At 41.6% G+C, this 72,089-nt stretch overlaps 1 protein-coding gene across 1 annotated transcript; it reads left to right on the top strand.

The window, feature by feature from the left end:
- The first annotated feature begins 18,816 nt into the window (after positions 1 to 18,816).
- On the top strand, positions 18,817 to 55,585 carry TEKT3 (tektin 3). The gene is made up of 8 exons (XM_012651403.1): positions 18,817 to 18,933; positions 28,189 to 28,796; positions 30,977 to 31,060; positions 37,309 to 37,379; positions 41,065 to 41,208; positions 43,561 to 43,783; positions 46,913 to 47,067; positions 55,245 to 55,585. The coding sequence occupies exons 2-8, from the start codon at positions 28,218 to 28,220 to the stop codon at positions 55,459 to 55,461; spliced, it is 1,473 nt and encodes a 490-aa protein (XP_012506857.1). The 5' UTR covers positions 18,817 to 18,933; positions 28,189 to 28,217; the 3' UTR covers positions 55,462 to 55,585.
- Positions 55,586 to 72,089: the final 16,504 nt, after the last annotated feature.

The following is a 72,089-nucleotide window of genomic DNA, read 5'->3' on the forward strand; positions in this document are numbered from 1 at the left end:
AGAACTTTATTCACATCTCCAACTTTGTCCTACATTTTCAAGACAATTTTTTTCTATTCAGGGCCCCTTGAAATTCCATGTGAATCTGAGGACTGGCTTTCCATTTCTACAAAAAGGGCTTTTGAAATTTTGATAGAGATTTCCCTGAATCTGTGGATTACTTTGGGTAGTATTGCCATTCTAACAATATTAAGTCTTCTAATCCATGAACATGGGTTGTCTTTCCATTTATTTAAGTCTTCTTTAGTTTTTTTTCAGCAATGTTTTGTAGTTTCCAGTGTATAGGCCTTTTAATTCTTTGGTTAAATAATTCCTAGCTATTTTATTCTTTTGGATGCTATTTTAAATGGAAATGTTTTCTTAATTTTCTTTCAGATTATTCATTGCTGGTGTAGAGAGGCACAACGTATTTTTGTGTGTTGATTACACTTACAACTTTGCTGAATTTGTTTATTTGCTGTACTAGGTTTCATTTGGATCCTACATATAGGGATTTGAGATTATTCTGTACATAGGATCATTTCATCTGTAGATAGAAACAGTTTTACTACTTACTTTCCTATTTGGATGCCTTTTATCTCTTTTTATTGCCTAATTGCTCTGGCGAGAACTTCCAGTACAAGCTGAGTCTCAGTGGTTGAGTGCTTGTCTTGTTACTGATATTAGGAGGAAAACTTTCAGTCTTTCGCCACTAAATATGATGCTAGCTATGGGCTTTCCATAAATACCCTTTATCCTATTGAGGAAGTTACTCTACATTCCTAGTTTTCTGAGTGATTTTTTTTTAAATCAATAAAGAGTGTTGGATTTTGTCAAATGCTTTTTATACATCAATTGAAATGATCATGTGATTTTTTCCCTTCATTCTATTAATGTGATGTATTATATTTATTGCCCTTTAAAAAATGTTGAACCACCCTGACTTCTTGGAATGAATCCCCCTTGATTATATAATCCTTTTAATCTGTTGTTGGATTTGGTTTGCTAGTATTTTGTTGAGGATTTTTGTACCTATGTTCACAAAAGGTATTGATCTATAGTTTTAATTTCTTGTGATGTGCATTAACATTTTACGTGTTATATGCCTTTGTACAAACATATAGTCACATATATTTATGATTTACCAAAAATCCAAGCTGCTCCAAATCACTTGAAACAGAACGTTTGTCCAAATAAGTATATTATTATAAAACATCCCAGGAAGATGGCAACCAAGGGCCATTTAAACCTTTCCTCCAGAGCTGTGCCATGAATGTGACCTAGTATCCTTTGCCATTATTGTGTCTCAGTTAAGAGTCTCAAGGAAGATTCTTGTTGACACGATTTTCTTCACGTATTCACCCATCATCTAATGAGCTATATCTAGAGCAGTGTGCTATGTTGTCAGGTGTGGCTCAAACCTTAGTATGCACACAGCTCACTTAAAGGTATTGTTAAAGCTCTGAGTCTATAGATCTGTCATAAATGCAGAATCTCGGGTTCTACAGTTCTTACAAGCTCCGAGGGGATGCCATTGCTGTTGGTCCATGGACCACACTTTGAGTAGCAAGGATGTGGCCATGGGGCTGGGCATGGGCCCATTTTAGAAGGCAGAGCAGGGGAATTGTTCTAAAAACCAGGGCCTAGGCAGGTATCCCAAGGGGTATCTACTATAATTAGGGAATATCTGTACTATTAATTGTATTAAAAATATTATTTTTTAATTTTCCAATGCTTTGATTACTGAATTACCTGTCAACAAAGCTCTCTAACCATGAAGGCAGCCATGTTAAAACAAAAATTCTTCCACAGTCATACAAAGAATATGAATATGCGTGTATGCTTGTGTGCTGTGTAAGAAGAGCACAAATTTTGTAATGCAGTATACTTGTGACTCTGCACATGACCTAAGCCACCAGTCTGTACAGTTTCTCCTTGCTTCCACCCAGCCGAAAGCACACAGGGCCAGGCCTTGGCAATCTAGCTGACCAAGTTTTCCTCCAGCGTGCCCAGCTTCTGCTTTTGGTGGCCTATTTTGGTAGATGGAGGCCCCTCCCTGACCTCATGAGGCTCAGAGCCTCCTGCCTGCTGCTTCCTGCTCCTTTCTCAACACTGGGATGGATCTGTTGCCAGCCAGTTGCATTAGCTCTAATAGCCACATTTTGGCAGAGGTTCCAACTTCATGGCACACCCTTGCTCAGTTTCAGGCATGCAGTTTCACCCCAGGCCCATGTTCCTGTTCCCCCAGAAGGCTCATTCAGTGATGGCTATGTAGCTGTCCTTACAGGTCAAAAAGGGGTCCTGACCCCTGGGGACATCAGGGAGAGGGCAGGTTTGGTTGCAGGTGCTGGGGATAATGAGTATGGGTGGGGGAGGGACACATGGGCCTGGGATCCCTCTCCATCCTGCCACAGCCGCTGGGTTCTCCATATCCTTTCTCTCCTCTCTCCAAGTCCTGCCCAAGCTCAGGCGGGGGCCACCCACCTGCTGCTCCCTGCCCCAGAGTCATCTTTTCTTCTACCCCAGGTGTAGCTCATGTTTCCCGGAAACTGCTCTTATTTTATCTAGTATCTGGATAACATTTTTGTCACCTCCCTTATTTCAAAGTTATGCCCTGAAAAAGAGTCCCACAACGACTCTTATTATTTCTACCTTTCGTAGAAAGATATTGACCAAAAGGTATAATGTAAGAATGTGTCTTCTTCATTCAACGAAGTGCTGCTAGGCTATCCCAGGGTCACAGAATTGTCACCAGCTGCCTCAAGGTAGAAAGCAACTAAGTCCTCAGGGATGGGGGAAGCCAAGAGCCTCCGTCTTCAACGTTTTGGAGTAAACTTAAAAGAATTTTGAGAAACTTCATATTTCCTTTCGCTTTAAAAAAAATGTAAAAAAAATATTATTATAAGTTTAAGTAGTTGCAAAGGAATTATTTTCTATGTACTGAAAATATGGATATTTAAAAGTAAAGCCGTTATCATTCTTTTCAATGTGTTCAGTGAAATCGCATAGTGGATTACATCTCTTGTCATCCATTTAAAAAGAAATGGACAAATTAAGAAAACTTAATGGTCAGAATTTTACATCATTCTTTGAACTCACTTTCCTATTCCACTTCCTCCACTGAATTTCATTTTATATATTTAGGATTGAAAATCTCCCAGGGAACATCCTATTTCTCTGCTGCAAAAATATGTATATAAATGAAATTCAAAATTTTAAAATTTTTCATAAAGAATTTTAAATAAGAGTCTTTTAAATAGACCCTTTAAATAAGGCTCTAAGTGTAATAATTTTTTTATTTTTACTATACTATTGATCTAAAAATATGCAATTATTTTATTATTAAACTCTCAAAGCAAAATTCGATTATTTGCCTCTCAATCAGATGGATGAGACATTAATGAATTTTTTTACCATTCTATTATTACACATATCTGTAAACTATCACTGCTAAGCTGAGATGGGTTTCAGTATCAATTCTATCCCAACATCTTGTTTTTACAGATGTTGGTGCTAAGAAACTGTTCAAGAGATTAGTAGATAGGAAGTCGTATTCTTATATCAATGTTACTTTAAAATACAACTCCTTCCGAGTTATATGTCAAAAATAACAAGATCATCTCTGGTCAAAAATTATTTGATGGCCGGGCGCGGTGGCTCACGCCTGTAATCCTAGCTCTCTGGGAGGCCGAGGTGGGCGGATTGTTTGAGCTCAGGAGTTCGAAACCAGCCCGAGCAAGAGCGAGACCCCGTCTCTACTAAAAATAGAAGGAAATTAATTGGACAACTAAAAATACATAGAAAAAATTAGCTGGGCATGGTGGCGCATGTCTGTAGTCCCAGCTACTTGGGAGGCTGAGGCAGGAGGATCGCTTGAGCCCAGGAGTTTGAGGTTGCTGTGAGCTAGGCTGACGCCACGGCACTCTAGCCCAGGCAACACAGTGAGACTCTGTCTCAAAAAAAAAAAAAAATTATTTGATGAGTGGACAACGGTGTGGATCTTCCTTCCATTTAGTAGAAAGCAAACTGAAAACCACTTGATTGGCAAACGAATTCATGACTGAGTCATCAGAGTGGTACACGTTCTGAACCCAGTACCAAGTTTTTGAATTGTCCCTTTATTATTTCTGAATTTTCTGATGCTTTGGTTACTGAATTACTGTGAACAAAGCTCTGTCTAATCATGAAGGCAGCCACGTTAAAACAAAAATTCTTTGTTACACCTGAGGGCAACTTGCGACCATTGGTGGGAAGAAGAGTTTTTGTGGAAGAGACAGAACCAGGAAGTTCCTGACCCTCCCTGACCCTGCTTCTCCCAGGTAGGTGGGTCATAGATGTGAACGCATACTGAAGTCGGGGTCTGGACGCTGACGTCCCAAAACCATCAGAGTGCCGTGTGCCCCTTGGCGGGCGTTGCGGTACCTCCCGTAGTCTCCTCCAGTCGTTTCCACTGGGCTAGAGACAGAGGCATCCCACGTGATGGCCCAGACCCGGCCTAGCCGATTTCCTCTTCTCGTCACTGCTGTGTGGTTCCCAGCAACAACTCTCATGGCAAGGTAGACTCCTCATGCCGCTGACCTTGCAGTCTTTTCTTGGATACTCCAAAGAAAGAGTGCGGCGGTAGATAAATTACTCAAATTTCCTGGTGTGCATGTCAGGAGCCAGGTCGTATGTTTCTGCTATTGCTAATAAGCTGTATGCTTGGGATTGCACGTGAACTTTAGGGATACAGAACCCAGGGAAGAAAGAGCAGCTACAGGACCCACAGTGGACCCTGATCTAAATTTCTCCTTGGGCCAATCTGACTTAAGCTGAGAGGAGAGAGAAGAAAACATCTTTTTTAAAAGTCTAGTTATTTAAAAATAGTTGTCACCTTTCAAAAAGCCCTGGGTCATTTTCTGTAAGAACTGATGAGCTCACTCAGTGTTGTGGCCACACTGCAGCCACGTATAATTAAATTCTGTCTTGCCGGGGCTCTGCAGCAAGATGACACAGCGCTCCCCTTCCCGCCGCTCCGCCGTGGGAGGAGGAGACCAGGAGAAAATAGCTGCTGGGGGTGGCTGTGTAGGTTCACAGTGTCCCCCAATTATCCCTCTCTTGCTCCATAGGAACACCAATATGCTCCACAGAGGGGAAGGGAGACATTATTTCACCTGTGTTCTGATTTAATTTGCATAGCAACTTGTGAGGTTGGAATTATTAGCCCAATTTTATAGAAAAGGAAACTGAGACTTAGAGAGGTTAAAATGACTTGTTCAATGTCTGTGCCAGTAGGGGGCAGAACCAAGACTACCCATTCGGGTCTGTTTCCTCCTGAACCCGTGTTCTTTCCCACATGCCACAGGGGCCACCTTTCATGGAAACCTGTCCACTGTGGCTCTTCTCCTGCTGGAGCACGCAGCCCCCTAGCTGTGGCGGGGACCCCAGATGGGGGCTAGGGCAGCTGCTACAGCAGGAGGCTGTGGTATCCAGAAATGCTTGGCAGATGCGTGTCCAGAGCAGCACTTCCCAACCCTTTCCGCAGCACAGAGAGGAAAAGAAGCGTTTATTTGGCAGTTTGGATTACACAGAAGCAGCTATCCAAAGCTGGGGGGAAAGGGCTGACCCCCGCCCAGCAGCTGAAGGGCTGAAGGATCCATACACGAACATACCTGTAACCTGTCCGAAGCATGGGCGCTGGTGCTCCGACACATGGTAGTGTGCACAGGCACACCGAACATTGTCTACGGCAGCAGCCACCGTTCTATTTGGGACTCTACAGGGCTGGATCCCTGCAGGGGGTAAGCAATAGATCATCTGTCTTTGAATTCACAGCAAAGATACGCCTAGTGTCCTCAGAGCATTGGTGACTGCAAAGGGTGGGGTGGAAATAAGTGGAATGATACTTGGCTTGTGGGCAGCTATGAGTAACACCCTCGTCCCTGGAAGTGGGGAGATGGCAGAAGATGCCTACAGATCACCACATTGCTCATTGTGTTTTCTGTTTTTTTCTAAATTGGACGACAATCCAAAGGTTGTAGTGAAAGAGATAAGAAATAATCCAGTGTGGAGTTTATGACTCTCACTTTGGACTCACACAGATAATTTGTAGAGCAGTAGAGATTTATATACGTGTATGTGTGTGTATGTGTATATATGTGGATACAAGTACGTATAGACGTATATGCAAAGAGAATATGTAGGTACATATGCTCAGCAGACATGTGTAAGCCCCAGAGATTTAGGTAAATGAGTAGACATTTGGGTATTTGAAGACATGATGAAATTTGCTTCTTGGTTTTTTGTTTTTATTTTTAATCTTGATGGCTCTTTCCTGGGGGAAGCTCTAAGCAGTGGTGGGTAGATCCTTTGTAGCAGAGTCTGATCAAGTAGATGGGAAGTGGAGCTGCCTAGGTGGGTGGTTTCAGGGATAGTCTGCCCACCGCTGCTCCACTTGTCCCGGAGTGCTGTTCGCAGAACACACCAGAAATAAAACTCCAGTGAGATTACTTATGCCAGGCCTCCTGGGCAGAAGGGAGAGACTGCAGGGTGTGGGAAACAGTTGTGCCAAGCCACGTGGAGTCCATTAGGTTGCTGGCCTCAGTTTCCTCATCTAATAAAGAGGCCTTGGCTGGGGAGCTACTAAGATCCTTCTGGATTTCACTCTGTATGATTTGAGTGACTCAAATTCAGTTACCTGAAACCTCTTTCGAAAGACAGTGTATGCTTCGTGGGGCAGACGAGAGAGAAACAGGAGAGATGTGAAGCTTCCTCCTAGAGACTTTAAAACATTTAAACTTAAATCATACCTATAAATAACCATTTTTAAAATCTCACAAGCAAAAATATTGGCAATTGTTTATATAATATAGGTTACATACATATAACGATACCCATCTCAAGCAAAGGAAATCAGTAAGCAGGGTGGCTTCTTTGCCTTTAAAAATCCTCATGACGAGTGTAAATAAAATGAATAAAATGTGAGATCTGGTTTCATTGCTCAAATCTAAGTAAACTTCTCATTTGTAATAAAATCTGTATGGCTTCCCAGGCCCCACCCTTGGCTTACTGAGTCAAATCCTCTGGGAGGGATGAGACCCTGAAATCTACATTTTAAAAGCTCTCTGGGCAGTTCTGATGTGTCATGCCCTGCCCTTGGGAATACTCTAGCAGAGCAGAAATGCTTATGTACTGTGACTCTGATGAGCTAGTTTTTGGCCTTTGGGGAGCATTAGGAGTTTCATGGGCCTTTCAGAGAAATGTGGGGTGGGGGTGGGGAGAGGATGTTGACTTCAGGCAAGCATGAGTTGCATTCGTTTGCATTTGCTCATGTCTGTGAGATGTTGGCCTTCCATTTTCCGTACGGAGGGTTGTAGTGTTGGGAACTCTCATCTCCATACCTGACCTCGCCTGATACCCCAAAGATTGTTCAACCTGCATTTCTGCACAAAGATGTCTGCCCAGAGCTCCTATCTCTTTTTTTACTCTTGTGAGCTGGGCTGGGTCAGAAGCTCCTTTTGAATCTAGGTAGAGACTAGAGCTCGGACATCGTGCTTCGGGTTCTGTTCCAGCCTGGTCCTTTCATCACTAGAACTAAAGTGCTTTCTTGAACAAAAGGCATACCAAGGCTCCAGAAGCAACTCTAAGCCAAAGGGCTCAACATTCGTCATTTATGTAGTTTCTTCAACACTCTTGGCTTATAGCCTCTTCACTAAATGTTTCTGCTGTCTCTTCCCCAACTTGATCGCCTCATCCTGGCTGCTGCAAGTGGGAGAAGGGGATGTGGAAGACAAAAGGGGTGCAGTTGCTTTTTCTGCCACATGCAAAACCACTAGTCTGCTTCCTCCTCTCAGCTTTTTAATATCTCAAACAGATTTTCTTCCATCTCTTTTTTCTCTAACTTATTCGATGACTGACCTGGCTCCATGTTGCTTCTACTAAAACCATTATGGCCCCTTTGACAACTTTCAGGGCCCTTTTCCTAAAGAATTTGAGAATGAGAGTCCAGAAAATTGGGTTTATCAATGAGGTGATTCCCAGCTTGTATTTTAGGCTTTTTGAGAACCAGAGACATCCAATTCCCTTAAGTAATGAGGATTATAGGGAGGATTATAGAATCAAGAAATGACATGGAAACAGGAGAATGCTTGGAAACTGGAAAGTCATTCAGAAAGCAACAGGGCTCTGTCAACAGAAAAGAAGCAAAATTCTGTAAAATAATTTAAATTTTTATTATTCTGAGCCAAATTTGAGGACCATGGTCTGGAGCCACGCCCAGGAAGCCTTGAGCAAATGGACTCACTGTGGCTGGGTTACAGTTTAGTTTTATACATTTCAGGGAGACAGGGGTTACAGGTAAAGTCATAAATCAGTATATGGAAGGCATACATTGGATTGGCCCGAAAAGGTGGGACATCTCAAAGTAGGGGGGCTTAAACGTTGTAGGTGGGTTATATAAGGTTAAGTCAAGGGTTAAAGACTCTTTGACTTGTAATTAGTTAAAGAAATGAAGCTTTGTCTAAAGGCTTGGAATGTTTTAAGTTAAGATAAGGAAGTCTGTTAATCAGAGACAATCTACCACCCATGTATTTGTTGCGTAAATTGAGGGCCTGAAGGTTTGTTGGGGCTGTTAATGAGTTTCAAAGGATATCTCCAAGAAGGGAGGGGGGCATGATGAGGCCTGTCTGTCCTCTCTTCTCATGACTAGTAACTCAGTTTTAGGGTATCCTTGTCAAGAGAGGGTCCATTCAGTCAGCTGGAGGGAGAGGGGAAGCCTTAAGATTTTTAGTCCACACTTCCAATGGCAGTAATCTCATTGCTCCCTGGAGACCAAGTGGATGAATCTTGGCTAGAGTTCTGCGACATCAGACATGATGCCTCAGTCACTCTTTGTGTGACTCAAGATCACCAAGAGAGAGCATCTGCCTGGATTGGCTTTCATGCTAGGCCACTTCAGTCTGCCGATCAGCCCAGCGAGGGGCTGTCTTTGCGCTGGGTGCCCATCTGTGGTCCAAACAGTCGTGGCCAATGAGTGCAGGACAGGGGTGGGGAACACGTCCTACGAAACACGGCCACTGTCTTAGGCTGGGCTCCCCAGAAGTAGACCCTGAGAATGAATGTGAAAGTGATTTATCAGGAAATGTTCTACTGGGGAAAACTGGGAGAGAAGTGGGGAAGTGGGAGTGTGATGTCCAGCAAAGTCCCAGGAGGGCAACTTTGTTCAATCCTCTAGGCAGAGCTCTGGAGACAGGATAGGTCACGCGTGAGAGAGGTGCTCATCGGGAGTAAAGAAACTGGGGTATTTGTACCCCTGAACTCATTAGTTCTTGGTTGCGGATTGGCCTGGGGCACATTTCCAGGCACTGCCAGGTTTTCTTGTTTAAGCAAAGTAGATTCTGGTAGCCTGAGGAAAATTCTTGTTCAAGGAGATGTAGGAATAAGCACATGGTGAGTCCATGCTCAAAAAAAAAAAAAAAAAAAAGACCAAAGGACCCGAGGGGACGTGTGTTGGAGCACGGACAGCATCTGCCTCGCCACCTAAGGAATTAACTAGAGGAGCTTCCTCCACCGAGGGGCCATGGTCAAGGCTGGCGCTGAACATATTCTTCCCTACACAGCCCGGCTGTGACAACCACAGACCGCACTGGAAGCTCCCGCGCAGGCTGTGGGAGACCGTCTGCTATCCGCTACTTTCCTCTCCACGGTCCGGCCACTCAGAAACGGCCGGCTGCGGCGACACAAATCAGATAAACATCGACACGAATCAGACTCCAGTGAACACGAGCCAGGCTCTGGCTGTTTCGAGTCTATAAACAAAAGATAAATTATTTTCAACAATATCAACAAAAATAAATTAACTTTCTTATTAAACCAATGAGAAATGTCATTTCAAATATTTTATAAAAATACAGCACGTTACTTATATCTAACTCAGCTTTTATATCCGCAAACTCTTGTCAGGTTAGAGGCCTACAGGATTTTCTGTACAGCCTGTAAACTAACCCTTCAGGCTTCCCTGGCCGACGATGCTTTTTCTTCTTCCCATCTCCCAAGAGGCTGGGCTTCTTTCCGATGGCTTTGACCACGGGAGCCTGCACCATCTCTCCAGGCAGTATAATCTCCTGGACAGGAACAGGGCCCATTCATAGCGCTGCTAACGTCTAACAGCTGGCTTTCTGGGGAAAAAATGTAGGCATATGTATGTACATAAAGTTACTACACATTTTAATGATATTAGCAGATGAATAGCATATAATTTATAAATAATAATAAAATATACAAATACTCAATTGTAAATTCCATATAGCCAATGGATTTTTACAGAATTCTTTTACTGGCTTTTGCTAAACTCTTGTATCTCTAGCCAACCTACAGTTGCAACTGTTGAACAAGAGCAATTCCAACCTGAATGTTGGTTGATATTTTCATTTATGTTAACAAGTAAGACAAAAACAAAGACATATGTTGGAACTTCACTCGATGACTTGAATGACTTCTTCAATGGATCAGGTAATTGTTTTCACATAGTGGGAGACTGTAGCTTCAATGTTTTCTTGTACTTGTCACAATTTAATGGCAACAGATATCAGACACTTTTAAGTTTAATGTGCATTATAACATTTTCTATCACTTTCTTGAGTCTAGACAATCAACAAAACAATAAATCAAGCTTTGATTTGTAGCTTTTGATGATTTCTGTGGTATAAATACTTCCACCATAGTCAATTTCAAGCTACCAATGTAATGTCGCTGAACTCAGAGTTGGAAAGAGGTGCTCTGTAGTGAATCATTATAAAGTATGTCCATCATAAAAATACTACAGATGAAAATAAGCTCAAGGATATAAAATAGTAAAATATTGTGAAATAATTAGAAAGTGATGAGTTTTGAGTACTTATTACCATTGTTTTAATATAATTTATTACATTGTAAATCTATATCATTCGGGTTTTCATAATGGTTGTGCTTAACAAGCTTGTGAAATTCCTGAAAATTTACCAATAGGCTCTTTCAAGCTGGTATGAGCCAGTTCCAGCACACCACTGCCAGTCACCTCTCAAAATCCATTGCCTTGCATGCTACTGATGGTTAAAACTTGTTTGATGATTGATAAATGATAATAAATTAGAGATGTTGACTTTCTAATACTGTTTGGCATGTTCTTTCTCCTTGAGAAAATTCTAACATCCTCCCAGGGGTAGCTGAGCTCAGAAGTTAATTTTTTTAAAACTAATTTTCCTGTTGGCTTATCTGGATGAAATACAGTGTATCTCTGAGAAAAATCAGCCTTTCAGCCCAGTTAGTGTCCTTCTGCTAGTAATAGCCATGTTCTTTTTAATAATACACAGTTTCTGTAGAATCTTACATATTCCAAAATTCCCTCAAATGTCAGATCTTTTCAGTAGTCTTGGTATAGTTCTGTTTTTTTAATACATAGTAAAAAATACAAACCATAACCCAAAACTATTCATAACTCAACATTTACCATTTAATGTCTCTCAGCAACATTAAACCAACTGTCCCCCCATAAGTATCCTGTTTCTGTCTCTATCTCCTTCTTTAGATTATAAGAATCTCCCTACAGTGCTTAATATGAGTCATTTTGGTTGCTGTTAATGATTAATTGATGACATAGGACTATCAATAAATAATACCAGGAGTTTCTAAATGGAACTTTGAGATTAAATTCCAGGGCAGTCCCACATCATATCAGAAGAGTCATCAGGCGTGGAGATCAATTCATTGTCCGGTGGTCTCAGCGGCTGGACGGTTGCTGACTGTACATAATGCGCCTCACCCAGCAACTCCAGGCTGGAGTTCTTTTCCCTTGTGTTCTGTCTCTCCCAGGGGAAAAAGAGAAGCAGGAAACTCCTACGGAAGTCAGGGCCATTCCTGAGGGGCTCCCCCAGAACTGTTCACAAGTGAGCACCAAACTTCACTCTATTTTCTGGAAAGGGCTTCAACAGAAGATCTGGGTTAATTCTCCTCCCTTCAGATCCGTGAGGCATTATTAAGATTATCTATCCCCTTTTTATGGAGAAGGCCAACTGACCTGGGGTGATTTGGGGATTTGCCTAATAACGTATCACCAGTAGGTGCCAGGAGGAAAGCTGGTCCCTCTTTCTCCAAGTATGGTGCTCATTCATTCATTCCCTCATTCAGCATGTACCAAGAATGCACAGCAGGCCAAGCTTGATGGTAGATGGTAGTTGTTAAGGATAAAAAGAAGAGGGTACAGACATTTGATGTAGGGGAAAGATCACAGGCTTTGGGGTCACGCAGTGACCCTAGGTTGGACTCTGACTCTATCATCTTCTAGCTAATGTGGTCAAGTTATTTAACCTCTAAGTTCCTGTAAAAGGAGAATACTATTATCAATCTTGTGGGGCTATGTGAAAGGTACCAATGATCTGTATGAAGTTGGCACAGAGCAGGAGCTTCAAAAATGGTTCCTGTGACTAAGGCTGGAACAGCACTGACATTATCCTCATGGTCTGACAGGTGAGACAACACGTGAAAACATGTGACAATAAAATAATGGCTCTCATGGAAACAGGAAGAGAGCACTATGGAAGCCCAACACTTTCCACTTTGTCAGGAGACTGATCACAAATGAAAATGTGATCTTGGGCATGTCACTTAACCTCTTAAATCATAGCTCTTCCATCTGCTAAACAAGGGTCTTAGATAGTAATTTCTGACCTTGACTGAGTCTACAAACCTTGGCTCTCTGGAGTACTCCCAACAAGGTGTGCCCTGCAATTTCATGCTATGAAAACATCTGTTCAATTAAAAAAGCTGACTGCGATACACACCCCTACAAATCGCTTAGTAACATAAGCAAAACATAACAGTGACAACTGATATCACGTTACTGGTGTCCTAACAGATAAACTTTCTCAATGAATGCATCATACACCCAATCGAGTTTCCTAACCAGTCATCTGTGAAACCCTTTTCTGTAAATATTAGTATTATATTCTGTATGTTAAATCCATTTGCATCCCACATCCAGTTCATAGATTGACATTGCTGTTTCTAAAACCTCTGACTCCTTACGCAGAACCCAAGGAAAACAACACCACTGATCTTTATGCAAATCAATGTATTGGTGTGAATTTGAATAAAATGTCACACCTTTGTTCCTGATTTCCAAGAACAATGATAAAGAATACATTTCTAAAACATACATTATTCTAAAATTTAGGTGGCAAACATTTCCATTACCTCTCCCACTTTGCAAATATTTCCAATTTCCTTGTATAGATAGCTATAAAATGTAATTATGGAATTAAAAGCATTTAGAAGGAATAAGTGGATTAGACCAGTTGGCGATAAAGGCAGTATTTTCATTTTCCTTTTTCTAAAGCTTCCCCTCCTCCTCTGAGACACTCACACTCGCGCACGCAGTCAGCCCTCCGTATCTTCAGGGTCCATGTCCTTGGATTCAACCAACTGTGAATGGAAAATATTAAAAAAAATCTAAAAATAAAAAATGGCAATACAACAATAAAAATAATACAAATAAAAATATAGTATAACTGTTTACATTGCATTTGTATTACGTATTATAAGTAATTTAGAGATGATTTAAAGTACACAGGAGGATGTGTATAAGTTATGTGCAAATACCGTACCATTTATACACGGGATTTGAACATCTGAGGATTTTGGTATCCCTGGGGATCCTGGAACCACCCAGTCTCTAGGATACCCAGGGATCACTGTACCTCTTTCACCTCTCTTACTCTTTTTCTCCTTTTTCTATTTTCCCAAGCGCCACCCTTTCCCATACCCACACGCAAACTCTCCTAGACTAGATACTTAATAGGAGAACTAGCATCAAATCACAATGGAGTTTCTCATATTGAATACATAGATAAATCAGTTATTGCTCTGGAGAATGCCTGAAGTTAGCTGGACATGGACATAAACTTTTCTTTTTCTCACTGAAACGTATTTTTAGGACACATTTGATTCTAACCTTTGGAACTGCTGCATTAATGCTATAGCGGGTTTCTCAGATTGTGTTCTGTGGAACATTAATGTCCTTGGAGATGCCACCGAGTACTCTGAGTTTAAAAAACTCTGTGATTAGAATTCTGTGGGAAAATACAAACTGGCACATTACAGACTGAGAATTCCTGTGTTACAAAAACCCATTTCACTCGCTTTGTGCTAGAAATTCACAAAGTATTTGATGATAGAACCATTATTGATCGATTAATTGATCGAATGGTCCAGGGAACTCACTTTGGGAAACACTGAGCTAATGCAATAAGAATTTTCTTTTTCACAGGCTAAAGAGCAGAGGGAATGCACTGGCTCCACCTCAGCCTCCCAGGGCTGCCCCTGTCCTGCTGGACGCAGCTGCGGCAGGCCCTGGGCTTGCTCTGTTGTCCACCTGCACATTCGTCGAGCAGCCCCTCATTGTCTCAGCACTGCCGTCCAGGAGGAGCAGAAGCTTGCCCACCATTCTATTATGATCCTGTGGACTTTAAAGGATCTCACAAAGTAGCTGTGGGCCTTCTTCAGGCTTCTCAGCCCATGCTGTCCTGGTCGCATCAGACTTTGTGCTAACAGCAAACATTGCCCATAACGACCCCAATCCTAGAGCTCGCAGGAGGTTTTGCTTAAACTCTCGTGGACTGGCCATTGTAACCTGCTCTGTGGGCTACTCACTTTCCCATCTGGGATGGTGGTATTCTTTAGACTGCCTTATTAAAGGTGTTTACCCCTATAAACATGGACTTTAAAACCTCCTAATGGAGAACCTCCATCCCAGTGCTGGCTTTATCTGCTGCTGTCAATCTCACACGAGGTAATTCAACAGGCCATGCGCATGTATTGACCTGTGCTGGAGCAGTAGTGCCTTCCTCTCAGGTGTTGGGACAGTCAAAGGAATTCATGGATGTAAAGGGTGGTACATGGCACGGTGTAATCACTCAAAGCTACTTCTTCATGGTTGTTACTGTATTTTTAATTTATCATTTAGTTCAAGATTATTTATTTACTTATAGAGGTAAAGAACACAGACCTTAAAAGACAGACAGATCTGGATTCAAAGAACAGCTCTTCCTCTTGCTGTCCGTGTGGCATTGGTCAAGCTACCTCACCTCTCCAAGCCTCCATCTAGAAAACGGAAATAATAGCCTATCCCATAGTGTTATTAGGAGCAATAAATGGGATGCTATATGTAAAACCCTAGCATAATGTATGATATATGGCACAGAGTGAGGGTTCCATAAATGTTAACCATGATTTGTATTAGTGCAGTGTGAAAGTGGGGGGAGGGTGTGCACGCACATAGATGCAAGGAGTGCTCAGTCTACAGACACAGAAATGTCAGTAAATGAGTCTAACATCAAATGGATTATACATGCTACGAAAAGAAACACACAGAAGAATACATTAATTTTGCAAACAATGTTTTGCAGGTAGCATTTGATCTTGACATGTAAAAATGAGTAGACTGTACAAAACTGGGGCAAAGTTGAGGAGGAAGAGAACTCTAAGGAGAGGGAATAGTATGAGCAAGTCATGGACGCAGAAAATCCCAGGACATTCATGGAGAGGCTGGAGCAGGGTCAAGCGTTCACCCATGTTGGGGTCATGGGGTCATGGTGTGGGGCCTGGGGGCTGCAAAGCCAGATCGTGGAGGGCTTTGGATGCTGATCTGAGGAGTTCAGATCTCCTTTTTTAAACTCTGAGGAACTAGCAAAGGGTTTTGAGCAGGATAATAATATGATAAGATTTATCCCTGAATGAACTCAGATCCCCACTCTCTTCAGCTTCCAGCACTTTGGGGGATCTTCTTGTTCTGCCACTGGGGCCATGACTTCTACTTTGTTTCTGTTATAACACTTGGCAAAGGACAGGACATGTAGCAAGGACGTTGTATATGGAGCTCCTGTCAGGCACTGGGTCTTATGAACGTTGGAGCAGCCGTGCCAAAGCCAGGGGTTCCTTCTCACCACTCACGTCACAGTTTGGAACCAGAAACAGTCTGGCTTCTAACCCCTTCCCTCTGCAGAACTTTGAGCTCGGTTGTGGGGCAGGTTTTTTAGTTTTTATTTTTTTACCCCTTCGAAGTGGTCAGAGGTGGCATGTACCTCCTCACAGAGCGCAGCCTCCTCAGTGCCACACCGGGTGCATGCTGAGTAGTCAGTGGTGAGCGAACAGCCCTGGTTCCTACTCGCCCCTCCTGACACTTGTGTTCTGGAAGGCAACTCAGATGTTAATTAAATAATTCCACAAATAAATAATAATTAAAAAAAACCCTGGATACGGTGATAAATGTCACAAAGGAAAGGAGTTGACAGAGTATAGTAGGGCGGGGAAGCCCAATTGAGTCTGAGTGACTAGGCATGACCTCTGGGAGGTAATGACATTTGGGGGGGAAAGAAGGGTCCATGCAGAGGGGACCACATGTGCAAAGGCCCTGAGGGGGGAAACAGCTCAGAGCATTGAAAACCCCGAATGAAGGCCGGCGTGGCAGCACGCAGTGAGTGAGGAGGAGGGAGGCAGAGGATGCGCTCAGGGGAACAGGAAGGATGTGAGGAAGGAAGTGATTATTAGTGTCAGTGCTGGAGGAGACAAGGAGGAAGCAGACTGTGGCTAAGCCAGCCATGTGGACGGAGACAGTGGGAGGGCATCTAGGGCTGAAGACGGTAGGCCCGCCCTTGGTTTCTGAGGAGAAAGTATGGCTGAGAAGGGGCTGATGGCGTCTTGATGAAGGGTGATGGGTTGAATGATAGCAAGCCCCGGAGAGACCAGAGAGGAGATGAGGTTACTAGAGGGCAGAGGGGTGAAAATGTCTCAGATAAGGAAGTTATAATGATGGCTCAGGCAGGGTGCCCCTTAGGCAGAATTACAAAATAGGCAAAATTTGCACACATTCATGCTTTCATTCAACAAACATTGACTGAGCACCTCCTTTGTGTCAGGTGGGAAGCCACACACTGGGCATACAGTGATGAACAGATACGGACTCGGTCCTGAACTTACGGAGCTGCTGGGAAAGGTGAGGCTGCATAGCTGAATGCAGGTGGTTTGGTTCTATTCTCTTTATAAACAGAGACAAGTGAGTACTGCAGGAGGTTTCCATTGTAAAACAAAGCTGAAGGGTGAGAATTAACCTCTTAATTCTGACAAAGACACGATAATCATGACACAACTTTTTGAGAGGTTATCTAAATTATTTTTTTAAAAAATCATTTAGTTCATTCTGTGGAGTGCAAAATTAACCCGAAATTTTAAAAACCTGAAGTTTTTAAAATTCACTAACACAATATATCCTTCAAAAGTCCAAACTCTGCTATTGTTTCACCTGTTTATTTTTAAAGTATTCATTGAATAAATTTGACATTCAGTTAGCAATGACATTGGGCATTTTGATGTGTGTAAAGCACAAAGACTGTGCATTATCTTTAAAGAGTTTGCAGGCAATTAAATTATTTTAAAATGGTTGCCAACATTTTGGCTGAGAGAACCAACATGGTAGTATTTACCATGTTGTCTTCAGCTTATAGGCATCAGCAAGGCCGATCCTGAATCCTGAGAAATAATGCAAAATGCAGAGCACTATGCATGAGAAGAAGTAATAAAAAAGACAACTCAGAGTGAAATGTTTATTAGGCCAGATATAGAAAGAATTGCTGACGAAGAACGTAGGGGGGAAAAAAGGAACACATTTGAGTGCCCTGATATGGGGTATGGCATCCTTGTTCAGGCTAATGAGTAGCCTCTGAGCACTGGGTGTTTTCTGTAGTTTTCCTGCTTGGGGAGAATATTCTGGCCCTGTCATCGTTAGAGGGGCCATGTTGCTGAGTGTAAGCACTTGTGGCAGCGTTCTAACTTTTCTGCTTTAGTTGGCCCGAGTTAGCCTCTAATAAACCTGGTACATGGATGGCGTCAAGTTTCTGAATTGGCAAAGCCCCCAACCCGTCGTCACTTCACTGAGGTCTCACAGGGCCTGGCCAGCCTGCCTTATTCTGGCAAGTCCCCCAGCCTCACCCTTTGATGGAGTGTCACACAGGGGTTTCCAGAAAAACAAAAATGATTAACTGCGGGCTTTATTTTCTTTAGCATTAATCGGTACCACAGCAATTCAGTGAATTCTCTTGCTGCTCACACAGTTAGACTGCTGCCTCAAGGGACAAGTGTCTTGAAGTGTGACAGATTGGAGTTTAGTGTTAGCTCTGCCACTGGGTGACCTTGTCTAAGTCAATAAATTCCTGCAAGCTTCAGTTTCCTCTTCTGTAAAATATAAACTCCTGTTACAGGGTTGGAAGGAGGTTGCCTGGCGGAACGACGATTTATGTAAAACACGTGGCCCAGTGCCGGGATGAAATAGCAAGGGCTACTATTTACAGAAATATTGCTAAAGAGAGAGAGAGAAAGCCCCAGAACTTTTCCCTGGAGTGAGGAAGGAGGGGAAGATCACTGGATAATCCCACCATGGGAAGAACTTTGCTGGAGAGAGGACAGGCGTAAGGGTGGGGCTTTGCCACATCCCAGGACAGGTGTTCACGTCCCAGACAGCCCCGGTGCGCCTTTGGATGCGCCACGTTCTCCGCAGCTGGAAGAGTTCCGAATCAGGTGCCTCAGGAGGGGCGGGGGAATCACCGCGGCCTCTCCCTTGGGTTGCTCTTCTCGCCTTTCACCTCCGGGACTGAACAGGTCTCCCGGGCCACGGTTACTAAGCGTGAGAGCGTCCGTGGCAACCCCGCTCGCGGGCTTCCCTCCTGCCTGGCAGCTTCCGCCTCCCGCCTCTTCTCTGACCAGCCAATCGGCTCCCGGCGAGCCGGCCGGGGCGGTCATTGAGTGGTCCGCTGGCGCTGACGTCACAGGTGGGCGAGGCGGGTCCAGGGCTGTCGGGTAGGGGTCCGAGCCTCAGCGGGCGGTAGGTGGCAGGGCTGCGACCCTTCCCTCCCACCGCCCCCTTCCCGCCCTTCGCCAGGCGTCTGCTGACAGGTGAGTGGTCTTGTCGACTCCTACCTGCCTCTGGGACCAATCAGGGCTCCAAAGTCTGGCCTCAGGATCCGCAGGGAGGTCGCGGAGACCCTGAAATACCTGCCCGGAACTTCACTTCTCCATCTCACCCTCCCTTCGCCCCCCAAACAAAACAAACCCACGGGCATCTTCTACCCAGTCCCCCATTCTCTCGTAATTTACCTGATGCTTTTCGGGGACTGAGACATCATTTCTAAATGCGGACCCAGAAAAGGGACTTCGGAGCCCTCCACACTGACTCGTTTACTTTCTTACACCTGTGCTTTCCACCATGGTGCTGGGCGCCCCAAACAGTTTCTTGTTCCTTCTGCTTCGTTAGCCGGGTCTTCTGATCTGCAGCCAAGGGGATACAGTACAAGCACCTGGCCGCTCAGACAGGAGTTCCTGAAATTCAGATCAAAGCTACTGTTTTCTCACTGCCCAAGGCCATTTCTGTTTAGCTCTGGCAGTGAAGCTCGCACTATTTTGGCAGCTTAGTTAGACCAAGCCCCTTTGTTTTCTCCTGGATGCGTACGGTGTTTTAGAGAAATAAACGTTTTAGAAATGGATAAAATAATTAGTTTGGTCATTGTGAAAAAAGCAAGAAAACAGTTTTATAAGCGGTGTTTTAAGGTATCTGATAGAATATTCTACTCTTTTTTCTTTTTAAGATGAAATACCTCACACAATAAGTAGAGTGAACAAGCATTCATGTACCCAGTCCTATCTTAAAAACAAACAAACATACAAACAAAACTAAAAAACCTATTACAGGCACACTTGAGGCCTCCTATGTAGTCCTTGGAATTCCCATTTCCCTCACTCCTTCCCTATGGGTACTAACCTACCAGGTTTTTGTGTTTACATATACTCTGCACATTTTTATACTTTTATTACTAATTTATTTTCCCCAAAGCCAATATATAGTGTTATTTTTTAAGTTGATATAATAGTATTTGGCTGTACATGCTCTAGGTCATTAATTGTAACTGTTATATGGTAATTCTTGTATGAATTTACCACAAATTATGTATGCCTCCTTATGTTAATGGACTTTTAGCTCCCTCCCCTTAAAAATATTAGAAAGTGCCCGGGCATGGCAGGATGTATGTGTGTGTGTGTGTGTGTGTGTGTGTGTGTGTGTGTGTGTGTTTGCTTGAGACCAGGAGTTCAAGACCATCCTGAGCAAGAGGGAGACCCCGTCTCTATAAAAAATAGAAAAATGAGCCAGGTGTAGTGGCGTGCGTGTAGTCCCAGCTACTTGGGAGGCTGAAGCAGGAGAATTGCTTGAGCCCAGGAGTTTGAGGTTGCTGTGAGCTATGATGGAGGCCACTGTACTCTAATCTGGGTGACAGAGCGAGAGTCTGTCTCAAAAAAGTCCCACAGGCAATGTGTGGTTTCAACTTTACTAATAGATACTATGACATAGCTCTCCAATGTGTAGTAATTTATACATCAATGAATAGAGTTCCTTACCAAACTTTTTTTTTTGGAAGAGAGAGAACAACATTTTCTGCATTCTTATTTAATATATACATAAAGAGAAATCACTTAAACAAGAAATCTGATATAATTTCTTCTCATTCTGGAATTTGTTAATGTATTGGCAGCAGTGTTTTATGTCTGCTCCAATTTGAAGCTATAATTAAGTAGATATGACCAAAGGAACTAAAGGGGCTTGTGAGACATTCAGACCTATGCTGGTCCCTGATCTGGGGCAGGGTGTGGAGCAAGTCACATAAACTTTCTTTACCTGTGTCTTCTGCAGCAAACGATCTATCAGTTTTTGTACTTTAAAATATTTATGATCTTAAAGTCTTGCCTAAATGTTCTAATAGAATATGTTTATCTAATTTGAGGCCACCTTTTAGATTGTAAATGGAGCTTTCCAGTTCTTAAAATCTCTGTGTGATTGATTCTATATTTAGCATGCTGATATTTATAGAGACTCTTAAAGCATTTTTTTCTGTATGTAAACAACTATTGACCGCATACTAAATGAACTTAGTCAAACACTGTATTTGACTTTGTAGCACTTGTCTCACTTCTTAAAATGCTTTTTGGTCATGTGCCTTAGTCAGTTTTCTGCTGCTATAATAGAATACCACAGGCTGGGTAATTTATAAAGAACAGAGGTTTATTTGGCTTAGAGTTCTACAGGATGGGAAGTCCAAAATAGAGGGGCCACATCTGGGGAGGCCTTCTTGTGTCCTAACATGGTGGAAGGACAAGTGTGTGAGAGATACAAAACAATAAGGGTGTAACTGATTCTTTTATCAGGAGCCTACTCCTGCAATAGTGGCATTAATCCATTCATGAGAGCAGAACCCTCAAGAACCTAATCACTTCTTAAAGGTCCCACCTCTTAATACAGTCACAATGGCAATTAAATTTCAACACGAGTTTTGGAAGGGACATTCAAACCATAGCATTATGACTAAAAGTATAATAAAAAACAATTGCATGATTTAGGGGATTTTCCATAGCTATTTTTAGTCATTTTTCCAAAGAATTTGTTCAGTTATTTTATTTTTACAAATATGAGATATTTATAGCAACAGTTAATGATCTTAGTGTGTGCTGCACATACCCTCTTAGGAAGTGACTGAGTTAGAATTGAGAGAATAATTTAAACATCATGAAAGGCACACCACCAAAGTAAGCCAGAGTCAGCTTTTTTTTTCCCCTTACAAGTTTGGTAGAATACACCAGTGAACCCATCTAGGCCAAAACTTTTCTTTGAGGAAAGATTTAAACTCTAGATTCAATTTCTTTAATTATGATAGGGCTACTTGGGATATCTATATCTCTTCTTTAGTCACTTTTGGTTTTTTGTATCTTTGAAAAATGTTCTCTGTTTCATCTATGTTGTGAAATTTCTTGGCATAAAGTTGTTAATAATATTGCTTTATTAACTTTCTAATGTTTGCATTATATGTAGTAACATTCCCTCTTTCATTCCTGATAATAGGAATTTGTCTTCTCTTATTTTAATGATTCTAGCAAGTGATTTATCAATTTTATTGATAGGGTTTTATTGATTTTTTTCCTATTTGTTTATTTTCTATTTCATTGATATTTCTCTCTTTATTATTTTCTCCCTTCTACTTTGGGTTTACTTTGCTTTTCTTCCCTAGCCTTTTAAGATGAAAGCACAGATTACTGATTTTATCTTATTGTTATTTTCTAAGATGAGCACTTAAACTTCCCTCTAATCACTATTTTAGCTGCATCTCACAAAGTTTGATATGCTGTGTTTTTATTCTCATTCCATGAAAAGTATTTTCTAATTTCCCATGTGATTTCTTCATTGACTTAGAAAGGTGTTGATTAATTTTCTATTTGGGATTTTCCAAATATCTTTCTATTATTTATTTCTAATTTAATTTTGATATGATCAGTGAACATACATTATATGATTTCAATATTTTAAATGTATCAAGATGTGTTTTATGGTTCATAATATGGTCTACATTGGTGAATGTTTTCTGTGCAGTTGAGGATAGTATGTAATCTGCTGTTTTGGGTGGAGTGTTCTATAGATGTAAATTAGGTCCACTTAGTTGTAATGTTGTTCAAATATTCTATGTATTAACCAACTTTATGTTTACTTGTTCTATGAATTATTGACAAAAGAGTGTTGAAATATTTGACTATAATGTGTATCTGTCTATTTCTCATTTTAGTTCTGCCAGTTTTTGCTTTAGGTGTTTAAGTCATGTTAATGATTATATAGACATTTAAGATTATGTAACTTTGATCTGTTTATCCTTATTTCTCTATCTCTGATAATATTTCTTGTTCTGAAGTCTACTTGATTTGATATTAATATAGCCATTTTTGTGTTCTTTTGATTAGTGTTTACATGGTATATCTTTCTCTGTAGTTTTATTTTTAACTTATCTATGTTTTATATTTAAAATGAAATTTTTTTCTAGAAAGCTTATAGTTCAATATTGCTATTTAAAAATCATTCTAACAATCTGTGCCTTCTAATTGGATTGTTTAGACCATTTATTAGAAATGTAATTATCAATATTTGGTTTTTTTTGTCTTATTTTTGGCCCTCTTTTCTCTTAGATTAGTTATGTGTCTTTTTTGTCTTCCATCATTTTCTTCACTATTAGTTAAAAATTTTTTAAATATTCTTAGAGATTGCTCCAGGTCAGCAGTTCAAAAACATTTTGGTCTTGGGACACCTTTACACTCTGACAAAGTGTTAAGGACCTCAAAGAGCTTTTATTTATGTGGATTGTGCCTATTAATATTTATTATATTAGAAATTAAAACTGAGAAATTAAAAAATATGAATTCTTTATTAAAAATAACTAATAAACCATTATATATTAAGAAATATAACATTTTTTTAATTAAAAAACTATTTTCTGAAACAAAAAAAGTTTAGTAAGAAGAATTATATTTTTGCCAAAGTTATTTAATTTCTAGGTTGGTAGTTGGGTTCTCATATCTTCTTCATTGACTCTGTTGTGATATCACCTATTATGTCACCTCAGGAAAACTCTACTGTAAATTTGTGAAAGAATGAGGTAAAAAAGGCAAATAGCATCTGAGTATTTACTGTGAAAATAATTTTGGCCTCTTCGCTGCTGAAGAGGTCTTAGGCATGCCCATGGGTCTTTAGTTTACATTTTGAGAGCTGTGAACTGTAAAGTTTGCAACATACATTTTCAACTTATCACAGTATATGTTTAAATAACATTGTTCCATTTCAGTTACAAGACCCTTATGGTACTATATTTCCATCTAAGCCCTCCAATCATTTGTGCTATTGTTACTATATAATTTGCTTCTATTTTATAAACTCCACAATTTTTAAAATTATTTTTACTTTTAGCAATCATCTTTTAAAGAAGTTTGAAAGTTAGAAAAGTTTTTTTTTTTTTTTCATATTAGCACACATGCTTACCATTTCTAACATTCTTCATTTCTTTGTGTAGGTCCAAGTTTCCATCTGGTATAATTTCCTTTTGCCTGAGGAATTTCCTTTAACAATTCTAGTATTGCAGGTCTGCTGCTGCTGAGTTCTTTTGGTTTGTATTTTTATGAAATATTTTATCTTCATTTTTGAAGGATTTTTCCAATAGATACAGAATTTTAGAATTACACTTTCTTTCAAAAATGTTTGTCTTCTGGCTTGGATAGTTTCTGACAATCATTCAGTACTAATTTTTATCTTTGTTCCATTCTACGTAATGTATCCTTTTTTTCTCTGTTTTTAAGTTTTTCTCTTTATCACTGATTTCAGAAATTTTGATCGTGATGAGCTTTAGGATGGTGGTGATGGCAGTGTGGTGTCTGTGTGTGTGTGTGTGTGTGTGTGTGTGTGTGTGTGTGTGTGTTTATCTTCTTGGAATTTGTGGAGTTTCTTGGAGCTAGGGATTTATAGTTTTCATCAAAGTTGGAAAATACTCAGCCATTATTTCTTCAAATATTTTTGTCCCTTTCCCTTGTCTTTATTACACTGCAAATACATGATGTTAGACCACAGATTACTGAGCTGCTTTTCATTTCCTTTTTTAGTTAAAGAAAAACTCTGTGTTTTCAATTTGGTTAGATTTGAGCTGACTAATCTTTACTTCTCCAATTTCTAATATGCTGTTAATCCCATATGGTGAAATTGTGCAAGCATATATTGTATGTTTTATCACTGAAGTTCCATTTGGTTCTTTTTTAATCTTCCATTTCTCTCTTCATTATGTTCTTGTATTAAATACTTGCACTAGTCCACCAGTTCCATCATCTCTGCCATTTCTAGGCTTGCTTCCATTGACTGACTTTTCTTTACGGTCCCATTTTCCTGCTTCTTGGTATGTCTGGTAGTTTTTGACTGGATGCTAGACAATTGTGTTGTTACATATTTGAGTGTCTTGAGGATGTCAGGCAGTTAAGTTATGCGTGAATTGGTTTGATCTCTTTGAGGGTTGTTTCCAAGCTTTGCTAGGGGGAGTCTTCATTGCCTTCACTCCAGGGATAGTAGGGCCCTACCTCTAATGTGTGGCTTCTCCGGGGTCTCCCTTGAATGCTCTAGGTGATCACCAATGACTTTCCAATCTAGTTAGTCTGAATTTGTAATGTATCTATACCCTATGTGAGTTCTAGAAATTGTTCAGCCAACAACTGTGCCATCACTTTTTGCCCTAGATGTGTGTATAGCCTACTACTCAGCAAAGACTCGCAAGGATCCCTACATAGGTTTCTGGAGCTCTATTTCTGCATAGCTCACTGTATTCCACAGTCCTTCTTCACATCTAGCTGTCTCAGCCTCCCCAAATTCTGACCACTTTCTCAACTCACAAAGGCTGCCAGGCTGTATTTGATTTTCATCTGTTTTTCCCCTTGTCTAGAAATTTCCTCCAGGCACAATGCCATGCCAATCTGAGAGCTCACCTTACTTGTTTCTCTTCTCTCAGGGACCAGAGTCATGTGCTGTCTGTTTGCCAATGTCTGAAAACAGTTCTTTTAGATATTTTGTCTATATCTTTAAATGTAAGGGGCTAAGTCTAGTTATTATTAGTCTATTATGATTGGAGGCAGAAATGTATTTTGAGATTTTAAGTATTTATTAGGCCATGACATTCTTGGTTTTCTTGACCAATAATGACCAAAAGTACATGACAGTCGAATACTTTGGTGAAACATCTCTGTTTGATGGCTTTTATTCAGTCTTCCTGAATAACTTACAAGATGGCTGGCTGGAGCCAAAACTTCAGTTGTGGCTGTAAAATGTTGTGTCACTATATGAAACTTACAGCCGTACAGGAGGAGCTCTACTTCAGTATGTCTAAACAACTGAGCTTTGTGCTTCAGATTCCAGATTCTAAGCTATATCTCATCCCTACTTAAAAAAGCAAATCACAAGGTATCTTTATAAACTGTGTTGATTTATCTCAGTCCATGTATCTCATCTGGCTCATCAACCTCTGCATCTTCATGTATCACCCCTCGAAGCAGATGACTCATAGTTCAATATTTGGCAAACAAGGGTTGAAATGTTTCACGATGCCAACATAACAGGTGTTGAGAAACCTCACTTGGCATTTTGAACTTGGAATTCCATGGTGCAAGGACCACATGAGCCATTGGGTGTTTGGATCTCTTACTGTCAAGAATTAGGCAAAGCCAAGTAGGAGTGGTCCATCCCCACTTGAGCTTCTTGCTAGAAGAAAACTAGATTATTTATAGATCTGACATGGGGAGGGGGTTTGAACTAAAGGCAACTATAAGGACCCTAAGGCCTCAAGTTACTTTGCTTTGCTGTTTGAAATAGTTTAAATTTCAAACTGAGGTGAAGAACTGCAAGTGGTAACTAAGGCTTTCTTTTTCTCTGTCACTCTTTAAGCTTGGCCAGTATAAGGCGTTTGGGGCCCATAAGAAGGAAGAATTTGGGAAACAGGCAGAGAGCTGGGGTCATACAGGCCCACAGGGCCATGGGCAGATATTTTATCACAAGGTTTGAGTGGATTTTGACTTGAACTTGAACAAACATATTATATTATTTTGTGGTTTGGGTATCAAAGGCCTTAAGGCATAGCTATATAAATAATCATTAAAGGACTTTTTTTTTCCTGAGCAGTGCATAGAACAGGATCTAGTTTTTTTTTTCCGTTTTTCGTAAGGAGGGCCATAGACATTAAGCCCAAAACAGAATAATATTTAAATGCTGCAAAATATGGCATAGTTTGTGGCATCCTTGGCTTTATGGAATAATAATGACCAAAAATTCCAGACAGTGGAACTGGTAAAAAGGATGAAGTGGGTCTATATGTTTTAACAGGGGGAGGGGTCCGAAAAATATATTTAAGTAAAAAAAAGCATGATCTAGAATGACATGTGCAATGATTAGGATAATTCAGTTTTTATATTATAAAGCTCTGTATATATGTATAAATGGTATATAGGTAGATGTATATAGTATATAAAGAATACATATGTTAGTATATGAATAGGAAAAATCTGGAAAGGTGCAACTTTTAATGAACTATTCACAGTGGCTACTTCTGAGGAGCTTACTTTTGGGGGAAGAAAGGATATTTACCTTTTATTTTATATATTCCTCTGTATTAGTAATTTAAAACTGCAGTGGCCTGGTATAGGGGTCTGTGGCCTGTCAGGAACCTGGCCTCTACTCACTGCCTGAGCTCCCTCTACCTGCCCCCTCACCCCTGCCATCTGTGGAAAAATTGTCTTCCATGATACTTAGGAACCCGGAGGGCTGCACAGCTGGAGGTGAGCGGTGGATGAGGTAGCTTCATCTGTATTTACAGCTGCTCCCTATCTCTCTGCTGGTATCACCGCCTGAGCTCCATGCTCCGCCCCCCCCTCCCGGTCCATGGAAAAATTGTCTTCCATGAAACCGGTTCCTGGTGTCAAAAAGGTTGGGGACCGCTGATTTAAAAGGCTAACATGTATTGAGCACTTACGTGCCCAACACTGTGCTAAGCATTCCAAATACTTAGCATTGTCTTAAATCTCATAACCCTGTTGCTGCCCTAAAATTCCTATATTGGAGGTGCTTAGAGGTGGCAAGTTGCACGGAAAAGAGGTCTCGGTACTTGCCTTGAGTGCGTTTGCCTACCAACCACACCGTTGTTACCTAGAGTGTGTGTTTATTTAGGATAACTTGGCGGGGAGAGGTCTGCCAAGCAATTCCCTACTGCTGCTCATACTGCTGCTCATACTGCTCGTAACAGGCCAAAGAAGGAAGTCCTACTATTGTCCCTATTATTTATAGATGAGACAACTGAGGCACAGAGAGGGTAAGTAATTTGCCCAGTGTAACAAAGTGAGTCATAGCGGGGCTAAGAAGTGAATCCTTATTTGTTAAAATGTATAGTTCAGGCTCTTAATTTGAATTTGTTACAACAATATTTGTTTTGACAATATTACTTTTGTATAGCTCCACATGGAAGAGAGCCTTTCTCATTTTTTAAATATAAGCATTTATAGCTATAAATTTCTTCCAGTACTGCCTTCTAAAACATTCAAAAATTCAAATGGGCAATCTAAAAAAATGCGATCTTAATACAATCAGAGATACAAATGAAAAAAATATTTTTGAAATATATTATCACTGGTAAACGTGGATAACATGTAAATTAGAACAAACAACTAATGTGTTTAGGACCACAGCATCTGATACTAAGTCAGATGTGGCCTTTATTTGTGTGTTTCACCAGAATTTAATTTATGTGACTGTCTTTTTTTTTTTTTAAACAGGAGAGATTTACGAATAGTGTTTGGGTATCATGGAGTGTTTAGGCTCTACTTTAACGGCAACTTATGCCCACCCTAGACCAACGCCAACCAACTTTCTACCAGCCATCAGTACCATATCATCAAGCTATAGGAACCGCTTTCCCCACTCCAATTTCACCCACAGCTTGAGCCTTCCTTGGAGACCGAGCACATACTACGGAGTAGCCTCCAACTTACCGACCTTGGCACCGTACTGCACCAGATCACAGAGGGTGTCCGAGAGCACCATACCTCCCTTCGTCTCCAACAGAACCACTCTCTTCACAAGATACACCCCTGATGACTGGTACAGGTCCAATTTAACCAACTATCAAGAATCCAGCACTTCCCGACATAATTCAGAGAGACTAAGAGTGGATACATCTCGCTTGATTCAAGACAAATATCAACAAACAAGAAAAACCCAGACAGACAGCACACAAAATCTGGGAGAACGTGTCAATGACATAGGGTTTTGGAAATCTGAAATCATCCATGAGCTGGATGAAATGATTGGAGAGACAAATGCACTTACTGATGTGAAGAAAAGATTAGAGAGGGCTCTGGTGGAGATGGAAGCCCCTCTTCAGGTAAATATAAGACCTTATGATAAAAAACATGCTATTATGATAACCCGCTGAGGTTATTTGTATATTGAATTATGTTTTGCTTCATCTGTAGAAGCCCAGCCCCTATCAACGAATCAGTAACTGGTTTCAGTAATGGTAAAACCACTGCCATTTTTTACACACTATACGAAACAACCACTTTAAGGAAGAATTCTAAATGCAAAGCAAAGATGGCTAATTAAAGAGACATCAGTAGGACACACAGTTTTTACAGTGAAAATGCCATCTTCTTATCTCTTAAATAGGCTGCTTGATCACTGATGTCCCTAGATTAAGGTAAATAATATTTGAGAAAAAACTTTATTCTTTTAGTCTGTGTCATGAAATGCTTCCTGTGTGTATGTTATGATTCCATCCCAAGGCACAGTGAAATGATCACATGAGACCATCTTAGGAGATGGGATGCATTTGATTAAACAGAGAAATGAGACTGAGGTCAGGCCAGTAGCCGTGTTACCATGGAGTTGGTTGGGGGTCCGTGCACACTGTCACTCCCTATCATTAACCCCTCACCCCGCTGCCACTAAGCACAGGCACATAGATACGCACAGCTCCCAGAAGTTCTGAGAAAGGGTGATAGGATGCTAATGATGTCTTTTCGAATTAGTCTGTCATGAATTGTGGTTTAGAATCAGGTCTTCTGTGCCTCCCTGAGCCTCAGCTCCTTCTGAGGATTATTCGTTTCTTCTACAGCCCATCCACCCCTGCCCCCAGGTCTTCAAAGATTGAAAGTATCCTTAAAATGATAGCCACTGACCTTCTTATTTAATTTCCAGAGGGGCCTCAATTTCTTCTCTTAGTACCCCTTTCAGTGATGACTACTTTCAATGAGACAACGGTTCTAATTTGAATTTTTTTCTGCAGTTTTTGTCCAGATGTGTGTTCTTGTGTGTTTGACATTTACTGTCAATACAGTATCAGAGGTCCTGATTAAAATTAGAGTTAGTTACATAAACAGATAAGCCTCAAAAGAGAATATACATTTGATGAATGGATATAAGGGGAAAATGTTGAAGCTGATTAATAATAAAATACAAATTAAATCAATGAGGTAACCATCATTGGCCTATCAAACTTGCAATAATGAAAACTTAAAACATCTAGGGTTGGCAAAAGAGGAGAAAATGGGTACTTTCCTATATTTCTAGTGGGAATGTGCATTAGTGGAAATTTCTGGGGAAAGCAATTTAGTAATATAGATTAAAATAATCAGAGCTCCCTTCGACCCATTCATTCTTTTTCTAGTAAATGTAAATTATACCATTAAAAAATTAGAGATTCACTCAAAGATTTTCTTCATGATATTATATGCTTTTAAAAAATTTAACATTCTACAGTAGTCCTATATCATGAAATAGTCTTTGAAAAAAGCATTTTAACTGCTAAATAGTGTTCTTTCATACATAATTTATTATTAGCAATCTAAGCTGTTTTCCATTGGAGTCATTAACATACTGTGTCTCAAAGAATATTTCATGACTTGAGTTTACTATTTAATGTCAATCCTAAAAAGCATAATATAAAATTGTAGGGACATTATAACCTCCATTTTGTTAAAACAAACAAAACAGTAACAGGAAAATAAATTATATTTTATACTATTCTATATTTTTTCCTCTTCGTAAATAAAGACATTATTTTTATAATTGGGAAAATGATAAATGGCACTTTAAAAATAATCACTTGGATTTTTTGGCAACCCAAATATTTTGATGTCTTTAAAGATAATCATTTATTTCTTCCTCACTCTTCTCAGTAGAAAATATTTAGAAATAATACCTTGAAGACTGTGTTTCACTTTACTGAACTATTTCTCTTGAAGAAACTAATGCCTAAGTAATGTTCTCAGATGCTAATTTGTGGGGATCAAGTAGCTACCATCTGCTTCATTTTGTCAACTTTCCAAATTAGGAATATTTCCAAACTGTTTTGAAGAGCTAACTCTTTATCTTTTAACTAGTATTAATAGCAGAGATCTACTTAGTTGTCACAGTCTGTTTCTGGCTAGATTTCTACAGAATGGTTTGAAAAGTTGATGTTGGGAATATTGATTGTCTTATTTTTGAAACCAGTTGTTAGAACTACTAGTCGCTAAGTATAGTCAGTTATGTTAATGCTTTCTATCATTTGTGTATCTGTAGGTAGCCCGAGAATGTCTGTTTCATCGAGAGAAGAGAATGGGAATCGATTTAGTTCATGATGAAGTTGAAAAAGAACTGCTGACGGTAACTATGAGGGAAATGCTGCAGTGATAAGAAGCTTAGTTGTAAACGTGTATTTAATATGTAGAATTAAAAAATGATGTTATATAAAACCACTTGTAGGCTGGGCCTGATGGCTCACGCCTGTAATCCTAACACTCTGGGAGGCCAAGGCGAGAGGATCACTTGAGGTCAGGAGTTCGAGACCAGCCTGAGCAAGAGTGAGACCCTGTCTCTAAAAAAAAAAAAAAACAAAACAAAACCAAAAAATACACTTATAAGTAAAGCATTATCGTATCAGATATTTATAACATTTAGCAAAGATATATTTTTATTAGTTATAAAAGTAACATTTTCATTGGAAATTTCAAAAATTTAAAAAAAGAATGAAGAAAGATAAAAATCACTTGAGGCTCTATTAGACAGAAATCACGAATTTCTAATCACTAATTAATTTTGGAATATTTCGGTCTTTTTATTAATCATGCTTAGATACCACCCAACTCACGAATGACACACAGATATGTCTTCAAGATTAGAATCATACTGTATTTATGAATTTGAAAAGGGTTTTATTCATTTAAAGTTACATTGGGATAATTTTCCATATCATTAAATTTTTTTTGAGACATGATTTTTTAATGGTTACACAGTGTCACTCAATGTAAAGGTGCTATAAGTTTTTAAATCAATCTTCTCTTGTTGTATAGGTAGGTTGTTTCTCTATTTCACCCCTCTTTCTTTTTTCTACTTTAATAACACTTTAGTGTACAAAAATCTTATTATTGATAATCGTAGGTACTTCTGATTATTTCCTTAGAATATATTTCAGGAAATGTAAGTGATGTGGCAAAGGCTCTATGCATTTGGAAAGCTTTCGATACACAGCCAAGTAGCCACCCAGAAACTCCAGTTGTGTCCGCACTGCGCTACTGTGCTCTCACTAGTCCCCTCCCACAAAGTCAATGTGATTTGGTACTAATTTCTCCGACCTTCACTTCCTCGACTTGTTACCACAGATTTCTGCTACTTCTTAAGATTTCAGCTGTCACGTAGTGGAGGCCCTTCCCAATTTGTTTCTTCCGCCCAGACACTTTATGAAGCATTAGTTCTGCATCCTAAGTGCCTACCAAACATTTTTTATTTTGGTAACTTTTTTTTTTGGTTCACATTCATGAGGCCTAAAGTGAACTTTTCTTCTGCCTCGGTGCCTGCCTACTCTATCATCCACCCCTTTCTAGGGATGGTACCGACGGTCTCTCAGTTCCATGGCTGGGCTTGCTGGGCACGGTCTCCTGGACCCTTTTATCAGTTGCCAGCTCTTCTTTATGGCTTGTTAATGTGAAATTCCCAACACCTTCGCTTCTCTGAGTTTCCTTTGGATCTATGCTATGCATTGTCACCAGTTTCTTCCTTGTTCTGAAAACTCTCCCTTGGCTCCCTAATTCCTACAGGAGAAAATCCACTACAGCCTTCCGCTCTCTGGCTTCCTCCTCACTTCTCAGCCTTGTTTCCCATCTGAATCAGAATTTCTGCTGCAGTGAATCCGTTCTCCGTCCTGGAACCAGCTTGGCAGGGTCCCTCTCTTTGCCTTTGTTTGATTGGTCCTCGGTGAGAAACAGGTCCTTGGTGAGAAACTATACCTGATGATGTAGCAGCTAGGCCTCACCCCCCATCATCATCCCCTTTAACATTCCTTTACATTTGCCAGTTACTCATCACATTAAGGATGATAAGCAGTTTTTTCTTTGTTTTTTCCTTTCCTCTACTGAGAGAAATCCAAGTTGAAATAATACACTCAGGAAAGCTTTGGCCGTGCAGAAAGCCGATACAATCTACTCTGTAAAAGCCACTGTCCCTCTGAAAAGCCACTGTTCAATTCATGAATGGATAAAAAAATGTAGTATAGCCATATGAAAGAAGATTATTTAGCCATAAAAAGAAAAAAAAAAGGATGAAATAGTTTTGCAATGATGGATCCCTGTTCATCTCTTTCTTCTTTCCCAGCCTCTGATGAATCTCGTAAGTCTTAAAATAATCTGTCATCTACTTTGTCATCCTAAATAGGTAGAAATTTACCATTATGTGTCCCTTGGCCTTTTGTCCTCACTGACCCTGAGACGTTCTGTATGAAGTAAATTGCAAGCCAATTCTAACACCTTAACTTCATCAGTTTGCCTACATGCACACTATGGTATTTCCAAGAGATTTGCTTGAAACTTGACTACGTTTGGTGTGTCCATTATTTTAGTAGTGGCTGCACATTGGAATCACTTGGTGAGGGTTTTAAAAATATCAATGACTGGGCCTGACATCCAGAAATTCTAATTCAAATCTGGAGTGGGGACTAGGCATTCATATTTTAAAAACATTCTCCAGATAACCTTAATGAACAGGCAGAGTTAAGAACCAGTGCCTCAAAAATATAAAATATTGTTGAAACAAATGAAAGATGATCTAAATAAATGGACATACTATGTTTGTGGATGGGAAGACTTCATTCTGTTAAGATGGCAGTACTTCCCAACTTGAGTCATAGATTCAACATGATTCCTATCAGAATCCTGGCTGACTTCTTATAGAAATTGACAGACTGATCCTAAAATCCATATGGAAATTCAAGAGATGCAAAATAGCCAAACTAATATTGAAAAAGAAGAAAATTGGAGGTCTCACACTTCCCAATTTCAAAACTTACTGCGTAGCTACAATAGGTTTGACAGTGTAGTACTCACATGGAGATAGACATAATTTGAGAGCTGAGAAATAAATCCTCACATTTACCATCAACTGATCTTCGACAAGGGTGCCAAGACAATTCAACGGAAAAAGAATAGTCTCTTCAACAAGTGGTGCTTGAACAATTGGATATCCACATGTGAAAGAATGAAATTGGATCCCTACATCACAACATATACAAAAATTAAGTCAAAATGGATCGAAGAGCTAAATGTAAGAGCTAAAATTGTAAAACTCTTTTAAAAAGGCATAAATATTTTGTGACATTGGAGTAGGCAATAGTTTCTTACATGTGACATCAAAAGCATAAACAACAAAAGAAAAAGCAGATAAATTGGACATCATTAAAATTAAAAACTTGGTACTTCAAAGAACATTATCAAGAAAGTGAAAAATCTTTGCAAATCATATGTCTGATAAGGGACTTGTATCTAGTATATATAAATAACTGTTAAAATTGTTTTCAAAAGATAAATAAGTCAATTAAACAATGGGCAAAAGATCTTAGACAGTTATCCAAGGTGGATATACAAATGGCCAATAAGCATATGAAAAATGCATATGAAAAATATCAATAATCATTGAAATATAAATAAAAATCACAATGAAACATGACTTCACATCAACTAGGATGGCTACAATAAAAAATACAGAAAATAACAAGTGTTGGTGAAAATACGGAGGAATTAGAACCTTATACACTGCTGGTGAGAAGGTAAAATGGTGCAGCTGCTTTGGAAATGGTTAAATATAGTTACTGTATGATACGATAATTCACTCCTACTTATCTATCTACCCAAGAGAAAAGAGAACATATGCAAACAAATAGGTATACATGAATATTTATTGCAACATTATTCCTAATAGCCAAAAAGTGGAAACAACCAAATATCTATCAATTCATGAATGGATAAAGAAAATGTAGTATAGCCATGTGACAGAAGATTATTTAGCCATAAAAAGAAATGAAGTGCTGATACATGCATGCTACATCATGAATGAACCTTGAAAACATTATGCTAAATGACGGAAGCCAGTCATAAAGGACCATGTATTGTATGATTCCATTTATATGAAATTTCCATAATAGGGAAATCTATAGAGAATAAAAGTAGATTAGCGGTTGCCTACGAACAGGAGGCTTGGGGGAGGGGAAATTGGGGGTGAGAGCTAAGGGGTGCATGATTTCTTAGGAAGGTAATGAAATGTCCTAAATTTGGTTCTGGTGATGGTTATATAACTGTGAATATATTAAAAACTATAGAACTGTACACTTTAAGTAGGTGAATTAAGTAGCATGTGAATTATATGTCAATAAAGTTGTTTTTTAAAAACAAGAACCTCTGCATTAGAGGTTTATACTTTGTAGGTCAGTAGCAGAGGTCACTTTATCTCAGAAATGGAGTGTGCAATTAGAGTAATGTTTCCTGAATTCGGGGTGGGGTGGCGGTGCTTTCCTCACCAATTTATTCAATTAGTGAATGTATTTTGTAGCTTACTCACGGTAATTATATTAGCATATGTTTTACTTTTTTACCCAATTTTTAGAATAACTAAATGTGCATTAGCGAAGAAACAAAGTAGCATTAAAAGCTCTATTTTTGGAAAACACGGGTGCAATGAAATACGTTCTCATGAATTCTTTGACTGCTACAGTCAATCAGTGATATTCAACAAATTCTTACACAACAGCTTCCGTTGGGGAATGAATCATGGTACCATGCTCTTAGCACTCCCGGACCACACTAACTCTTTGGACTTCGGGGCCAAATGAACCTGCAGAGTCATCCCCCATGCAGCCTGGCCTGGCTTCTTGTCATGATGCAGGCTGGGACTGCTGCTCAGAACTCAGGCTGAGGCTCTGGGGCTGGCCCTAGTTGGCCAGTTTCCTTCCCACAAGGGGCTTTTCCTTCCTTCATGTAGCAGAAGCAAAAACAAAAACACTCCAGTTTCAGAGGTTTGTTGAGAATGTGCAAGCGATGGGTTCCGGAGATGTCAGACCTGCTGCTGGAGAGACATTTCAGCATTTCAGCCCAGTGCAGCCCAGGAGGGTTCTGCTCTGAGCCAGGATTGAATGAAACCTGCAACCAGCACAGAAGGAGCATTCAGGTGGGCCCTGCCATCCTCACCTAGGTTTCTGCCTCAAGCAGGTGGTGGGACCGGAGCCTTCTTATGACCAGCCGACGTGTCGGAGAGGGCAGCTGATCGATCATCTCTCACAGACTCAGGAGCAAAGGCTGTGAATGCACATCTCTAATGAAAGCAAACACTTCTGCTTACCGAATCAGGAATAAGTGTGAATACGGGAATATTTGATGATGATTCCATCATTAGAAAGCATTGTATAGAGAGATGGAGTGCCTGTGCCATCTGTGATATTCACCTTTCCTTAGATTCAATCCAGACTCGCAGTTTGATTTTCAAAGTCTGATTTGAGTAGTCTGTTCCACCTGTTGGATCGTGGCAGTTTACCCACTTTCCTCAAACCTAAAAAGACTCAGCTAACACGGATAAATAGACCCCCCTATAAAGCCTTAACCTGCTGGGAGCAACATCTGGGTTTCACAGTGACATCCAAGTAATCAGTTCATAGCCATCATTCAGGGCTGTACTTGCCAAAATTTTGGACAAAGGTACACTCTGTGGTGGTGCCTAAATATCGACTTGAGGTTCATGACAGTATTGTTTAATGTCATGGGAAAATGTTCACATTTAAAATGCTACAAAACAGTATGTATAGTGTGATCACTTTTTGCCTAAGAAAATGATAACAATGATTATGTGCACTTTTTAAATATCTTCTTGGTGCTATTTTGAGTTCCTAAACTTTCTAACGCGAATAGGAATTTCAAAGAGAAATAAATGTTGATTTAAAAATTTCTGATACAACACATGCTATGTAATAGTGCACCCATCCTAGCAGCATCAAAAGGTCAAATGTGTGGTCCAGTGGTGAGGCCTGGCTAGCACAGTGTTTGTACGTGGATGGGCTCAGGCTGCAGAACACAAACAGAACAGGGGGCGGGTGCTGACCTCCCATGGTGGAAGTCAGCCTCCATGTTTGAATTTGAACCGACGAGCTGTCTGTTGGAGGGTACATGCCCTGCCAGAGACAAGCTCCTTTGGCTGCTCTTTTTCTCCCTCATTTACTTAGTCTTGGAAGGATACCTATTGTAGAAGAATCCATGCATTTAAATTCAATTTGCACATTACCAGAATTTTAGTCCTTTTTTTTTTTTTTTTACTGTTTTAAGGACAAAGATAAAAAAAGAGAAAACTCCTAAAATTTTAACCATGTTCAAACTTATTCCATAATATATTAATAATTTCCCTATAGCATCTCAGTCTAATGTTTAGATTGTAATATCATGGGACATACAGATAAATAACGGATGTAAAATTGTTGTCTTGTTTAAATTCACAGTTTCTAAGAAACAAAGTTTTCCTTCATTGATGTTTTGTTACATTGCTGACTTTGGATGTTATGCTCAATAATGAAAACATTAATATGCATTTTTTTTTCAATTGAATAGGAAGTTGATACTATTCTGTGTTGCCAAGAAAGAATGAGGCTACATTTGGATAAGGCTATTGCCCAACTTGCGTAAGAGATTTACCTGTCTATATGATCTAAAATCCATCATTGAACTATACTTTCATGCCTTCTGTGCAAATTTCACTTAGCTTCTCATAAAGATGCACACACACATACACACACATATTTTTATTCAAAGGTTAAGATGAGTCCTTGGAGTGCTTGCTTTAAATTGTAATTTAAAGAAATAATTCTGAGATGCTGTGGAAAGGATTTATGCCCTCAGGTGGGGAATGGATAAGATTTCTTTTAACTCAGAAGACTTTTATCCTTTGATAAGAGATTGACTCGTATATGTTCAGCCCTCGCAGTTGGAAAAGAATGAGTTGCGGCTCACTTATGTGTTTATTTTCCACACCTTCTTAAAGACCAGCCTCCCTCGATCGCACCATTGCAGCGGTCCCTGCATCCCATTGCACTGTAATTGTTTATCCATCCCGTTCCCCTCCAGGATGCAAATTCCTTGAGAGCACTGGCTCTCTTTCCTTGCAGTAGTAAGTACCTAATATTTATGGCAGTGGTAGTTGGTGGTAGGGGCAGGGAGAGGAAGAATAATAAGCAAAGGAAGGTCTTTAGCAATCACAACAGCTGTCAGCATAAAAAAAAGTACTGGCTAAGCCTGTTGCCTAACATGAACAGAAAGATCAATGTTCATTTGATTACGGTCTAGAACGAAGGAATATCAAATATGCCATCCAAAAGAAAAGATGCTTATGCTTACACTAATGTTGTCAGAGGCAGCTGGGATGCCCCCAAAGGAATGAGTGTCACAGAAGTGTCAGCACTGCTCACTTAGTTTGCCTACCCTGAGCATCAAGGTCAACACTGCAAAGGTTAGTGAGGTTCATACTCCGGGATGCTCTGAGCTGTGGTTAGAAGTGTTCACTCAGACATCGGTGAGGACAGGCAGATGGTCAGCTGTGGATGACTGTCTGGTTTGGTTGATTGTACAGTTATACAAGGCAATGCAGTTCTGATAGTAACTTCTGGCTTCTGCTCCACAGGAATTGCAGAAACACAGTTTAGGGTGGTTCAGAGAATTGTTTCTGTTCTGTTTTCTCTGGTCCAGTTCCTAATCCTCATTTTATTTCATAATCTAAATCTGCTGCCGATCTTTTGTGTCCTTGGCTCTTCTTGGCCTGGATTGTTCCATCCTGGAACAGCCACATCCTCATATTAGTCCCCACGGCAAATGGCCTCATTACTGGCTGTACTGCAGGCTTCTGCAGGAAGTTCTATCTGTGTGCGTGCTCTTGCACTGTGTGTGTGCACTCTCACTGTGTGTGTGTGTGTGTGTGTGTGCTCTCGCACTGTGTGTACTCTCACTGTGTGTGTGCTCTCGCACTGTGTGTGCTCTCACTGTGTGTGTGCTCTCGCACTGTGTGTGCTCTTGCACTGTTTGTATGTGCACTGGCTCTGTGTGTGTGTGCTCTTGCACTGTGTGTGTACTCTCACCGTGTGTGTGCTCTTGCACTGTGTGTGCACTCACACTGTCTGTGTGTGCTCTTGCGTGTGCTCTTTGTGGGTGATCCTTTAAGGAGCTTGGTTTTCCTTTAATACACAGTGAGCAAAGATACCTTGTTTCCTGAGATGGCTTCTCCAGGATTCACAAGGAGCCACTGTGCTCTGTCCAGCAAAGGTGACAGGGAGAGAGTTTTTCAACTCCACTTGTTTTAGAAGGAACAATGAAGCCCTCAGTTTGGATCCCATCTGAAAAGAGAGTCTTATTAGGCACCAACATGGCAGCCAAGGTTCTTCCAGGCTTGGGCTGTAAGGCAGGCTGGGGGGGGTGCTGCCTCACACACCTTCCCCCGGGACCCTGAGGCCAGGTCAGGGGGTGTCAGTCCAATAGGGGAAGCTTGTGGGACATCTTGGTTCCAGACCACAAAGGAGAAGGGCTTTCTAGTCTGAGACTTTCAACATAATCACCTACGGCAAGAGACTGGGCACGAAGGAGCCAGGGAGGCAGCTTTTCCATTTCCCATCCTGTGCACATGTATACTGTTCAAGAATTCACAAAATGCAGACCACTTGCATGGGGCTACCCTCCTTTCCACTTTACAAATAAAAAAATTTAGCTCTGACAGGTCAAGAGATTTGCTGGAAGGCACAGGCTGAGTTGAAGGGAACCTGCAGGGAGAATTAGCTCATCCAGTTTAATGCCATCTTTCCTGAGTGGCTCCAGTCTGCCAAGACCATTTTTGGGTGCCAAGAAGACAGAAATGATTAAGGTCATTCAGTTATCCTGCTTTGCCAAATACTATTTTTATGCTAATGACTCCCAACTTTACTTCTAGCCTAGAACTCTCTCCGCAATTCCGGCAACCTCCTTGGTACCTCCCTGTGGATGGTCAGTGAACACTCAATGCTAACTGCCTCCCCTCCCACAGCCTCCCCCTCGGTGGGTGGAATCCCGATATTCCAATGACTCTACTTAAGCTCTTTTTCCTCCCATCTGATAGGGGAGTCTCTGGGTCTATCTTTAAACCACATCCAGACTCTGCACACTTCCTACCTCCTTGATTACCCCTGGTCCAAGCTGCCATCACCTCTCACCCGAGTGACCTCAGTGGCCTCCAATGGGCCTCCCTGCCCCCTGCAGCCTGTTCTGAGCCCAGCACCGAATGATCCTTTTAAATTGTAACTCAATGGTCTCCAATTTTACTTGGAGGAAAATCTGACTCCTTCCAGTGTCCAACAGGGCCCTGCATAACCCAATCCCCCACTTCTCAAGCCTTTGCTGAATGTCACCTGGGGAGACCTAGCCTTGGCCATCCTATTTAAAATCATCATTCACACTTCTGGACCCTTTTTCGCCTGTTCATTATAAGTGCTGTCTGTCTGTCTCCTCCCAGTGGAATGCAAGCTCCTTAGCAAAGAGATGTTTGTTTTGTCCTTTGATGCATCCCAGGTTCACAGAACAGTGCCTGGCACATAGGAGACATTCAATAATTGTTTGTCACATGAACTATTCTGTGAGTGAAGATGGGGCTCACCTGTCACCCATGCCTGCCCTGGAGCATGTCTCTTTGGTAGTGAGCTTCAGGTTCCCTCTCTGCCTGGCAGGGCAGGCAAGACCATGCATCTCAGAGCTCAGCAAGGCTTCTTCCTTCCAGCAGGGTGGCTACGAGAGGGCATGGGTCTGGGTGGGCCACCGATTCCCAATCTATTGTCAAGCATTCTGGCACTCCTGGCCTGGAGGTAATTTTGACCCTTGGTTTATAGCTCCTGGCAAACTTCTCAGCCCTAGCATGACCACAGACCAAGGTCACCAATGGATAGAGGGAGGCTCGGCTATAAAAGTCTCAAAATTTCTTGGGGAATTGTGCTGAAAGAAAGGACAGATTACTTTGAACCAGCATCCTTTCTGGAAGAGTCCGTGTGTGTTAGGAAGATGGGCCCCAGCCGGGGCTCCAGATCCCCAACTGCTGTTTGTCTACACCTCCCCTCCCACTCGCACCCCAGCCCATGGAAGGGGAGGTGTGCACAGGGCAGCAGCAGGGTTCTAATGACTCGAATGTACGGACACCTCCAGATATTGCTCCTTTTGACTGAGAAATTGAGCGTCGTGTGAAGGGTCAGAGATTCCCAGAGCAGTGAGAGAGGGTCCCAACATAAAAGGGTGATCGCGCATCCTCGTAGGAAATTGTTATGCGAGTGTGAAGCTCCACATCCCCTCTCCGTGTTGTTGCAGAGCCGACAGAGCTTCCCAGCACGAGCTGGAGAAAGACCTGAGTGATAAACAGACGGCTCACCGGATCGACGACAAATGCCACCACCTGCGCAACACTTCGGAAGGTGTCAGCTTCTTCCGCGGAGTGGAGAGGGTTGATGCGACGTAAGTCAGCACGCACCACGTCTATGATTTTGATGGCATTTAATTCTTTCTCCCGCCTTTCCAAAGGACATAGCTTACAGGTTAAAACGGAAAGTGTGGTATGACGTCAGAAGGTGAGGGACACCTGGGTTTGGACACGTCTTCAATAAATAAGCAAGTTCTGTGGTCAGGCCTTGACAATTGCATCCTACAATCTTTTGTAAAAGGATATTTGTTGTTTATTTTTCTAACTATAAAAATAACCCTACTTGATGCAGTAAATGTAGAAAAACACAGACAAGCACAAAGAAAATCACATGTTGCCAGTGTACAGGATGCCATGCGCTCTGTGGGAGGAGGGCAGAAGACAGCCTGATGCCATTCTCACCTCTACTTGCTCAAAGAAACCCATTGGTGGTTTCTTTGCCAGTCCCCTGGATGCAGTCTTGGGCAGGGTCCACAGTCTTTGCCAGCCACTCCCTTTAAAAAAGACAACTCGATTGAGGTGAAATTCACATACAGTAAAATGTACCCAGTTTAAATGTACATTTCTGCAGGGTTTGACAAATGCGTATGCCTGTGTAATCACAACCACAGTTGAGATACAGAGTATTCTTTTTTTTTTTTTGAGACAGAGTCTCACTTTGTTGCCCGGGCTAGAGTGCCGTGGCGTCAGCCTAGCTCACAGCAACCTCAAACTCGTGGGCTCAAATGATCCTCCTGCCTCAGCCTCCCGAGTAGCTGGGACTACAGGCATGCACCACCATGCCTGGCTAATTTTTTCTATATATTTTTAGCTGTCCAATTAATTTCTTTCTATTTTTGGTAGAGACGGGGTCTCGCTCTTGCTCAGGGTGGTCTCAAACTGCTAAGCTGAAACGATCCACCCGCCTCGGCCTCCCAGAGTGCCAGGATTACAGGCGTGAGCCACCATGCCCGGCCAGAGATACAGAGTATTTTTATCAAAAAATTCTCTGTCCTCCTTCTGACACTCATGTCCCCTCCCACTTTTAAAGTGACTCCCGAGTAGATTCTCTCCTGCAGGGCTGCTTACCTGGAAGGCAGCCTCCTCCCATGGCTCTCCTGTGAGAAGCACAGTGCCAGCTACCAACTTGGACTTTTAGATTCTTTAGGTGTGAATCTGATTCAGGCCCTGTGTCCTAAGTGGTTCCCATGAAATGTCTCTTACTTGGCTTGAGGTGAACTGGAAGCGTTTTCTTCTCCTCCTTGGAGGATGGGAGGTGGGCTGGGATCAAACCACACACTTAGACCATTTAGCCCTTTAAAAGGCCTCCTCTGTTTCCAGCATGAATTCTTAACCGTCTCTTATGGACTGTCAGGGTACAGAGCATCTATGACAGTGTTTTGGTCACCAGGGCCTGAGCTAACACCTCTAGTCAACAGTAAGAGTCTCAGTTAATATCGTCTACCAACAAGCAAACAGATGTCCCCTGCAAGCCTACCGCCTAGAAACTCCCAAAGTTAATTAACAAGTTGCCACTACTCCTTCCAACATTCTTCCACAATACAGACTTGTATTTTTAAATACAATACTTCTTCCACAGATACAGACTTGTATTTTTAAATAATAGTATTACACACACATTGTTTGTATAGCCTGTCTAATTTTCCCTAACACTGTGAATATTCTTCTATAAGTTTGCATGCGTTACATGGGTTCTTTTTGAATGTACCATAATTAACTTTTTGTTTACTTTTGAACGTTTAAGTTGTTTCTAATTTTTCAGAGATTGGCATAAATATTGCTGAAATGAATATCCTTACATCTGTAATATATCTTTGGGAACATTATTTCCTTAGAATAAATTTCTAGAAGTGGCATTTCTGGGTTCTGTTGCCTTTTTACCCTCTAGCAAGGTTGTACCAATTCCATGTTCTCACCTACAGGATATGAATCTTTTCCTAAACATGCTTGTCAGCACTGCAGATTATCATTCTCTTTACTCTTTGCTGTTCTGATAAAAGGTTCTTAACATGTTTTTGTTTTCATTAGTACTTCTTTGATTACTCCTGAGGTTGAATATTTCTTCATATGCTTATTGTTTGGGCTGGTGTGACACATTTGCAATGAGCACAACCATGCTCTTCATTAGTCCTTCCCACGAACCCTCCCCCCAAAACTGGCAGAAGAGTTAGTTTATGCTTTGGATTTATAGGAAATTGGTTAGCAGTAAAATAAGAAACAATTAAGAAAACCTTAAAATAAGCTTTGCTCTGATATTTACATTTTATGCAATGAAACTAGGATCAGTGACTTGGGGGTTTCTCTTTCACAGGATAAACGGTTGCCTAGTGACTGTCCAGGGTGATTCATCATTGTCACCATTGTCTGGCTCTACTTCCTTTTTTCAGGATCTCAGTGCCTGAGTCGTGGGCCAAATTTACAGATGATAATATTCTCCGCTCCCAGAGTGAACGGGCTGCCTCTGCAAAGTTAAGAGACGACACGGAAAACCTCTTGGTTGTGACTGCCAATGAGATGTGGAATCAGTTCAACAAAGTGAACTTGGCTTTCACCAATCGCATTGCTGAGACTGCAGATGCTAAGAATAAGATTCAGATTCACTTAGCCAAGGTAAATCAACCACCAGTGGTGCCTCTTAGCTGACCTGGACAGAGCAGGCTGCTCTGGGACCACAAATCTCTCCCCACTCCTAGAGAGACACTGTAAGGCACATGACCTCCTGGCCATACAGAGCAAGAAAAATTAAAAACAGTACAAAGCATGCCATTTATTACAGCTAGGTAGCCAGGTGTCAAAATGAAATCGGAATCCACTGGTGTTTGGAACACAAAGAAGGCACTATGTAATGAAAGGTTTTTAGTCTTTAATAGAAACAAAAATATTATTATTAAAGTTTAATGAACCACTGTATATAACTAGGAAGTAAATTTATTATGAGAACATATGGTAGGAATGTTTTCTGTTAAATTATTTCAGACCCTTTTCCTGGAATACAAAACCAAATACAGGAAACTATTAGGTAGTTCAAAGTGTTGCTGATATTGAAATTTTTTGAGTGCTCTACACATAATAGTGTTACAATGACAGTGAAATGAAGGATTCAAGCAGAATCCATGTTTCAAGATAAATAAGGAACTCTTCCTTAGTATCAGTCTTGTGGCTCTTACTATTTCTGTGGATTATACTGCCGGTGGCTTGTTGTTTCTTATGTTTGAGAACCTTACACCACCAGCCATGTTGCTCTAAGATGGTGTTGCCCAGTTGAGGGCACCATGTCTCCCAGGCCACAGTGATGCACCCTTCCTTTTCATGGTGTCTTCTTTAAGCAACAAATATTAGTTAAGCCAGACAGTGTGCTACATGCTGTAAAGGGCAGAGAGAGAAATGTAAAATGTAGTTTTTGTTCCCAGGAAGCTTATATTTGTGGAGAAGAGTTGCTTGCTTGCATGTGAAAAGCTCATGAACAATTCATACCAACAGAAAACTGCAAATTATGATTGCCAAATAACAAATACAGGAAGTGTTTTTAGGGTTTGGTGGGAGAAGTGAACATTCCAGGTAAGACAGCATCTTGAACACAAAGCCTTGAAGGTAGCAAACCAGAGGCTGAGCTCAGGTCTGTACACAGAAGGATGTGTGGCTGGTGTGGATGGTTTATGTCCTGGGAGAGAAATTTGGACACGTAGGTTGGATACAGGTGTAGAAGACAGTGATGGGGGGTTAATGGGGTTAGATGCCATCCTTTGGGCAGTAAGAAGCCATTCTAAAGGCCTTTTAGGAGGCTGATGTGATAAAGTTCCTTTTTCAACAATTTTTTATTTACTAAAGTGTTAGTTTTCTATGGCTGCCAAAACACAAAGCGCCACAAAATTAATTCACAGTTCTGGAGGCCGAAAATCTGGGATCAAGGCGTTGGCAGGGTTGGTTTCCTCTGATGCCTCTCCTCCCTGTGTTTTTGTATTGTCTTCCCTCTGTGTGTTTCTGTCCAAATTTCCTCCGCTTGTAAAGACACCAGTTATGTTGGATCAGGACCCACCCTAATGACCTCATTTTACCTTAATCACCTCTGCAGAGACCCTATCTCCAAATGTGGTCACATTCTGAGGTAGTAGGGGTTAGAACTTCAACATATGAATTTTTGGAGGAGGGGGCATGATTCAGCCCATAACAAGTACACTCAGGGCTCTGTGCTAGGCCTTGGGGGGTGTGGACACGTGAATGTCGCACTGACCCTGCCTTCACGTGTCTTAAAATGAGACAAGACATGCACATAGGAAATGGCAAGTTGCAATCAGAAAGGTGCAGAAAGAACCCTTTGGAAACACTGATAAAATGTTAATATCCTCTAACAGGAGGAGCAGTTGTTTCCGTAGGCAAGAGACAGGGATGAATTCCTGGGTTGGGTAGCATCTGAAGAAGGCCTTGGGGGTAGGATCAGTGTAATAATTTTCAGTGGGTCGTTGAAAGCTTGACAGAGAGGTCAAAGCTTAAGTGACAGATTTAAGAGTGCCTGGATTACATAAGTGAGTGCTAAATCTGTGTGGTTACATGAGGTCTCTGTAGCAGAGAAAGGATGTAGCAGAGAAGTTGCCCAAGGATAAAACCTTACCCTGGAGGTGAATGAGCAGTAGTTAGAAAGGCAAGGAGTTAGGACAGCAGGTGGCCAGAGGAAACAAGCAAGTGGAGGGTTTCAAGGAGAGGGCCTCCACGTGGGCTTCGAGAGTGCAGTTCCATGAGAGCAACTAGGGCCAGAGACAGAATACGGGGCCACCGGGAGACTGGTGGGTGGGAAGTGGACGGATGGGCGCAGCCATGGCAAGTACATCTGGCGGTTGACATGGGAGAGGGATTGGAGAGGACCCAGTTGGGACTGGATGAGTGAGTGAGTGGTAGTAAAAGCATGAGGTTTAAAAAAAATTTGGCGATATTTGGGCGTGTCTCCAGGCCCCAGAAAAGGAACTAAGGAAGAGGGACAGTAACAGGAGGACGTGGCAATGGGAGTGCAGAGATCAAGGTCCTGGGAGAAGGAGGGGTTTCCGAGCGTGGGACAGGGACTCTCTCTGCAGAGGAGGAAGAGGAGGAGGAACCAGGGCGGGATCCATGTTTATGCAATTTACAGGGAGCCTCTTTCACAAAAAAAGAATACAAACGCAGGAACACAAAACTGCTGGTGCTCCTCCCTTCCAAGTGAGGGCCCCTGAAGCTTAAACCTGATGAGCTCCAGGGTAGTTCTTCCACTAGGGGAAGACAATTCTCTCTCTCTTTTTTTTTACTGACATACCAAAAGAAAATTTATTTATTTTTATTTTTTTTTATTTCTGGGGGTGGGTAAACTGAAAACTCTCTTAAGTTGGTAGGAAGAGAGAGCCAGAGATAGAGAAGCAAGGACATGCTGAGGTGAGGGGAGAGGTCGGGCGCTCTGATTTGTAGCATCTGCCAATTTCTGTGGTGTAAATTCTCCCACCCTGGCCGATTTCAAGCTACCAACGTGAGGCCACCGAACCCAGAGCTGGGGAGAGAGGTGTGCCGTCAGCTCTTCGGAGCGGGTCTGTGCCAGCTGCAGCACGACACTGCGGTGCCCTGGGGCAGGGCTGGGAAGGAACAAGGCTGTCAGTGAGTGACGTCCTCATCCGGGAGGGCCAGGCCTGTGCTGGCACCTGATGGGCAGGCAAGAGGTGAGATGCAGGTTACCGAAGGGACAGCACCAAAGCCGCAGGCAATTGCTTCTCTTTGTCACAGACCCTGCAGGAGATTTTCCAGACTGAAATGACCATAGAATCCATCAAGAAGGCCATCAAGGACAAGACTGCCTTCCTGAAGGTGGCTCAGACCAGACTGGACGAGCGTACGAGGAGGCCAAACGTAGAGCTCTGCCGAGACACGGCTCAGCTGCGGTAAGGTGGGCGGCTCAGGGGGAGGGGAGCGCCCGGGCTCGTCTGGCTCATCTGCCAGCCTGACTGTGGCTCTGGGCTCTTCCTAGAGATGCTCTCTGCCAGCACACAGCATGTGGGGAGCCTTCTTTGAAAGTGCTAGCAATGGGTATGAGTTTCAGTTTGGGATGATGACAAAGTCCTGGAAAGGGATGGTGGCGAAGGCTGCACAACAGCGTGAAGGTGTTAGTAGTTAACGCCACTGACCTGCACACTTAGCAAAGGTTAAAGTGTAAATTTTATGTTACAGCTATTTTACCATAAATCTTAAAGAAAGGAAAGGATATCAACACCATACAATAAAAGTGTTATTAAACATTTGGCTCATTCGGTGAGGCCAAGGTGGTGTTTGGGTTGCCTTGCCGTTCCTTGGCGTCTCTGGTTCCCAGAACTCCTCTCTGCAAGCAGCAGAGTTTGTGGCTTCCGTGTGTGTCTCCAGGTGGGGCCTCGATGGGAAAGGGACTTTCCGTACAACTACACTGCCCCCTGCGCTCGTTCTTCTCTGTGGCTTCTCCTGGCGGTTGGTTATCTGCTCTTGTCCTTGAGGCCACCCCCTTGACCCCCTGAGACGCCCGAGGGCCTCATTTCAGCTCATTTCAGCGTGTTTTGTTCTCAGTGGAAATCAAAACCAGCTGGTTTTCATCAAGTGCAGCTCCCACATACACTCACAGGAGGAATCTAACGCCACAGTTTATCTACTAAGCACCGCATGATATTGTCATTATAACTTTGAAGATTTCTTTTAGGATGCGCTGCTAAGGAACTGGCCAAGATCCCCCTGCCAACCGCTGCCACGTTCTGGCTTCATTTCCAATTTCCCAATACCTGACGCTCTGGCTGTGCTTTCTGGGTTTTGTCAGTGCTATTCTTAGGTCATGAAATGCTCTGCACAGAAGTGAATCAAGGTGACAGCAGCTGGAGGAACCAAGGGGCAGTGTGTGAACTCCGCAGCCTTTCTGGTGTGGTAGGGAGAGACTGCTCGCCTTGTCTTCTACCTGGTTTCATGATAGGACTCCCTGAGCATCTTGAAGGATTTATTCTAAGGTTAAGACTTCTGTGGGCTCCACCAAAGAAACAAGTGGGGGTTTGAAACTGTGGATTTCCTGGAGCAGAAGGAAGGGGAGGTCCTTGTGAGGCCAAGAATTATGATAATAATAAAGACAATGACAGTGATGGTGATAATAAAAGCAGGAGTAGTAATAGCTGCTACCATGTCTTCTTGTTGTTGTTGTTGTTGTTTTCCTGAGACACAGGGTCTTGCTCTGTTGCCCAGACTGGGGTGCAGTGGTGTGATCATAGCTCACTGCAGCCTCAAAGTCCTGGGCTCAAGCAATCCTCCTGACTCAGCCTCCCTAGTAGCTAGGACTACAGGTGCATACCACCACCATGACTGGCTAATTTTTAAAAAATTATTTTTTCTGTAGAGATGGGGTCTTTCTGTGTTGCCCAGGCTGATCTCAAAACTCTTGGCCTTATAAGCAGTCCTCTTAACTCAGCCTCCCAAAGTGCTGAGGTTATAGGCATAAGCCACTGCACCTTGCCATTTCGTGATCTTACTCTGTGCTGGGCTCTGTCCTACGCACTTTATAGTATCTCATATATATAAGTGAGGAAACTGAGGCAGGAGTGGGTTGAGTGGCTCGGCCCAGGTCACACCTGGTGGTAAGAGAGAGCCACGGTTTGAATCCTTGCTGTCTCACCACAGAGCTCTCTTCCACCGACCCAACTATCCGCTTCTGATTCTGCTGTCTTTTACGTTGCATGACGCTTTACCACTGCCATGCTCCTGATCCTACTTGTCCTCCTTGGGGCCCATGTGAGGTGAGTTGGCAGAGTAAGGGCTGCATTCTCATCTCTCTCGCATGAAGCATGAAACTGAGGTTCACGGAGGACATCATCATTACAAAACACCCTGCGTGGATAACACACATGTTGTCTGTGTTGGGTGCTATGAAGCATGCTTTAGAATGTTTAAAAACGGCCTTCATTTCCCGGATTAACTGCATTTCTCTTAGTGGAACTGTTGTCTAGGCCATATCTACATAGGAGGTCACCCAGACTGCATGTTTCTCAAAGTGGGATCCATAGAGCCCCTCTGGAGATGCAGCTCACTGTTTAAGGTTAGGCTGTGCTCTACTCCAGAGGCTAGACGGCCCCCTGGGTAGCCAACTGAGGTGTCTCTCTGCTTCAGAAGAAGCCAGCAGTGAGAGCACAGCCATTTGGCCCCTTAGAATTAGATGATGAATTGTGATTTTATGCAAATATTATTAGGAGAAGCTGAGTTGACATTTTCATTCTCCAAAAATTTCTGCAGAGTCATCAAAAGTAGAGATGGGAACGCATAAATTGTTCAGGCTGCCATTAAACAAACACAATGTTGCTTTTTAAAAGGGATTTGAGTAGTGGTCTGATATGACTTTAGAGTTATCAAACAATGAGGCATTCACAGCTGCTTCTGAGAAGCTGAATGACTTTTACTCTTTTTTTCCCTTTCCTGGCTAAACAGAGATTGCTTTTCTTGTACTTCCTGTCGACTTCATACTATGTCTATTTCCTCTGCTCCTTTATTGACTTTAGGACAAAACCTACTTTTGTTTCTGTCAAGATTTCTTATTAAAATATCCTGGCCAAAAATATTTAGGATTATTATTGGGGGAGGGGATTATTTTCCTTCTTAAATGGATCATTCTGAATGCAACCCTTTGGATGCCTAGATTAAGAAAAAATAAAGATCATAAACTCAGGGGAGTGAGAACTGAGAAAAATTGCTGTTTTCCTTTCAAAACTTTTATTTTCATTTAAAGTGTTCTAAACGGGTTCTTTCAAAAGTGATTCTAAACATTCTTGGCATCTTTGGTGGCAGGCCAGACCAGCCTCTGCTTTACTTAAATAATCTTGATACTTAAAAAAAAAGAAATAACTGTGGTAGCTTTATTTGTATTTGAATGTAAAATGTTTTTCAGTTCTGTAATTCCAAAAGAAATGAGTAGCTTCAGCAGAATAGCTCCCTGCAATCAACCAAGAACAAGGAAACTAGGAGTTAAATGCGGCCTTGGGAATGGTGAGAAATATATTTCCAACAGCTAAAGTTGAGGGAGGTGTGGTGTTCCTTACCCACGTTCATGCAGCGGTGTAGAAACAAGGGCTCTCACCGCCTGCGTTCTGTGTATCTTGAATTCCTATTTTTAAACATTGATATTTTAACGTGTATATTTTCAAGCGCTCTTTCCCAGATAAATTTTCCACCAGACTAGTATTTGGCTGCAAGGAAGAAAGACTCATATATCATCCTGCTCTGTTTCCTACGTTGGGGTTCAGGGTTTCTTCTAAAGCCGGTGAGGGTGGGAGGCGAGAAGCAGGCCCGGCGTGATTATAAACAACATGCTGTCAGAAAACTCATTACCAGACATCTGCAGCAGCCTCACTGGAGATCTGTTTCTTTGCTAGTGATATTTTATATCCTGGGATCTTTAAAAAGGGCTTTCTTTTTGATCCAACTTGATCTAAACAACAACCAAAAAATATGCTTTCAGAAGATGAGTTCTCAGATTTTGTGTTTACTACCCCCAGACCAAGTGAAACTTCAGCACTTAAGTTTTAATTCCTTCCCTCCCCACCGGAAGGGAGAAAGCAGTAGTTTGTAAGATGAAAGGAGAGCACAGTGTGGATATGTTCCAGCCGCCTGGTGTTGCTCCACTGAGCCTGCATGGGGGCTTTACCGGCACTTTGCTCCTCTCAGGCCGTCTGCAGGTGGCTTAGGAGCAGATTGCGCTGGGCTCCTTCCTGCCTTTGCTTCCTTTTTATCCGCTTGGGTCTGATTCATATTCTCGGTAGGTCCTGTGGACTCAGATCTTGGCAGCTCCCCAGCTCCCAGGACCACCTCCTTCACCTAGGGCACGGAAGTTGGTCTTCCTCAACAAGTACGTTTTGCACACCTGTATTTTTTGTAGGAGGGACTGCAGACACAACCCTGAGCAAGGCTGCCTCTGGTGGACTCTGCTTCTGTGGGGTTGGTAGTCTGCAGGGCAGACGCAGTGAGCAGGCAGTCACACGCACCTGAGCGCTACAGAGGGCTTGGTCCTCTTGGAACGCACAACATCAGGCAGCAGCTAGCCCACAGTTGAGGGAAGGACTTCCTACAGAAGGGTCAGTTCCCCGGGATTTGAGGATGGCATAAATCAGAGGGATGAAATGCAGGTTAAGAGCATTCTGAGCTGAGGGGACAGCAAGAGTGACAGCCTTGAGGTCAGAGAAGGTGCAAGCACATCAAAGGACGTGTCTGCAGAGCAGAGAGGGGAGAGCTCAATGGTGTGTGGTGTGGCCCTTTGGAAGACAGGATAACAGGATTTTATGATTTAGGGATGTAGGGACAGGAGGAAGGGGGCGGGGTCCACGGTGATCAGAAGGTTTCTGATTGCAACATCTGCAGGGTGATGTCATCATCTCCTGAGACGGGACGCGCAGGTGGCCTCGGGAGGCAGTGCTTGCCAGCCTCAGAGCCCTGGGCCAGCCGCTGGCCAGTGTGTCCACTTGCAAGGGTGAGCAAGGAGGTGGGCACAGCAGTCTGGTCCCGAGGAGTTTGCAAGCTGTCTTCATCTGAGTGCTGAGCTCTCCGAGCGAGACGTGGAGACGTTTGCCCTGGTGGTGATGGTATTGAGCAGCTGGGTTCTTCATATAACCCCTGCAAAAGGTCAAAAAGAGTTAAGTCTGTCAAAATTATGTCTACTTTTCGAAAAATATTTATTTATTTTCTTTTTGGCTTTAAGAATAGTATCTGTTTGTGGTAGAAAATTTAGAAAATCTAGAAAATGAAATAAAAAATAAAGACTTGGATTCTCTCTGCCGTCCAGGGATAACCGATGGAAGCATCTGTTATATTTGCCACCAGGCATGTTAACAAAATTGTTATCATGCTGCATAGAGAGTTGTAGATCCTGACTTTTTCAGCCAACTTTATATTGTGAATTTCTTTTTCCAGGGCCAGCTATAAATTCTTTTTAAAAAATATTGCTCATATAGTGTACCTCATCATTAGACATTAATATTGTTTCCTTTTGTTCTCCCATAATACTACTCAGTAGTAGATGAAGGAATATTCCTTTTTACCTTTAGGTCAAATTTTTCATCTTGTTTATTTTTTTCCTGGAAGTTTTTTTTGTTCGTTTAATTTCATGAGATAGGGATACATTCTGATTATAAAATATATTCCAATAATTCATATCTATATGGAGTACAAAAAGAGAATCTGCTTTCCTGCTATCTCCTCCCCCTACTCAACCTAAACCACAGCTGACATTTGGTGCCTCTCCTTAAAAACACTTATACTTTGTCCTATGGGGAAAGGAGAGCGTGAGGGGTTTTGAGTAGGATGCTTACAATGTACACCATCCTAACATTCCGCGAGAGCCCACTTGGTGCCTGATACAACATTGTTGTTTGTGGTAGGGCTGCCAGATTTGGCAAATTAAAACACTGGACAGCAGCTAAATTTGAAGTTCAGATAATCAATGAATAATGTTTTTGCATAAGTATATCCCAAGTATGGCATGGAATACTTACACTAAAAATACCTACGCTGAGTAAAAATATGTATACTGAATATATTTCAGTGATTAAAACGGAGGGAAATTCTGACACATGCTACAACAGGGATGAACCTTGAGGACATCATGCTAAGTGAAATAAGCCAGTCACAAAGGACAAAAGCTATAGGGTTCCCCTTACATGAGGTTCCTAGAGTAGTTAAGTTCTTAGGGACAGAGAATAGAATGATGGTTGCCAGGGGCTGGGTGTGGGGGAGAAGGGGAGATATCGTTCAATGGGTTCAGAGTTTCAGTTTTGCAACATGAAAGGAGTTTTGTGGGTGGAGGGTGGTGGTGGTCGCACAACACTGTGAATGCACTTAATGCTATGGACTGTCCACGTGAATGGTTAGCATGCTAAATTTATGTTATGTGTCTATTACCACCATTAAAAAGTGCTTATACTAAAAATTACTTGTTTATCTGAAATTCAGATTGTACTGGGCATCCTGTGCATTGTCTGGGGATGACAGATAGGAGCGAGCTGATGAGATGGGGAGTCCAGTGTGCTGATGCCGACTCCCCAGGTCTGTGCTTCTGTCCTTTCGTCTCAAGGACCTGAGAGGATGGGGACAGGAAAAGGGACCCAGCTCCTCGTTATGGGCACAGAGGCTTCAAATTTCCTTCTTAGCTTCCTGGATGAGCAGACACGGCTTCCCAGCACGTTCGGCCTGTGCCGGTGGACAGGGCAGTTCATCGACCCCCAGGGCTCGGTTTCCTAGTCTGTAAACAGGGAAGCCGGGCGTGACGACCTCTCCCCCATTCATCTTCCGGTTGCACAGTTCTGTGAAGCTATAAAATTGCTGTGGTATAATGATTTTAACATGGTCTGGATATTTTTCTATAATCACAAAATCCTTTTATACCTCCAAGAATATCTGTATCCCCATTTGTTCATTGTTACTGTTCCTTTGTATGTCTGTATATTTTAATTAATATCGTGCACCCATCATCTGCTGATAAATGAACCCCAAAGTAAAGAAAACTTTCGCTTCGCATCACTGGTTAAAACCTGATGTACTTGGAGTTGTGTTTTCCATTGAGTGGAATCAGGGCAGCAGCATGGTAATTAAAAGCAGCTCGTGGGGAGTTTCACATCAACTGTAAGGACAGTTACTTAAGCTCCTGGTACCTCTTCTGTTACATGGGGATAATCATAGTGTCTACTTCATAGTGTTGTTTTGAAGATTAAATTGATAATGTAAGGCACTTAGCATAGTATGTACACATATATGTATGGTAAAGTAGTCAATAAATGAGTCGCTATTATTATTATCATTATTATTATCTTTTTATAACCTGCCTCCTGTTTTTTCTTGAGTGCCGCATGGTCACATCCATTGGATGTTATCGGCCAAGTTGTGGATAAAAGGAGCCCTTGCTTAAGTGCTCTTTGGGAAGAGAAAGACTTTCTAAATATAAACACAATGGAAGAAACTGCAAAGGAAAAGAAAGATTTACTTTGATAAACATTGAAATATTATATCATAAACAAAATTAAAAGGCAAACAACAAATTAGGGAAAACATTTGCTGCAAGCATAACAGACCAAAAAAAATCAATATGCCCAACATTGACAGAGCACTAGGCAGAAAATGAAAATAATTGGTAATACCCCAGCAGGAAGATGAGCAAGGACAGGAGCAGTTCACAGAAGAAATGCCAAGTGGCCAACAGACATTTAGGAAAGGCCCACTAACAGTGAAAGAAATGAAAATTAAAACTATATTGATTAAAGTGATTTGAAAAGGAGATGCCAGATTTTGCCATGAAATGATACCTGTTGTTCCTTTCTGTCTTAACGAAAAATATGAGTCATGTTTTTCATCATCACAACAGGATTAGAACTGCAACTTATTTCACGGTTTGCGTAGCTGATTTCTCATATTATCATTTTAATGTTGTATTAAGTTTTGACAACAACAAATATGTTTACTCTGGGACCTCGAGGCATTACCCTGGGGCCCTGCTGGGAGGAGGGATGTTGTACTTTGAGGAGAGCCCCATTAAATGCCCCCCACCAGGATATGTTAACAGGTTGGCCTGAATTCTAGCTGCCGAAAAAAAGTTGGTGTCCCTCTCTTCCCAACTGTAAAAATAATTTTCAGTGATAAATAAATGAAAAAATATCCAGCTAAGTTTTGTTTTGATTTTTTCCATTTTTACTATTATTAAAAAATAGCGAACATTTAAACGTTTGTCCTCCTCTTCAAATATAATATTTAATATACATATACATGGACATACACGTAAATGTATGTGTGTGTCTATGAAAATTTGCTGGTGTCCCAAGAACATGCTTAGTTTGCCCTTTGGATTATGAGGTGTAGGTAGGGGACGTGGCCCTGGCGTGATATTAGAATCATACACAAGTGTTACTTCCTTTGCTACATAAAGGTGTATATAACCCGTGTGCTGCCAGGGGCTCCACGTGCCACCCAGCTCAGCAGCCACATCTCCAATAGGAACTCAGCAACTACATGTGCCCTTAATTCAGCTAGTAACAAGCTGCAGGAGTGTGACCTCTGCTAACCTATTCATGCTCATTCCTTCACGCAGTCTTGTTAACGAGGTATATGAGGTCGATGACACCATCCAGACCCTGCAGCAGCGCCTGAAGGATGCAGAGGACACTTTGCAGTCGCTGGTCCACACCAAGGCCACCCTGGAACACGACCTGGCCGTCAAAGCCAACACCCTGTACATCGACCAGGAGAAGTGCATGAGCATGCGCAAGAGCTTCCCCAACACCCTCCGGCTGGTGGGCTTCTGCTAGGGACCCCACTGAGAGCGGTTTTGAGACTCCTAAGTTAGGGCTGAACCAGGGCACCATCTGAGCATTGGAACAGAGTGCTAATATATTCACTTATTAAAGGATTGTCTTGATAGGAATGTCCCAACCTCCTGTTTTTGTTTGCCTTTTGTTTGTGCCTTCACCTTAGTTTTTTGCTATTTACTAGGCATCTGGGTTATGGGAAGGATATAAAGAAATGTAATCAGTCTAATAGAGAAAGCAAAAAAGATGGTGGGTATGATTCTTGTTGTTTTGTGTGTGATGTGAATGGGCTGGAAACGGGGACTGTATGTTCTCTTAGACGGTGGGGAATCACAAACAGGGTGGATTCCCAGCTGTGTCTCAGCAGTGGTCCCCAACCGTTTTGGCACCAGGGACCGTTTTCATGGAAGACAATTTTTCCACGGAAGGAGGGGGATGGTTTTGGGATGATTCAAGTGCATTACATTTATTGTGCACTGTCTTTCTATTATTACATTGTAATATATAATGAAATAATTATACAACTCACCATAGGTTGGGGACCCCTGCCTTAAAAGATCCACAGTGGGGCGGGGAAAAGCCCTTGGGTTTGAGATGGTTGGTGTAGTTTGGGAAAAAACAGAGGTAGAGAAATGCAGAGTGCACTTGGAACAATAGCAGGCAGATCGTTTGACTGCAGTTCATAACGCAGGGTGTATCGGAGGAAATGTAGCAGGTGGGCAGCCTGAGGAGGTGGGGCAGGGGCTTTCAACTCCAGGGTCAGGGCCAGGGCACTGTGGTCACTGCTGAGCAGGGAAATGGCTTGATGGAAGCAATGCTTGAGCAATGGCAGTCCGAACTGGAGGCACGGCAGTGGAGACAGAGAAAGATGTGCAGAACTTACGACAAGTCAGCAGGACTTGGGAGCTCTTTCCACGTGGCGCAAGGGGTCCAGGCGGACAGAGGCGTGGATGCTGGATGTGGTCCTATGGTATCTCAAAGATCACTATTTTTTTTACAGAGCTGGTTTTTTTTGTATTACAAATGAAAAACATTTGCATGACATAAATTTTGGAAAATAGAGAAAACATACACACAAACTCCTGAAAAAATCTCAAAATCATTCATTAGCACAACACCCAGAAATAATCACTGAGGTTTGTCAACAGTTCCTCATATATTCTAGTCCTTTTTGCCATGACTATATATAATATTTATTTACATAGATAGGTAACATGTAATGTTTATATCACAAAGATAAATAAATAATGTTTATATTTAAATACATAATTAATAACATATTTGGGATCATACTGCTGAGTTATAACCTTCTTTCTCCTATCCAAATATTGTACATGGATCTCCATGTCATTATTTATGTACAGCATCATTTTTTAAAACTCTCCTTTTCTATCTCCAAAGACAAATAAATGTTGCTTGTGGTTGACAATATAGACAAAAAAAAGAAGAAAATTAAAATCTTCCATATTTCTAAATTAGATATTTTAATATCATAGATTTTTATTTCTGTATTTATACACATATTTTCCTCTCAAAAAATGGAATCACACTGAATATAGTAGCTAGTACTTCTAAAGTATTTATTATGTGTCAGATAAAGTTCTCAGTGCTTCAACTCAATTTTGCTCTTTCCACCTAATAATATATTGTCTTTCCATGTCACGAAACATCACAACTTCATTTTAATGGCTTTTTAATATTTCGTGATATTGAGGTTTCAGAATTTTCTGTAACCGCTTTCCCATTGTTGGATATTTACATTGTACCTGACTCTTCTCTGTCATAAACAATGTAGCCATGATTTAATCTTACTAGCTGAATGTTGGCAAACACCTTTAATATTTTCCTTAGGATAAATTCCTAGATATGAAATTGTTGGATTAAAAGTTATGCACATTTTTAAAAAGGCTTTTGCAACGTGCTGTCGAATTGCCCTCCCGAAAGGCTGTGTTACCCTCCGCTCCCACCATCAGTGTCTGAGAGGGCCTGTCTTTCTGCATCTTTGATAACCTGTGTTATCTTTTTTACCATTGAGAATATAAAATGTACATCTTACTGTTTTAACATCTTATTGCTCTTTGGTGACTAGTGATGGAGAACAATTTCCATTAGGCATTTGTATTTCTTCTTCTGTGAATTGCCTGTTCTTGTTACATGCCTGTTCCCACCACCCTGACTATTCACTCTTTTTAAAAAATTCATTTTTTAAGCGTTCCCTGTATATAAGTCATATGATGTTTTTGTCATATATACTGAACTGATTGTTCTTTGCAGATCATTCTTGCCTTTACATTTTTGGCTATGTTTTTTTAAAGTACAGAAATAACAACGTGAAAAAGTTTTCTGTATGATTTATGCCTTTGGAGTTATGCTTGTTAAGTACTTTCTCACCCCTAGATTATTTGTCTGTAATTTCTTCCAATTCTCTTATAATTTATTAAACTACATTTAAGCATCTAGAATTATTATGAGATGGCGTAGACAATATGCTCACTTTGAATCCTTTTGGACTGGAAGCTCTGAAATGGGAAGATGAGAGTTCTCAGGGAAAGATTTTCTGTCTTTTCTCTCATATTTCTCGCTGCTTGCTCCGCCTTATCCAGTCTATTAACCCCAAACTCCATTTCTCTCTCTCTTTCTCTCTCTTTTTCTTAAAAGTATTTTAAGACCTTGGTTAGTCAGTTTCACAAATCATCTCAAAATGCCAGAAGGGTGGATGTACAGACAATAAGCTTGTACTAGGGTTATTTCTGTGGTCTCCGTATATCAATTTAGGAATCAAATTGTAGGTTTTGTCATCTTCCCTTTGCTTCTAATGAAAACAAAGATATATAAATGCCACTAAAATATTTAGCAACTAGAGTAATCAAATGTTGGTAGTGATAATTTTTAGATAATATTAAGATATTAAGAATCAACGTAAGTTCTACATATCTCTTATTTATGATGTGTTTGGGGAAAAATCTTTCTGATTTTTTCCATGAATTGCAATTTTTTTTAGGAATATATGCTTATGCGGTCCTTTTACTTAAGCATGTATTCCTGGCATTATGAGACTGTGATGGGAAGAAAATGTAGTTCAGATATAGAAAAAGGCTAGTTTTCTTGTTATTTTGGTAAACTGTGGGCAGGGCTACATTCCGCAAATAAACATCTGGTTTCTAGTCTAAAATGTTGCTGCTACTCCAGGAGGGCAAATATCCTGACGCCCCGTGAGCAGCCACAGAGAGCGGATCCTGTTTGAGAATCGCGGGGCTGCAAATACCGGCACATGACCCGGCTGTATTTACTTAGGCCCAGACTATCTTTAATATCGTGCGGCTTTAAGAAGGGCTACTGGAATGTCAAAGGCTTCCTCTCACCCAAGCAGCATTCAGATTTAGAAATGTGTGTAATTGCCCCTAAATAGCTGAGTCGCCTATAATTTTAGTAATTTCATTTATGTCTCTGGAGAGTGTTGTCATAAACACCTCCCCTGGCACTTTCGAGTCCTGAGTTCACGCTGTAAATAGTTGAAGCGTGGGATCCGATTTTAGGTTATAATTTTTGTTTTGTGCCCAAAGCAGGGATGGATTCCTTGCCTTTGTTTGCAGGGCTGACCTGAACACATAGGGAAGGTGGTGCTGCCACTCGTCATCGTGCCCCAGGTCTTCGCTGTCAGTATCCCCCTCCTAGTCCTGGGCCAAACTGTCCCCAGCAGGGCTGGATTCACTATTGGCACCGACTGCCGAGATCAGCCTTCTACGCAGAGTACTCTGATGGTGTCATCTGGGCCCTATGTTAAGATATGTGGTCCGATAAGTATTCGTGCATTCATAGGGAAAAGAGACCATGATCTTGTCATCGGGGATAGCAAATCGATTTCTCCCTGGGGGCCAGCACTGGACCACTGGGTGTGCTTATTAATAGTTTGAACGATGAGGTGAGATACATCCTGAGAGGCCCAATAGTGCTGTCTATAGGGCAGGTGGCAGCAGGTGGGGGCGGTCCAGGATGGAGAAGTGTCTGCACACATATTGTCATGCTGCTCTTTACACATTTCTGAACTCTTCCTCAGCTCAGATAGATCCTTAGCTTTCAACATCAAAGGGATTCTGTTGTGTGATCCATAGCTCATTCCTGTAGGACCTTGCATTTGCTGCTTTTGCTGAGAACTAAGAGGAGACCATTTCCCTGGCCCACGTTTTCCATTTAGCAAGGAAAGACCTCTAAGGACATCACCGTGACCCCAAAGCCACTCAGATGGCATCGTGGTAGAGTGAGGAGGGAGCTTGTTGGGGACAGGGAGTCTTTCACTGCTGTTCTAAATGATGTCCCCTTGTGTATGGGCAGGGCTGTGGGAACCATAAAAATAACTGTTATTGCTCAATTACTTTCTTTCCTCCCTGTAAGGTCAAGGTTAACTTTAAAGTGACATAATATCTTTGAACTAAGTTTCCAAAGTTCTCATCTTTGGCATTTTAGCCCTGCAGTCACTCAGACATAAGAACATTACTTACACAAAAATGGTGCCCTTCTTGCCTAATAACCTGCTCTGTAGGAAAACCTGCACATTTTCCGATAATGCAAATCTATATATATGTTGGGGGCTATCCACTTATTTGCAGCAAGCTGGGTGTCTTCATCCTCCAAGCCCAGCCCACTCCACGTGTGTAGCAAAAAGACAGAGGCCCTTAAGAGAGACGAGGTGACCTGAGAGGACAGTGATGGGCCAGGGCCCCAGGGAAGACCTGAGAACACCACACATACCACAGTCTGAGAGATCAAAGCATTGGCGTTTTGTGATCGTGCTGGATGGGGTGACCAACTTTCCCAGTTCCCTAAGGTAGATGTTACAGATGTTGGTCAAGAATTTGAGAGAAAATAACCATGCCTCCAAATACTCATGTCCTTTTGAAGTCTCCGTCCTTGAATATAGGCAGAATCTGTGATCATTTGCACCAACAAAATGCAGTGGAAACAACACTGTGCCAATTCTAGGCCTAAGCCGTAAGAAGGCCTGGTAGCTTCTGCTTTTCGAAGGTAGCTGCTATAGACGAAGTTTGACTGAACTGAGACTGCCATGCTGGGAGGAAGCCCAAACAGCCACATGGAGAGGCTCATGTGGAGCAGAACTGAGTTCCCAGCCAACAGCCCTAGATGAGCTCTCAGGCTGGGCCAACACCAACTGGCAGGCAAGTAAGCAAGACCACTTGGGGTCTTCCCACTCTCCTGGTGCTTCAGCTGACACCATGTGAGCAGAAGAACTGCCCAATCAACCCACAGAGTCACTAGAAATAATAGATGATTATCTTGAACTACTAAGTTTTGGGGTAATTTGTTATGCAACAATAGAAAACCAAAACCAATTTTCACTGGCATCTCAGATATCAAATACCCAGAGAGGAAGGGAATCTGACATTTATTGAGTGCTTATTATGTTCCCATCATATAACATAACAATCTCATGAGATAATTATTGCCACTCTGCAAATGGGGAAACTGAGCCTCAGAGAGGTAAAAGAATCCCAGAGAGGTTAAGCAATGAGCCCAGAACTACTCAGATAGAATGATTGTGAGTGGAGATTTCAGTCCCCTTGGCTGACACTAGGATATGAGCTCTCAACAACTATCCTGTACTGTTAGTTGGTCTCCAAGAGGAGGATATGCTCAGACAGGGGTTTTCCTTCTCAGCAACCACAACAAAATATGTGCGAAACAATTGTATTGCTGGAGTTAGAACTGAGGACAGAGGCATTTAAGAAACTTTTAATTTTGGCAAATATGTATAAAATTACAATATAAATGGGTCATTGATTTTATCTCAAGATCAATATATATAATGACAATGATAGCCAACTTTTCCTGAGCAAAACTGTACTTATATTATTTCATCAACACAGTTAAATACATAAACTTAATTATTTATATTCTAGAAATGAGAAAATTGAGACTTAAAGAAGGAAAAGAACCCTAAAAAGAGAAGAAAAGTAACCCAAAGTCAAACCAGTAGCCAGTTTCAGAGTCAGGAGTTGAACTCAGGCTTGCTGCTAAAAGTCATTGCTACATTACTGCATTGCTTCCTTCTAAGCTGTTTAGAATGAATTAGACATCCTCAAAAGTTACATTTTTTGAAAGAAAATTATTTTAAAACACGTGCATTATTCCTCCCAGCAGATATTGATGACAGTGTAATATGTTAAATAATATCATCAGTATAATTTATTATAGTATTGCAAAGTCTTAGCTCTAAACTTATTTGATTCTATCTTTAAGTAGAATTTAAGGATAATAGCTGATTATATATGTACTCTCTTTTTTTTCCACATAGAACAAAAAAAATCCCTGACAGTTTTACAAAAGGTTCTCAATTCTGAAAGTCAAGTAATTGTACCTCACCCAACTTCTCCTGCCAGCTTGTGGGCGATTCCTGTCAACACAGGCGGCTGCGGGATTGCCCTCCATGTGCCTGAGCTCTTGGCAGCGCATTTCTCCTAAAGAGCATTCAGTCTCGGATGGGAAGTGATTGCGTGTAGGAGCCACTTACACCAGCATTTTGACTCTAGTTAACTAAAATAGGTTCTTTCCTGTATGCGTGCCTCTTGAGTTGTCATCTGAGCCGGGGTAAGAGCCACAGAAATATTAACAGCTAACTCCCTCTAGAGAGAAAGGATAATTCAGAACCAGGTCCTTCCTTTCTTACGTTGGTTTGGATTTTCTTCATCTCATCATGTGGATTTAAAAATCCTCAGCTCCCAACACATGTCTTAGCTCGTACTGAGACCAGGAAACACAGCAACACAAGAACAGAATGAGTCCTGAGCACCGTGGAGTGGCCGTGTTAGGATGTGCAGAAAAGCGTCTAATGATGAAACACGGAGGTGAGGAGTCAACAGAGAGTCCACAGTTACAGACACGGAGAGCCATCAAGTGAGCAGTCCAAGAGTCACGTAATTCTGCTCGGTTGGTATTCAGGATGAATGAGTGTCTTCACAGAGGATAGGAATTTTGAGATGCACTTAGTGTTCAGCTTCAAGAAGAGGAGGATAATGCTTACCTCCCAGGAAAGGTAAAGCTCAAAGGCTCAGGAATGGCAGGGACAGACCCACCAGTGGTGAAATAACCACCATCTCTACTGCCCTGTCTCCTGACAGAGAGCAGAGTCTCTCTCTAGACTGACAAGAAAGGGACAGAGAGTGTGAATTGGCTTCTGGGGCCACTGCAGACCTGCAGAGACAGACTCCTGCTGACCTTCAGGGATAATCCCAAGGCCACCTTGCTAAACTTGGCCACCAAGGGATCGGTTTTTCTATCAGGACCAGGAACTTCCTGCTGAGGTAAGAAATCCCCACAATAGCTACCAGATCCACACCTGTGACTTCTGATGGGATCAGAAAGCCATCTCTGGTAAATTAGGAAGTAGACACAGCCACTGAGCCCAGGAACGCGGCCTCGTCGTCCACAGAAGTGACATTGAAATCTCATACCTTCCTTCCTTCCCGTAAAGCTCAGTTCCGAATCCAAGCCTCGCACAAGTACAACCTAATTAGTGAAACCTAAATTACATCCAGAATCTGAGCTAACGATAGTCTGGGAAACATGATTTTTAAGCCTTCTAGCTTCTACCGTGCAGTAGGGCATTCTTTCAGAAATTGAGGTAGTCAAGCTGCACCAGCTCAACTGGAATTGTGCAAAGGTGGCACCCTTGGCAAGAGAGTGTTTGGTAAACCAGCTGGCCACGGTTAGGAGTTTGGACTTGTTTTTGGAAAGAGCTCACAGAGATTTATAATGAATTGAATGAATTCAAAGAATTCAATCATTAAAGAAAAAGAGATTATTGGTTTTATTACTTAGAAGGGAAATCACTTACTTAAGCCATATTAGACATACAGGAAATAATACTTTGCATTTTTTTTTCACTTAAAACTTTCATATCACACTCATCTGGGAGTCTCAGTTTTATAAAGTGATTATTGGTAGAAGTGTTTTCCCTGCTTTACAGAAGAGAAATTTGAGGACTAGCCACCCACCAAGGGCAGGCCACTGAGCTATCCCTCGAATAGCTGTTTGATATGTTTTACAGCCCACTTCGGTGAGAAGTGTTTTGAAGAAAGACAAATGATTGGTTCCCATGAGAAAGAATTTTAGCATGAATCGAGCTAAGATAAATCTATCTGTAAAATATAAAACGATTCTGAGGCAAAGGAACTCGTTGGACATAATGCAGAGATGAGATAGTCATAAGATGGGCTGCTCTGCATGTAGAGGAGAAGCTGTGACCAGGAAAAGAACTGAGGACAGTGTTGCCATATTAGTTAAACTCTGTCACTGGGAATTAACTGTGCTAGTCATCAGTGCTGTGCATCAAATTATTTCCAGCATTCCACCTCCTCGGTCCCTTGTGGATGAGTGGATCTACGTGACTCAGCGGAAGGGATGTGAGTCACTTCAGGCTTGCGTGTTTAATTGTCAGCATGAGACTTTCCAAAATTCTCTTCCTTTTGACATGACAATCAGGAACTTTTGAGATATTCCCTGAGAGACTACAATATACAAAACTTACTTGCTGACCCACTGTGGCCACTCAACATAAGTAAGAAATGCATCTGTGTAGTTTTAAGGCACTGACACTTTGGGGTTGTTTGTTACTGCAGCCTAATGTATCCTGTCCTGACTGATACACGAGCCACCAAGAAGTGGCTGAATGCAGGCACTACATGGTGAATGGTCATTTTTCACTGTGAAATTCAGACTGCTGACTTGCCCAGAATGCAGGCAGGAGTGCTGGCCAGGCAACTGAGCACGTGACCACTCCATCCCTAGAAATAGCAGGCTAAGACGGAATTTTTGCTCTTATTTAGGGACTAGGACAAGGCCAGGCCTTCCAACAATAGAACAGCCAGCCCAGAGGTACAGGTGTCTCCAAGTCTATGAGAGCCAAAGCAGCCCAAGGCACTTTAGTGTCAAAATTCTTAAAGGCTTCAGAGCAGGAATGGCAAACTCAAATTCCCATGGCGCCAACCAGGAGACATAAGTAAAGGTTATTCAACTTTCCTGAGATAACTGTACTGTAATAAAAACAACAGTGCAATCATGAGGATAAGTGGCAGCTGAATTCAGCTTCTGTGTTGGGAAACAGTAGAGAGTGTATGCTGGAGTAAGCAGGCCTGAAGAGTGTGCCCAGACTAAAGAGCGAGCCATTATTCTGCTCCGGCCGCTTACTGCAGCGCGGGAATGTGCCGGTGTGGCTGGAGCTTCTGTGCCCTGCTGCTGGTGTTATCTAAGCCCTGGTAAGAGTCAGGAGGCTCTCACTTGGGGACATGAGAGAAGGCAAGACTGAAATAACACTATGGTATCTTAGATGCTTATTTTACAAAGCAACTTGATAATAAGGATATTGGTGGGGGTGGGGATCTCCCATGTAGTCCTGGGGCTTAGGTTTATTATATTCATATTTTAAATTGTAGCATCGATGGCTACATTTGGGCCAGAGACAAAATGAGCTCCTGAAATGCAAGAATATACCAGCTGGGACAGGCAGTATGATATAATTTTAATTTATGGCACTAGTCTACAGTGCTGTAGAAAATGGGAGAATGCATCATTCAGGAGGAATTAAGACCTATAAAAATAATTTTAAAGTATATGGTATTAGCCAGGCACAGTGGTGTGTACCTGTAGTCCCAGCTACTCGGGAGGCTGAGGCAGGAGGATCATTCGATCCCAGGAGTTTGAGGCTTCTGTGAGCTATGAAGACGCCACAACACTCTAGCCTGGGCGAGAGAGTGAGACTCTGTCTCAGAAAAAAAAAAAGTATATGGTTGTTAGAAATCAAGAAGTATGACCTAACCCATAGTATACATTCATGTTTACACGAGCAGTATATAGTGTAATTTAATTCTACTTATAAAAAGTAAAAGAATCTTGAAACCCTCTAATGCTAAACTTGAGATGCAGAGTGAGCCGAAGGGGCTACATGTGGTAGTTGAAGAACTTTGTACAAATCCCAAACTGGTAATTGTGGAGGACTTGGTGGCACAGTCTTGTGACTCTTTGCCTTTGCAAGATTTTACAGAAGACTGCTTGGCTGAAGTGTAATTTGAAAATGAAGAATCATCAAATAAAATTTGGACACTAGATTGGTGTTAGTGAAGCCCTTTGACTCAGTAAAGAGGTCAAAACAACTAAAGAATTAAACTAGTCAACAAAACCAATTCAATGATGAAAAGCTTGGTAAAGTCAGTTATGTGACTGATATAATGATATAATCAAGGTAGCTTTTATTTTTAACATATAAACCATATATATATGTATATATATATATTTTTTTTTTTGGCTAGGGCACCCTAGTTTTTAAGGATTTGAGTTTTCCTTTTTTTTATGGCCAGGACAATGAAACAAATATTTTACATTTTAACATTGTTTAAAATTCTATGACGACATAGAAGAACATTACCCTTTTGAAATGATGAAGCATTACAGAGGAGGCTAAACTCTCCTTTGACCTCCAGTCCCAGTCACAGCCTCTTTCCCCCCAGACTAAATGCTGTTATCAGTTTGGTGAGACATGCTCATGTTTTTACTAATAGTTGTGAAGAGAGCTTAGTTTGACCTTTCGGAAGCCATTGTCATGTCCTTCAAAGCAGAGGTTAAAACCCCATAGGACTTTGAAGAATATGCAAATGAAGCGTTCTATGTAATCAATAAAACTAAACAATACGTAAGCACATCAAACCAGTGGCAAGTGAGAAGAGTACGGTGAGAAGAATACAGTAGGAGTAGCAGGGTGGCCCAGCAAGACAGAAATAGACCCACGCCTTTGCTTTGCCCTGGCCCCTGCTCTCGCTGGCTGAGTCAGGTGTCCTAAGTGACCATGTACTGGGAGGTGGATGTGGACTGGGAATTAACTGTGGCGTGTTCTCCTCCAGCCATTCTCTTCCTGTCCCCACCAGCCAATTCTGCGGAGATACAGTATCAGGAAAATCGCAACTCCTCCAATTATTGACTCAATAAACACATTTTTATTGAGTACCTTTTATGTGCAAGTGCTGTATTGGACTCTAGAGATTAATATGATGAACAAAATAGAAATGGTCCCTGCCTTTGTGCAGCTTATCCTGAGTGGATTAGATTGGTGTTAATCAAATAATTACACAAAGAACTAAGCTAATTATGAGGATTTATAAAAGGAATTGCGCCTTAGGAAGCTTTCTTGAAGTTGTGGCATTTAAGCCCGTATTTGGCAGGTAAGACACCAACGTGTCATGTGGAGGAGTGGGAGAGCCCCCAGGCTCAGCTTTATGGGCGAGAGACCTGTGAAGGTGTACAGGGCCCTGCTCTCGGAAGGGCCAGTGCTTGCTGTCATGTTCTATTGTTACCATCTTGAAATTCTTACTAATTTTTTGAACAAAGAGCCCTGCGTTTTCATTTTGCACTGGGCCTCAAATTATGTAGCCAATCCCGGATGTGGGAATTTCACCTTGATCCCACTGAAGGGATCCTACTGAAGGCAAGGAGTGACGTTAATTTCATTTCCTACGGGATTACTGTGGTTGTGCCGAGAAGAACGAAGTGGTGATCACGGTTATTGATCTTAGGAACTTAGAGTATGGCTGCTAATGCCAAATCCAGCCACGGGTTTATTGAAAATGATGCATTATAGAAGTATACTGATCCAGGAAAATTGGGAGTGGGCAAGCATTTAATAAAGTCTGCTGGTTGGGATAAACTATCATCTCTTATGTGCTTCCTCCCAATCTTCTCTTCTCTGAGCTAAATTCCACCCAGTTCCCTATGCGTTTTCAACTCAAGTCTCAATTTTTAAATTGATTAAAAATCTGAAAACCAGCACTTCCCATTCGAAGCCTCAAAATATATTCTAGAATCACCGCATGCCTTTGGCTTAACATTAGAGGCTCCTACATAAGGTGAGGTTACTTTTCCATGGTAATTTTTCCCTCTTCCTTCCTATCCTTCAGTGAGCCCAGTGATTTTGATGAGGTTTCAGCTGTTTGTCTGAATCTCCAGTAATCTAATTCTGGAAGCACTGGAATATGTCCCAGAGACTCTTGGCTGTCTCCTTTGCTTAATGCAGACGTGTGTCTGTTGTCTGTGTAGCTTCTGTTCTAGGCATTTCCCATAAATACTGTTTTATGACATTATGGGTAGACATGCCACCCTTCCAGTGGTGCTTTGCTTACCAGCACTGTCCAGTAGAACTTTCTGCAATGGTGGAAATGTTCTGTATTTTCTCTGTCCGACATGGTAGCCACCAGCCACATGTGGCTATTGAACACTGATCAGAACCCAGCACCAAATACAGGGCACTGATCTCAGCAAGGTTATGTTGTTGTTCAATGTCCTGAAGCTGGAATAGGGCAAATCCAGACATAAACCCAGAGATGCTGGCACTTAGTGACCTTTTCTCTATGCTAAGAATGGACGGTCTCATAAAACCATCTACTTGCAAAGCTTTGTAGAAGACCGATTAAGTGTGACAGGTATTTTGGAAATGCCAACAAATAAAATAGCTCCATTGGGCCAAAAAGGGGTGAGCAACAGGGGAAAAAGAGAAAATCACTTTGTTGACCTTCAAGAGTGAAGAAAAAAGAAAGGAGAGTCCCTGTGTTGGCCTCCAAGAGCACTGAGGAAGGAAGGGAGGGTCCCCTCGGTCACCTCTGGAGTCCTGAGTTGGTGCCACTACTGTTGCATGACATGAGTCGCGCTCTGCCTCTGTGCTCGACAACCAAGGCTCTTGGTCACTGGAGGGTCTTCAGCATGTGACACACACGGGCTACTTGTGGTCAATTCCACTTATGCCACCCTAAGGCCTTTGGGTTTGGCGAGAGTGAAACCAAGTGACTTGCTCAAGCCCACACGGCTACTAAGAGACAAAGTCCAGATTGAAATCCAAACTCTGAGACTCAAGCATTAGTTAGGGTCGCAGTGTGTCCAGATGCTGCCAACAGCATCTGTGCACTGACTTTGGGGTTCTTGAGGATCAAGTTTAGAAACTGGATTTCATCCGGCCGGCAGCAGGAAGCCAGAGCAGCTTTCAGTGAACTTCTCGTGGAGGCTACTTGGGAAGTGGGAAGAGGCTAGCGGAAGAGGGGGGTGGAAAGAAGAGAAATCATGTGGTAAGGAATTTGTAACTTAGGGGCTCCTTTCTCTCACATCCAGATATCTCGGAGGTGCGGTGGGGAACGAAGGTGACATTGGAATGTCAGGGAGAGGAGCCATCCTGGGAGCCAAGGAAGGCGAGCAGTGCGTTTTCAATAGGGAAGACGTTAACGGCAGTAGACAATGCTGAGAAACGTTCAGCTGGTGCTTGGGGGCACAGACCCCACGGGCTAAACAATCTCATGTTCTTAGGGTTCATGGGAGAGTGAGGTTAAGTAACTTGTGCAAGACCACTGGGTCACATCTGGAAGTGAAGTTTGTACAGAAAGCACATGCACAGGAAGAGAAGGAGACGGAGAAGTGGCCACCGGAGAAGACAGAGGCGGCCAGGGCAGAAGGTGCAGAGACGCTATAGAGGTGCAACATTAGAGAAGGGGTTGCAGGAGGTTGATGATCGGAAATAGTCTTGAAGGACACCAAGAAGGTCACTGATAACTTTTAATAGTTCTCTTTGGGGAGTGCCGGGTAGCCAGATTACAAAGGAATTTAAGAGAAAGGGAGTGTGTTCCATGAGTAGCAGGGGCAGACTGGCAGGGAAAGGAAGGAGAGAAAAACAACCACCAGAAAGACACAATGAAGTCAATGCAAGTTACTTCAGCACAAAGAAAACTGTTCACGTTTATAAGCATGGAGTGAGAAATTGAATATATTAGAAGGGTCATATTGCCTGCATTATCTTCTAGTGATAGATGAAATACTTCATAAAACTTTAAAGTTATTTTTAAGGTAAGGCTGCTCTGATTATCCTCAACAAACCTTTTTATCCATTCTTACTTGATGATTATTCCACGAGCAGTATTTTTAAACTATAGTAATTAAAACTGGGATAGGCAGACAGACCAATGAAATAGAAAGTCCAAAAATAGGCCCATGTATGTTTATAGAGCCAATAAAATCAACAGTTCCTAACAATGAGGGAAAGGATGGATTGTCCAATGACTGGCTAAAAAAAAAAAAAAGAAATTTAGATTGTAATTTTGTGTGATATGCTACCATAAGTTCCAGATTATTACAGGTCTTAAAAAGCCATGAATATATTAAAAGAAAATGTAAACAAATTTAATAATAATGTAAACATTGAAAGCATAGAATCCTAACTCACAGTCATGGGTCATTGAGACTGGAAACAAATTCTAGATGTCTCTGTCAGAAATCATATGACGAAGAACTGAACAGCTTGTGGGAGAAACCGTCTGTCCTCTCTGCATTCATTTGAACATCCGGGAGTATAATAAGAGCAGATTAAACTCAAAAGCTGGGCGGTAGCAGTGAATGGTTCCTAATACGCTTTTTGGTTGAATTGAGCTTTGGAATGTTTCAAGTTCCATGGTGTCATTTGGTAACAGTTTTGAAGTATTGTCTACCCAACAACATGTCATCCATCTCTTCCTCTAGCAATTGAAGAAAATCGTTAAATGTGCGGAAGAAGTTGAATTCTTAGTGATTAAGTCATTTACACTCAGCATCCATCTCTTTAAGAATCCTCACAGACTGCCAAGTAGTAACTAAGTAGTCCATGTACCACATGGGCAGATCACTTGATGTTGTTTAAATGGCCTTAATTATTCCCAGTTCCATATAGTAATGCTTTAAAAAAAAAACGCATTCCTAATTTCAAATACTCCTTTTATCCAATATGATATGTATGGGAAGTAAAATCTTATCATCCTGCCAATGCTTTCACGCTGTGTGCTTAGAAGACATGCACCAAATTGGCACCATTTGACTTTAATTTCCAATTTGAGTGTATTCCTTCATTATTGCATCACAATTAATAAGCATAATGTTGAATGTCAAGTAGTGAAAAGACTGACTTGAGGAGCAACTTCTTTTATTTCCACGGCATCTCCCTTCCTCAACGCCTGCTTAGGTAGCTTCCAAGTATCATGATTCCAGCCCACATTTTCCAGTCCTCGCAATGACTCACACAGTAATTGTTAACTAAAATGAACACCTCTCCTTTTATAACAGAAATTTCCAATGGGAAAATGTCATCAGCCACTTTTTCCTGGGATATATATCACTCTTATTCCAAGAGTGAGTTCAAAAGTTGCTATATCAGTGGTTTTATCCAACCACACACCAAAAACAAACACAAGCCCTACTACCATCCCCACGTGCTCATAATGTAGCTCATTATGTGCTATATGTATGCACTTTGTATGCTATCAATACTCTGCATCATCCAACAATTAAAGAATTCCATCTGTGATTGTGTGTCATTCAGGATAGGCTAAGTTATGCTGCAGTAACAGATGACCTCCAAATCTTTTTTTTTTTGAGACAGAGTCTCACTGTGTTGCCCGGGCTAGAGTGCCGTGGCATCAGCCCAGCTCACAGCAACCTCAAACTCCTGGGCTCAAGCAATCCTTCTGCCTCAGCCTCCCGAGTAGCTGGGACTACAGGCATGCGCCACCATGCCCGGCTAATTTTTTCTATATATTTTTAGTTGTCCGATTAATTTCTTTCTATTTTAGTAGAGACGGGGTCTCGCTCTTGCTCAGGCTGGTTTCGAACTCCTGAGCTCAAACAATCCGCCTGCCTCGGCCTCCCAGAGTGCTAGGATTACAGGCGTGAGCCACCGCGCCCGGCCGACCTCCAAATCTTATCCAGCCAAGTTCATGTCCACCACTGGTCAGCTGAAGGCTCTGCTGCATGCCTGACAGCCTTTATCAGAACAGTGCCAAGTTGTCATGGTGGCAGGGAGAGAGACAGCATAGTTACACACTGGCTCTTCCAGCAGTTTTTCCACTCTCATTTCCTGGCCGAAGCTATTGCTAAGGACATTCCTAACTTCAGAGAGATGCAATCTCTTGAAGAGCTGGAGAAAAAGTAGTGAACAGTACAAAGGACTTCCACAAGCTAATTCTATTTTCTTTCTGAGCACAAATGTGTCGAAGAGTATGAAATTGGTTTTACAAACTTTGGGGGAATATTTTGACCCAAAACCTGTTTATGTTTTGGAGAAGGCTTTGAATGTCGGCTGTGTGTTTTAGACCCCTTAGACAAAAAATATTCAGTTTAAAACTGGAAAAGCAATATTTTGTGCTTCTTTTAGGATTAAAAAAACTCAATGGGTTTATTAAAAAGATCATTGCTGGAAAATGATGCAAAATCTTCACATGCCTCTTTAACAAATTTCTAAACAGACAAATCATTGCAGAACAGAAACAAATTCCTTGGTCCAGGGAAATTCAATTTAAAAAATTTATTGTCAAAGTCCCTATTCAACTCTGCATTTGGGGTTATTTGTTTATTTGTAGGAAGTATATTTACATATCATTTATTCTAGCACATGCATATTTATAGTCTATATTTGAACTAGACTGGCATTCTCTTTCCTATTTATACTTATGGTGTTATTTTGAGCTGTAGTATTTATATTACTATTTTCATTACACTCTTACTCTTTAACAAGCCACTTCATTCTTTTTTATGAACTAAGAATTTAACACAACAAAATTGTGACA

Source organism: Propithecus coquereli, unplaced genomic scaffold (genome assembly GCF_000956105.1).
Source record: "Propithecus coquereli isolate 6110/MARCELLA unplaced genomic scaffold, Pcoq_1.0 Scaffold355, whole genome shotgun sequence".
Taxonomy (NCBI): domain Eukaryota; kingdom Metazoa; phylum Chordata; class Mammalia; order Primates; family Indriidae; genus Propithecus; species Propithecus coquereli.

Coding starts and splice junctions, on each gene's coding strand:
- TEKT3 (XM_012651403.1), top strand. CDS start 28,218: ATGGAGTGTTTAGGCTCTACTTTAACGGCAACTTATGCCCACCCTAGA. Junction 41,209..43,560: donor GTGGAGAGGGTTGATGCGAC/GTAAGTCAGCAC, acceptor TCCTTTTTTCAG/GATCTCAGTGCCTGAGTCGT. Junction 47,068..55,244: donor CGAGACACGGCTCAGCTGCG/GTAAGGTGGGCG, acceptor TCCTTCACGCAG/TCTTGTTAACGAGGTATATG.